Raw genomic sequence first — 60,948 nt, 5'->3', positions numbered from 1 at the left:
CTCCTGAAAACCCCTGGGGCATTATGTATAAAGCGTGTGTACGCACAAAATGGTGCTGAAAAACATGTGTCCGCCAGTTCCCATGCAAAGGTTGTGATTTATAAAAAAAACTAAATTGATGGGAGAATGGGCTTGCAGGGTGGAATATTAGGATGATTCATGTTCGCACACTAGCAGGTGATCTGTGATTTATAAAGGGAACATTGCTTTGTTTTAGAAGTCTTCATAATTTTTGGTGTATGCCATTTGGCTTTTGTGCGTACGTAGACTTTTAGTAAGGATCCAACGCAAAGTTTTATACATGAGGCCCCTTAGACAACAGCTGTCATTTCCAGTATGCGTCCAATACTTGCATACTCCTTCGCTACACACTGAAATAAACATACTTATCCAAAACAAAATCAGTAGGCTACATTATTTTAGGGCTTAAGTAAGCAAGCTAATTGCCACGCAGCATAGATGTGGAATCCAAAGCGCCGCTACTGACCACTAGCGGTCACTCCGGGAAGAGCAGCAGCAGTAGTGTTGGGAGAGAGGGGGCGGAGGACAGAGAGAGAGAGAGAGAAAAGAGGGAGAGAAAGAAAGAAAAGAGACTGTTCGTGTTTCTCAGGCGGAGTTCACCGTTGGAATTCATCGTCTACTTTCTGTAGTTTTTTTTTTTTTTTTAGGATTGCTGGAGGAGAGAAAGGAGCAAGAAAACGACGCTAGCGAGCAGATGTTATAGCCGGACTACCCCTCTGTTTCCAGCCCGAGATCGCGCTTAGATTCCGGTAAAATGTGGCAGCCTGCGTCGGAGAGATTGCAGGTAAGCCTGAATTTCTTCGTGCCATAATTAACAGTAAGAAACGTTTCTGTTATCGGTCGTACATTATACAGCCCGAGTACGCAGGCCAACCAACAAGCATCAAAGCGTCTCATCCTACAAATCCCTTCCTATCTCCATTTATTGCCCACGCGCTACGTTTAGCGCTTTATATCGCTGAAACTTTGTGTCCATGTAGGCTTGAACCTCTGAGCTTATGGTCAGCTGCTGGGAAAATATTGCTCAAGTTTCTCTTTCAAATTCTTGCAACCCGTATTTGCTCCAAACCATAAAACGCTCCGGACGCAAGGCCATTTCAGAGACTGCAGTGGTGGTCTGCAACGATTTCGCTGTGCTAGATTTATCTATCAATTCACAATATTTTTTTTAACGAAACTGTTAGGTTGTGTGTGTATGCGTATGACTGACGTCTTTAACCGTAGCGTTGCGTTAAGACGGCGTGTCCAATTAAAACTTTCCACAACGCGTTTGGAGATCTCGCGTTCGTTCGTTTCATCTGTTTGTGAACATTGTGTTTACAGCAAAACATCTGTTGACAAGCTGTGCGTCTCTAGTGTTTGCGTATCTGTTCATGGGAACAGCACTGACCTACAATTAAAGTTAGTCAAATTAATCCAAACAGTTAGGTTAGCAATAGGTAATTTAGTAGTTGCATAGTTACCTGTGTAAATCAGGTTGAAAAAAAAAGTATTTTTATCTGCAGGGGTGCTGGGCTTAACGTCTCCGCTGTTTGTAATATTATCCAGATGTGGAGAGTTTTGCCAGATGAACTTGCACAATCTTTCCTCAGAGTTTGGCAAGGCGACACATATTAAATAGCCTAGTAAACTTTTTTGAAAGCTGCTTCAAGTCATTTGATCAACATTATTTTCTGTGATGCATTGCAAAAAGCTTTTAAAACTTTTAAACCATGTAACAAGATTTTATTTATCTCTACAATTCTTATGTGCACAGAAGATTTCTGAGATTCTGAGACTCTTTTTTCCTGAAGTCACCCTACTGAAAAAATAGCTAAAACCAGCAGGAGCTGGTGAGCTGGTTTCTGTTGGTCTCCCAGTTTGGTTTTAGCTGGTGTTGCAAGATGGTTTAACTGTGTATTAAGCTGATCAAGCTGTACTTAGCTGGTCTGGCTTAAACCTTAAACCAGCTAGCTTTTCAGTAGGGTAAATAAACGTGAAGAGTTATGAATATTCTATCATTAATTTCACCCTCTTGTCATTCCACACCTGTAAGAACTTAGTTTATTTTCGGACCACAAATTAAAATATTTTTGATGAAATTCGAGAGCTTTCTAACCCCTCATAGACAGCAACACCCAACCTTTAAGGTCCAGAAAGGCATCATTTAGGGATGCACCGATACCACTTTTTTGGAGTACGAGTACTTGCATTTCAGTATTTACCGATACCGAGTACTTAATAAAAAACATGATTTAAATTTACAGGTAACAGCTTTAGTCATGTAATTTAACAAAAAAAACAAGGGACTAGTTTTCCAGTTTGTTGTAAACTCTGCCTCTTTGGACAACACAAGAGGCATTAACCCCTTACACACTCAAACATAGACATTTCTCAGACCGTGGTATCGATCCCTGGTATCGGGGGACTTTTAACGAGTACGAGTACTTTAGAAATGCATCCCTAGCATCATTGAATAGTGTAACTGCAGTGGTTCAAGCCTTATTTCATGAAGCGACGAGAATACTTTTGGTGCTCAAAAAGTTAGTCACCGCATATTCACGAAAACACCACATGTATGACGAATGAGGCATCTGTGTATCTTAATTTGTGATCCGAAGATGAACGAAAGTCTTATGACAAATTTTTATTCTGGAGTGAACTGGTGTTAACAACATAGGATACGATTGACTGTTTATACTGCTTGCTTGTTGTAAAGCCATAAAATGTTATATAACAAATTGACTGGATTTGTATAGAGCCCAGCTCTCTTGGTTCGAGGGTGAATCGTTCTGTAATCTCATTAAACCCTTTATGTTCATATTTTGTAGGATTGCCTTAACTGCATTAGATGGAGGTTTGAGTATAATTGGATTATATTACAAACACTACAATCACATCTCGTATAACAGTAAGATCTCAAATCTTAACACTGAAAGTATTACTACTAATAACTGTGCAAACGACACATTTTACATTTATATCAAGGTTTGCCCAACTTTAGCAGAATCGTTCAGCAGATATACATATGATTATTTCAAGAACCAGCTTTCTGATATATCCTCAGTTTGAAGGTCTGTCACTTCTTTGAGCACAAATGGATAAGAAATGGTGTACTCATCTACAGTTTTAGTTTAATCTGATACGTCATATAGTGATTATTGTTTTAAAACTCAGTCAGGGGAGTAATGCTGGTATCCTGTGGAAGGACATCATGTTGCACAAGAGCACTGACTTTTAATATCTTTGAAGCTTCTTATGTTTATTAAATCGACCTAGACATTTGCACTATGCGTATGTGAAATAGATATATTTTCTGAGGCCTTGAGCTAAACCTTGGCATCACTCCTATCTGAAATAGTACAGAACATTCTGGTCAGTTCAATATCACTGTTACACAAACACACGCATGAATTTATGCTTATCACCATAGGTTTGCCTTTTTCATGGGATCAGAATTGATCCCAAAATTTTCAGATGTTTGTCTAACTGTGACAACATCGACTGGATCTCTTTTCCATTCGCGATTCCAAATCCAGGTTCAGGTGGTTAACTGACCTGCATGGTACAGTGTAGTTAAATGAATGCCTAATGTAGTAACGTTCATGTGTTTACTTAATTGACTTAAACCACCTAATTTCAACTCCTCATATTTCTAGCACACGCTCACATGCATGGATTCTTTCTCGGCACACTTTTCTCAGAATGCAGTGAAGCCTTTCACCGTGTCCGCTGCATGGTAGCCATGACGACCAGCAGTCTCTCTCTCTCTCTTTGTGGCGTTTCCATGGTAACGTGCATCGCTGTGTTGATGGTGATGCTCGGTCTCATTCTCATCTCTCCCCTCTCTGTGCTCTGGATCCGTTCTGGTGTATTTTGTGTTACTTCAGCTGTTTTTGAGGTTCACGTCTCTGTCATTTGTTAGTAGGATGGTGCTAATTTGTTTTGTTGTGAAGGGGTTAGCACACGTAGTCAATCATCTGAAATAAATATGCTTTGAAGAATCCTACATTTGTGGTGTATTAGTGAAACTGTTTGGGTATTTTCGTACAATGAATGTGGTGACTCACCTAAACACTTTACACTGTGTCCTAACCAGATGCGATGTGATACAGCTGCATTACAAGATCGCATGAGTTTTTGGTACCTAGTCAGCCAGCTTCAGTTCAGTTACCAGCCACATTATGAAAATACTGGTCTAAACTGGTCTTAAAACCTTTTTACTTTAGGCACTACGTGGCAAATATTCAAGACGGCAGAAAAATTATTACGTTTCTATTTACTGCTTGTTATTTCCACATTGGTATTGGATGCTGGGCTTTGCCTTGTGATAAATTCCTCATTTGTTGCAATAGATTGTTCTTCCCTATTGTAAATCAGTCATCTATTACTCAGTTATTTTCTGCTTACAATAACATTTCATTTCTCTTTTCTTATTGTGACTCACTTCTTAAAATACTGTCTCTTTGAATAAATATGAAAGATATGTGTTTTATAGACCAGAAACCATCAATATTTTTCTGCAACCACTATCTCTATTCAGAAATGTAGGCAGCTTCCTGACCATCATGGACACAATCACAATTGATTTTAATAGTTTTTGACACCAGTGTGTTGCTTTCAATACTCAATATGTTTCAGATACATCAAAGGAATAGTCAATTTTCTTAAAAGAAAAATCTAGATAATTTACTCACCACCACCATGTCATCCAAAATGTTGATGTCTTTCTTTGTTCAGTCGAGAAGAAATTATGTTTTTTGAGGAAAACATTGCAGGATTTTTCTCATTTTAATGGACTTTAATAGAGCCCAACATTTAATACTTAACTCAACACTTAACAGTTTTTTCAACACAGTTTCAAAGGACTCTAAACCAGTAATTCTCAAAGTGTGGTCCAAAACTAGTGGTCCGCCAACCACTAGTGGTCCGCCAACCCCCCCCCCCCCAGTGGTCCGCCAAAAGATGACCTAAACTAGGCAAGTGTTTATACAATCGTCACTTATTTAAGTAGATTTTTAATGCACTTGCGAAACTGTGATCTCAGTTCTTGCCTTTCTGTTTTAATAACGTAAAAATGGATTGGTTGGCTAAACCAAAGAGTAGTCAAAAGAAAAGATCAAGCGTCAACTGAAAGCAGCTAAAATCCACAGATCTATTAGTTTTTATGTACTAATTTTTGTTCATGTGTAAAATGCCTGTAATTTCAGTGATTTTGGACATTAAGGGGAACATTTGTTTTTCAGTATTTTATTGTTACCATAGTTACAACCATAGACTTCATATACCAACCATCTCAGTTTTAAACTAATGGCTCTTTGGAATGACATTAAGTGGGACCTAGGCTGTTATAGTATGTTTAATTGCAGTTTTTTTCACATGTGCAGTTTGTTGTTCATATTAAGCTGCAAATCATTTCACATTTACTTTTTAAAATTTATATAATAATTTCTGAACATAGCATGGCATTTTTTTTTTTATTAGTTTTTGACTTGAAACAGTTGCATATTAAACTTAAACTTAGCTTATTCTTCATATTTTGTTGTTTTTGGGGGGAGTGTTAGAGTGGGATTCTGTTAGGTGGTCCTCAGAAAAAAATTGGAAGATAAAGTGGTCCTTGGGCTGAAAAGGTTTGAGAAACACTGCTCTAAACGATCCCAAACGAGGCATAAGGGTCTTATCTAGCGAAACGATTGTCATTTTTGACAAGAAAAATAAAAAATATGCACTTTTAAACCACAACTTCTCGTATAGATCCAGTCGTGATGCGCCACCGTGACCCCACGCAATACGTCATGACATCAAGAGGTCACAGAGGACGAACGCGAAACTCCGCCCCAGTGTTTACAAGTATTGAGAAAGAGGACCGTTTCTACGTTGTTGTATGTCAACTGATACTAATTAATGTCTTTGTGTCAGTTTATTGTTTAAAATGGTCCGCACATGTGCGTTTTATATATGTAACACGTGACCTCCCTACGTCACTACGCATTTACGTTAGGTCACGCTGGACCGGACCTAGACGAAAAGTTGTGGTTTAAAAGAGCATATTTTTTATTTTTCTTGTCAAAAATGACAATCCTTTCGCTAGATAAGACCCTTATGCCTTGTTTGGGATCGTTTATAGTCCTTTGAAACTCCGTTGAAAAAAACTGTTAAGCATTGAGTTAAGTATTAAATGTTGGGCTCTATTAAAGTCCATTAAAATGAGAAAAATCCTGCAATGTTTTCCACAAAAAACATAATTTCTTCTGGACTGAACAAAAAAAGACATCAACATTTTGGATGACATGGTGATGAGTAAATTATCTGTATTTTTCTTTTAAGAAAATGGAATATTCCTTTAACATTACATTTAATACATTATCATTAGCAGTAATAATACAAATATTCAGTCATGACAACTTGCGCGATAAATGTTCGCACATTTTTAAAAACTCGATGTACGCTGCCGTCTCCAGGCTCTGACAGACATGTATGTATAATTCATAAAATATCCATGTCTGGTCATCTCAGATTGTGTTATTGAGATAAAAATTTAAAATATTTAGAATCACCTTGTCCACCATCTTGTTTTTTCTTGACCTTGTGGCAGTGCATTATGGGATTGCCTTGTCTTAGATAAATGTGATGATGCCTTGGATATAAAAGCTAAAAGAATATCTTAGGAGACAGACATTTTTTTTAAATGGTCTTTAAGTCAGGAGCATGGGTATATTCAAAATTCTGCATTCCGACACTTGATTGATGGTTGATGACTTGCATGAAACTCAAACACATCAGGTGAAGGCGTTTATAAGAGGTTATAAAGAATAGAGAAAGGAAAGTTAATCTTCCAAATATGAATGTTCGATTTCATTTCATTTGTGATATACCATATAAATTCTCCCCACAAACTTCCTAAACCTTTATTCCGAAATGTCAAAGTTATGAAAAAATCCAAATTGAGCTTGTGTGTTGACACCTATCATGACAAAGTATTTGTACTTTAGCTATATTGCCATTGTTTGCACCATAAGAGTATGAATTAATACAGAATATGTGTTTAGAATTCAAACTTGTATTTGATGTGAATTATTGTTTAATTATTACTGTGTTCTGTTTTTAGCATAGTTTCACAGTATTATCTGCGTTTTCACAGATCTGTTCATTTGGATTTTTACTGTTTTGATATGTTATGTGTATATTTTAGTCTTTCTAATGATGTTTTAGTTTTACTTTTACAACAAGGTTTGTGTTTCCGAGGCTCTTATGACGGCATGCACTGGCTGCAATATCGCTACTATATTGTTATCGTGACAAACACACAAATATATTGTGATAATTTTTAAAGTCCCTATAGTAAAAGTGAAGTGAAAGTGACAAGCTTGTCAAGTATGCAACGCATACTCGAAATGTGACTTCTGCATTTAACCCATCCTGTGAGTAGTGAACACACACACACTGCAAGTCATGAACACACACAGACCTGGAGCAGCTATCAGCGCTCGGGGAGCAATTAGACTCGAACCGGCAACTCTCAGGTTACAAGCATGACTCTCTAACCACTAGGCTACAACTGTCCCATAAAAATTCATATCACCAGGGCTATTATAGTTAAAAAAATTTGTTTTTATTTAGTTTTGTAAAGTGTTTTTTTATTTTATTTTATTTCAGTTTAGTTTTAGTTCTTTTTTTTAGTTGTGCATAAATAGTTTTGATTTCGTTTCTATGTTGTTATCATAATTTTTTTCGTTTTTTAGTATAGTTTTAGTCCATAGCATACTGTAATATCATGGTAGTGGTGGTCAAAAGTGTACATACACCTTACCAAATCTGAAAATAGGAGGAGAAAAAAAGATACAAAAAATAAGGTTTGTTTTTTTATTTAGTCCTACCCTGAACAGGTTAGTCACAAGCATTGAAGCTCTGTGCCCCCCATGGGTGATTAAGAGAAAATTATCAGCATAAAATGCACACCATAAAAGTTAGAAGATTGTTTTTGGCCAGCAGTCTGCGTTTTCAGCCACGTTTAAATGCTTCGATCGATGTACAGTACACTGAAATAATTTAGCTAGCAGGTTGTCTTAATAAGCTAACTTGTTTCCCTTCAGTTAACAAAAATGTTTTTACTAATAGCTTCAGTTTTCGTGATAGTTTTCATTTACGATAATAACCCTGCATATAACCCATCCCTGTGGTGTTTGGCTTCATGTTGCACTGCGCAGAGCGTTTTAATGAAGTCAAAGTACTGTGAACACACACCTATTACAGGTGTGCCTAGAATTCTTGATAATGTTTCCGACAAAATGTTGATTGAAAGATTTGTACTCGCATTTGGCACGTAAATGTTAAAGGGGGGGTTCAATGGTATTTCAAGCATTCTGACTTATTTACACAGTTATAGAGTTGTTTCCTCATGCTAAACGTAGGCAAAGTGTCAAAAAAGCAGTTGGGTGTGTTACAGAGTATTTCTGTGCCGAATGCACTTCGCCAGGGTTCGTACAAGTTTCGGAAAACTTTTTTTCGATTACAGGTCCAGCTGACGTTTCAGGAGTTTTCTATATGTATCACTTCTTTATATGGACACTTTCCCCGGAAAACCCCGCCAACCGTCAATCAGCGGGAGACGCTAGAACTTGCAAACATTACGCGACACAGCTATGTTTAATTTCAAAACTCAACAATGGCACGAAAGAAGTGTGTTTTTGGATGTAAGGAGAAGAAAGCCAGCTTTATGAAAACAATAGATATAGTTTATTATCTGGGGTAGCAGCGGAGTTTTGCGTGTGCTTTTTTGCACTGGATTTTCCCAACCGGGTCATGAGTTTCATGGGGTAAGACTTCTGTCTTATTGAATTGAATTGAATGCCTTTATTGTCATTGTACTTTACAGCTTGTAAATATGCGCGTGCATATTATATAAATGACACGAACATGTAGTGAATCATACGTTATAAGTGTTGTATAGTGTTGCATGACTCGTACTCGCTCCTCCCGCGGTAGTAACTCCTCCTCCTTCATTTTTTCGTACGTTATCGGAAAGATTCGGTAAAGCTAATCTTTCTTTTATAAATCTGATTAAGCTAAAGACTCTTGTCTTTGGAGATATAAAGGATGTAATACTACTTTATAGGTACTCCAGATTAACATCAGAAATGCAGAAACAGCGTGTGTTGCGTGAGCTTTAATTTTAGGCCCTGGCTGCGTCTGCACCAGCTCACTCGATTTTGTAAAAGAGCTTGTATGTGTTGGATACATTTGAAACGAGCAGTTACAAAAATTAAATGAGGACAACGGCGGTTTTGCATGAAATGATATGTCTCCTAAGAATGTATTTCACATTAGGTGCTAATTATTTGTTGGGCAATTACCATTCCACCTTTTTATTTATAGTGTTTTTTTAATTTTGAGTTCATTTCAGTTCACGTTTAAAGTTAAATTGACTCTTTCTGCCGTGTGTTGGGATGGAGAAGTGAGTTGTGGGTTTGCCCTGTGCCAGGATGTAAGAAAGCACTTGTTTAAAGTGTTTATTTGGGTGTTCCCTACAGTATTAATTGAGTGACTGCAGTACAATACAGCCTATTCTATTACAATTCACAGTTTCCAAGAATATCATTTGGTTTCGGTTTGGTTTCCATATGTGTGTATAAATGCATGTTGAGCGAGCTCGACGGTACACCACAGATACGTTTGTCTGTCTTTAGCTTCTCTACTGTCTGGCAAAACTTTCCCACAAGGTTCACAGAGAGATGGTTATGTTAGCATGCAAATGTGTCAGATAAAATGTCCTTTAATGTATGAACACATAGTTAGTCTGTAGTGTGCGTCAGTGCTACTTTACATTGATTGGTGTTTTAGGCAGGTGGGTGGAGCCAACATTCATTTTTCGCTGTCATTGGCATCTTCCCACACCCACATTTTTTTGCCTTTAACAGCATCCACCAGCACAGGACCTCCTACATTTCTGGCCCCATTTGGCCTCAGCCGGTCCTTGCGAAACGCATCACAAACCCTCGTAAAGTTGCACACTGCTAGACACCCAGACAGGAAGTTCCAGGCCGTGTCTCATTCTTAGCATGTACCATCTCCATGTAAAAGTAAGGTTTGAGATGGACCAACAGTGGGCAGAAATATAAAACTTAATCTCTGTACATTAATATTCAAGCCTGACATTGTCAAAATTTGAGTCTGATACCGCTCCATTGGGCTATGATTATGAGGTGTGTCTCAACCAAAAAATGCCTCTGCACTCAATTGGATAGACTTATGACCAATCAGAGCAATGGAGTGTGTGACGTATGTTGAGATGACGTCTTTTGCAGCCTGACCGAACTGCTAGTTATTTCGCTACAATGACACTAACATTGTGATTATACAGCGAACGTACATCAACACCTACTATGTTTACATTATTTCATTTATATCACAACATTAAGTATTTACTAAGTCATACAGTAAGACTATCCCTTACCATTTGTACGTTAGGTGAACGTCATCCACGACGATACCCATTATGTTTGCTTGAAAAATATCGGAGCCTAGCATGTCCCTCCACTTATTCAGCAGCCACGATTCCGGGGTTCCGAAAAGAAGCTGGGAACGACCGCTAATTATATCCCTCTCGTCGTGCACACCGAGTTGCATCGCCTTGATACCCATTTCAGTTGCTTCTTTAACTTGGTCCTCCATAAGTGCGACCAACTTTTGCCGAATCCTGTAGGAAGGACGGCAAAAACATCTTTACGCTGCCTTGATCGCGTTTATCTGTTCCTCTTTTAAAATCAATGCTTTGTTGTTATCTTTTAGAACAGACTCAATGTCAGAATCCACACATCTGAATTCTACAGCGACAGCTATTTCATTGTAAATAGATTCAACACACGCGCTCTTTGGTGACATGGTTGATTACGTCACTGTTGATCATCTGTCCATCATCGTATAAAGCCCGCCCTGACAATTTGATTGGTCGACCAGCTTTGGGTCTCGCATAGTAGCTCCTCAACGGAGAAACCCCAGACCGATCTTCCCGTCCTCAAAATGTTGTGGGCGGGGCTAAGATCGGCTGGCACCCAGGCTATGAATATTCTGCATTAAATACAAAAATTGTATGTCTAGAAGTTAACTTTTGGCATTACAGACCTGCCCCATATACTTAATTTTGTTTGTTTTTACATACTAACGAAATGTTGTTATTATTACAGATGTTGTAGATAAAGCTTAACCTGAACACATACGTTTACACACATTCAACTCAGATTTGGTTCATTTGATATCAAGGGTTAGTTTGGTTAAAAGCATTTTTTATTTACTCTAGGTGCAGTTAATCAGTTGATCCAGATCTAAATATTGGGAAAATCGCATTTAAAGTTCAAAGTCCAAATTAAGTCTATAGCAACATATTACAAGTTAAAAGGTTTGTTTGGTGCTCTTTACTGGCTTACTGCTGTAATGATGTTGTGGACTGAATTGGGAAATTGTAAGCTTGATGTGGAAACAAACTTGAATGGGAAATTCCCGAAGACAGTTAGGAACGAGTGCAAGTTTGTAGGCAAGTTTTGTATATTTAGTTTGTGATTTTGCTGTGTCCACATAAATTTACGGTAGGAAATGTACAACATATCTTAATTTTAACCCCTGCATTGTATTTTTGTCTTTTACAAATATACTTGTGTGACTTATGACTGATTTTGTGGTCCAAAACTCAGTATATGTGGTCCTGTCATCTTGTTTTCAGGAGCGAATGATTGTTCTAAGGAAATGTAGTCTCGCTAGACAGGTGGTTATGGATCTTTAAAGACCCTTTTACAGCCCACGTGATCAAATAGCCTGCGCACGCAGTTTGGCGACAGAAGTGGTGTTATTCCCCAGTGATTCTAACGTGTTAGGAACTCAGAAAGTTTATTAAAACAGTTTCCCAGCATCAAAATGTTTGGTTGCACTAATATAATATACTAATATACGTATATGTATCTGGCCACTTTATGTTTAGCCATCTGTTAACGTCTTCTGTCCACTCCACATAGTACACGGATCTGGTAGATGTGAAAATAACTTTCTCTGTCTGTGTTGGTTCACTGCTGATTCTTCCCGTACTTCCATTGCCAATATGCGCGCACATACATGCCATGTCATCATTGTGTACAAACAGTAAAAGGGTCTATACCAAAACACATTGATGACAGACTTTAGGACGAAAAAAAACAATGAGATGCTGTGCACTGAAACGATCCACTGGTTAGTCCAGTTATGCAGTCTAATGGCGCCTCAGTTACAACAGAAAAGGCACGTGACTATTTTTGAGGCGCATCTAAAATTTAGATTTTTGAATTTTCAGTAAATGTGTTTCCATCACGGTTACTTAAAAAGTGCATACGTTTTTTTTTTAATGCGCATTTTCAGAAATTAGGCGCATCTTGGTGTTTACATCCGGTTTCATGCAATATTCCGAAATGCACATAAAAAAAATTGGTGGATGTACACCTAGATAATGTTGATGTATAATCACAATACATTGTAAAAATTAAAAACTTAACTGTACCGTAAAAAAAAACTGCATTGCAAGACTTTTACCGATACATATTACACAGCCCTAGAAAGTATGTACTTAAAATTATTTAAAAATGTCTTTAAAACATAGAATAAAGCAATAAACCCCAAGAAGCAGTGGGTTATGGCCTATACGGCTTCGCGTCGTGCCTAACAACGCCCCTTAGCTGTTATAAAATGCACTGGTAACCCAACGCTTCGAGGGGTTTATTGTGTTTATAAAACGGTTACTTCATACGCATAACGTTAGCAGGATTTTATAAAATAAAACCCAAATAAGTTGTAATTATATTAGTACAAATATTACTCTTCCGCCAAACAAAGTAGTTCCTCAGAATCAAGTGTGACTGAAACAGAGCGCAGTTTACAACCAACAGAGATGCAGCAAAGACACAATGAAAATATGATTTAAGACTTTATTATGATTTAAGTGTTTATTTTATAAATCACCATTCAACTTATTTATACATTAACATTTATATTGTGCAACTGTTGAAGTGATGATCAAATATGCTTGGAAGCATGCTGAACTCTTTCCCATCAGCATTTTTTTTTTTTTTTAAGTTGGCACCCAGTTTTAGTATAAAAATTATCTTCTTTAAATAAACTTAAAATATCAGATGAAAGAACAGACCATCCGCTTTACAAAAAAAAAAAAAAAAAAAAAAAACGTTTCATCCTACCTTCATTTGTTGTCTTATCACCTCTCAAATTTTTTGGCTAACAGCGGAGATAATTCCATTTATGTGAATAACTTTTGTAAGATATCAGATTCAGTGCCTGATGAAAACACGCTGTTTGTGTCTGTGAGTGAATGTGTCAGTGTTTAAATTGGGTAAGATCACCACCCAGTGGATAATAGCAGACGTATGAACTTGAGTTATAAACTCTTCAGACAACGTTTTCTCTTTATCGACGAGATGACTCAACAATATTTATGGACATTCATCTGGATATCGCCATTAATTGTGCAATTGTAGACAAATTAAAAATATGACTGTGGTGTTTATTTTCATAAATCAGTACGCAACAACAGTGGCGCAGTGATACTTATGTAATGTGATCTGAACCGTGAGGTTACCGGTGTATTTTATCACGGCTTAGAACGCGTTTCAACCAATCAGAATGAAGAACCAGAACTGCCGGTTTTATAAAAAGTAAATTTAACAAGACTCTCTGTGTTTCTGACCTATACATTTGGGAGAGAAAATTGCTGAAACATGCTGCCAAAAGGTAAAAGTTGCCAAAATCTGTGTGTGTTCTGTAGTGTATTAAATATGAAGTTTGTCAAATATAATCAGGCTGATAGCCACCAGAGACCCTTCATGAACCGTTTCCATTGTTTCACTAACTCTCAGCACCTCTTTCAGCGTTTCTCTCAACTTTCTCTCTCTAGGTGAGTGATGTATGAATGACCAGGGTCGATTTGGATCTTGTTAAAGCCATCACTTTAGGACAAACCCACAAACTTCTGTTCAATGTTTTAAACACTGACATTGTTTAGTCCATCTCAGGAAATGTGCACATCTAGTGACCATTTAGTCCAGATCTGACAAGTACTGGCTCTTTGTTTTTCCCGCACATATAAACAATGTGTTCACAAATCTGCTTCTAATTCACTTTTATCACTGAGCGCAGTTAAACCAAGTAATAAAAATAGCTCTGTGCGGTGTCATTCGCATTCTTGGTTTTGGAATGAATGCGTCTCCTTTCAATGAAAATTATTCACAAATCCTGGAACGTACACTCAATCATTTGAAATGTATCAGTTAATGATCATATTGCTACAAAACTAACAGCATTACATGCATACATATTTACCTTCATTTCTACATTTGTGGTGATACATGAACACTCAAATGTACTGCAGTTCAGAGCCAAATAACACAATATGAAAAGAGACCTGCAGTGGAATTAAATTGAATTTGGATTGAGACCAGTTTAAAAAAGTGTGAAAACCGTTCTTGTTTCACGGCCAGAATGGTACAGACTCTTAAAAGACGCATGGAAACAACAAACTCAAGGCATTTGCAGTGCAGGTGTGGAAGTCATTAAGTTCAGGCCATTGGCCGCAGTGTTGGCAAAGAAGTGTGTTGAAGTGAATTGTTGCAGATACTGGCAGGCTGTATAAGAAACGCAGCAGAGAAATAATTTGAGACATTTCCGAGGTTCAAAACAAGTCTAGCAGAAGCGTCTTAATATACTAGGAGATGGAGGGAGATATTAGTCAGAGTAGATGTCATATTTCATTTGAAACTGAGGTATTGTCTACTCTGTTCAGTGTAATGGTCTGGTGAAGCAGGATGTTGATTGTTTATTCGGCCATATGTCTTTTCAAAAAACTTTAATTGGGAGACAAAATCCTGGAAAATATAATTTGTGAAATTTCTACTATAAAAAAGAACAGTAGGTTTGCATCCCAGGTACGATACCGTGAACTTCAAGACAGAAGTTCAAGATGAATTGACGTCCTGGCCGATCTTCTCAAGATTATGCTCGACTTTGTCTTTTGGAAAGGTGATGGTCACGTGTTGTTCTCATGCATCCAGTGTTGAAGTAAACAGGAAAATGTGCATAGACCCCTGCTGAAATTAGGACCTCACTCTGGGAATGTCCTCGGTTTCTCAGAAACTTTGTAAAAATGCTCTGTAGGAGGTGAAGTTTGGAACACAGTATCTTGTTTCCAGGAAGGGAGGTGGATGGTGCTAACAGTGCTCACAGTTTCAATTATCACCGTTTTAAAAACACATTGTATCATGATCTTGTGAAAACTAACCCGGTCTTTATATGTATATGGAATTGTGGTACACACACACGAAGGAGTCAGATGTCAAGAAAGCTAATGTTTGTATGTGTTAGGCCTACTGTTTGAACAAATTTTTCAACTTGGAATATTTTCAATTTTCCTTAAGCTTTACAACCTTAGTAATTTAGGCGTATAGGATGAAGAAGGATAATCAAACAACCCGTACTGAGTTGCATAATGTTTGTTGCCTAAACACCTAGGTTTTTCTCTGGTAAAGTAATTAAATACTTAAATATAGCTGCAAGCAGCAATACCGGGGTCAAGCCGAAATTCTTCGACCGCAGCCAAAGTTATAGGCGTGTAATACATTTGTCTGACGACTAGGTGGCGCTGCAACGAAACTGTGCAAGCACCCTTACCCCGGATTTCCACCGACTGCGGAGCTGCTGCAGATCAGCTCCGCTGCGTTACGTCTCCGCTCTCTGCCGTCCGCCAATACCCACCAGTTCCGTTTTTGTTGCAGAGCGGCTGCGTGCTGAAGTGACGAGGACCCATGAAGTCTCACAAATTCACGTGATGATCGCGCGATACCTAGTTCTGTCTCTGCCCATTATGCCGTTAAATTATGACGTTTTTACAAACCAGCCCAGATCACAACACGAGATCTCGCGTAGACAGAGCAGTACATCAAATCCTCAACCAAAAAATAAGAAGGCTGCTAAAACATTTATATATGCTCTATCTTTAATGTATTTATTTGAAACTCCCTCTGGCTCTGTTCCTGTCTATTATTTGTTGTTTCTGTATTAATGACTTTATTTGTGTGTGTTTGTAATGTTTGTATTGCAAAGATTTAATAAAAAAACACGAGTTCTCGTGAATTCAGGTATGATCACGCGATAAAGTCATGGCTTCGCCCTGCGGAGCTGTCCGGCATCCGTCAAAAATAGAAGCTCTGCGTATTTGTGCCGGAGGGCTGCGGATGGCCGGAGCTGTGACGGATTCGGAGCGCAGTCAGTGGAAATACACACATTGACTTGAATGGAAACCAATTGACTCCGCAGCCGTTCCGCAGTCTGTGGAAATCCGGTTCTTTTTAACAGGAGTTTGCCAAAACGTGCAAAGAGTTGGATCTTGGAAAAATGCTTGAACAATTATTTATTAGATGCTGGTAGATGTTGTTTTGTTCTGTCTTGTCACTCCTATGCCGTTTTGAATCTTATTTCTTTTAATATCTCCATAAACTCCTTTTTATTTAAAAGCCCTTATATTTATGATTGAAGTTATAGATTTTCTATACGCCTAAATTCGTTGACGTGGTACACGGAATTGGATGAGCGAATTGTTATGAATTCCATAACAATTGTCTGTAGATACTACATTCTGATTTTCGTGGCAATCGGGCAAAAGCTCTGGGACGAGTTCGCAAAAGTAGGTTTTACAAATAATTCAAAATGGCGGAAAAATGTTCATGACGGAAAATGATGTCATAGAGTCCAGTCGAATCGTCTTGAACCAAGGAATCAGAAGAAACAAGAATTTCTAGTTTCTAGGATTTACGGATCAGAAGTTATAAGCAAAAACGTAAGTGCAAGTTTGGACTGTTGGTGGTGCTAGCGGGTTTGAGAAAGAGACTCCAAATTTGCTGTGAAGACTTTTTGGACAGTCCTTTATAAGCGTGCCAAATTTCATAACTTTCCTATGTACACTGCTATGGGCTGCCATAGACCGCAATGGCGGAAGAAGAAGGAAGAATAATAAGAAAACTAACGGATACAATAGGGGTCTTCGCCCATTCTGGGCTTGACCGCTAATTAAAAACTTAATAAAATCTGATGGTAACCACACAGTTGACTTTACCTATTGGTTTCCATAGTATGATAAACAAATACTATGGAAGCCATTGGGTACCGTCAACAGTGTGCTTCCCATCACATGGCAGAATTTGTCAGAATTAATGTTTCTTTTTTTAAGTTTCATAATTTTCAACATAAATTCATCGGTCAGTTCAGATGGTGTTTGGGGTGTTTTACAAGCTTAAACTGATCTTATTTTTTTCTCTTTTAGCATTTGCAGTCCATGCTGAAGACCAAACTCAATGTGCTGACACTCCGAAAGGACCCACTGCCTACAGTGATCTTTCATGAGCCAGAAGCCATTGAGCTGTGTTCCACCACACCTCACACCAAGAACCGCGCACACACCGGATACAAGGTATGGAACTGACACAAATAAGTCTTTAGGACACTGGATTCTTTTGCCCTGTCATTCAGGGCATGAATACAGAGTGATCTCTCACGTCTTAAAGCTACAATAACATAATTCATCTCTCAATAAAATCAATCTCTGCTCTTGACTGAAGAACTGTTGTTCTTTATTTGAATGCGTGTATATTTAATTCATACACTGAAGACTGAAGTGTTTTATTTTCATTACTTTTAATGGTACATTCACACGGGGCATAAGCGTTAACGCTTAACGGAAGGCTTGTCAGCCAATCACTGTGGCCGCAACACAAGCTCCGGTCTTCCATAAATGTAATTGGCTGGCTCTGCCTAGGTTATTTGCATAAGGCGATATGATTGGCTGACGCACGTGTTGCCGCTTGAAAAGTTGAGAAATGTTCAACTTCTGCCGCGAGCAACGGCACTGACGCGGCGCCGACAGATCCACAATTCCGTTCGGCAACACTTGACGTCACCCATAAAAAGTGAATGGGAAGCGTCAACGCTTATGCCCCGTGTGAATGCGCCGTAACAGGCATAAGCCTTTTTAACTCTTTCGCCGCCAGCGTTTTTTAAAAAAGTTACCAGCCAGCGCCAGCGTTTTTCATGATTTTCACAAAAGTTTAATTCCTTCCAGAAAATGTTCTTCTTTAAATATATAAACATACAATATATGAAATGAAAGAACAGACCCTCTGCTTTCAAAAAAAAAAGAAAAAAGTTTCATCCTACCTTCAGTGGTTCTTTTGTAATACGCTTTTGAATATGGGTAGGTTTCTGCAAAAACACCACATTTTGAGCAAAAAACAGAGATAATTACATTTTTGTGACAGATTTTTCATAGAGATCCCATTCAGAGCGATCTTTAAAACAGACACGGACATGCAGCCACTTGCCATAGGGCAATACTTCCCGGGTTTAAAAAGTTGCAGAAGGGCGCCACCTGGTGGATAATAGCGGTATTGAGAAAATCCGGAAATACTCGTCATTGGCAGGGAAGCGTTTTCTCTTGATTGACGAGATATCTTGAGATATCTCGTCAATGGCGGCAAAGAGTTAAAGGCATATTAAATTGCTCTTTGTAGAAGAAATATTTATTGTGCTTATTTATTTGATTCCCTATAGAAACAATGTAGGCTACAGGGTTTCCTGCAGAAAATGTGTTAATTAAGGTGGTAGAGCTTAGGTGGTAGGGTTTGGCGGGTGATCGGTTCCGGGAGCGTGACAATCAAAGGGGCGGGGCATACTTGTCCGGATGAAAATTAAAATATTTTATTTAAAACACTCAAATACAAATTAATTTTGAAGAAGCTATGTCAGAAAATGAACGCATACTAGATTATTAATGAATTTAATGTTTTTACCTCTAACAGGAATAGCTGCGTGATGAAGTGAAACCTAAGGGGTTAATTAACACAAACTAAAGCAGATGTTGTAGAACGTCAGGCGAACGATGATAGATGGCTCAAAAATGGTAAAAACTGATTATTTCCCACTAATTATTACATTATCTTAAAGGAGTGTAACTATTGTAGCATGTAAATAATGCACATAAAGTGAGGAAGAGCGCTCAACAATTATATCTAATCAACAGGCACCTGAAACCTAGCTAGCAGGTTGCCCAAACAACAAAATCACCAGCTAACTTACTTTAAATTTGCAAGATTTATAGACGAATACAATAACAGGCTGAAATAACCCCAAAACATAAGTCCACTTACAGTTCTCACAGACACACGTTTTATTAACTGGCTATCCTCCAGACATGACGGACCACGTCTTTGAGGCTGTTTACACTTGGCATTAACATGCATTTTCGTCGATCGGATCACAAGTGGACGACGTTAATGCCAGGTGTAAACGGTGTTCAAAACTTTTTGAGCTCGTCCACTTTCGACCACTTTCAACCACATCCAGAGGTAGTCGAAACCACTTTCGATCGGATCGCTTTGGAGTTGCGGAACGCATGTGGTTGAATGCGTTCGAACAGCCACATGCGACCGCCTTCTCTCCGCCCATTAATCTAATCTGAGGTATTAAACACAAGTTTAACGTCTTTTTTTGACTTCTGGCGTAAACATACGGTGAACAGCGCTATTTTTAGCCTTTCATTGATAAAACTAAAGCGTCTGATCTCCGTAGTTTCGTTTTGAAAGCGTGTGAAAGTTGCGCGATCCTATTTCATCAATTGCGCTGAAAATTCAGAGAATTTTAACTCATAATTACTCCCGCTCGGGTTTGAATGACAGCAGAGAGACTCGCCCACCGTCTCACAGACCACCCCCTCACAGTATTCAGGACAGATGCGGTCGAAAGTGGACAAAAGAGACGGATTTAAATACCAGGTGTAAACGTAATGTGTCTCTCTCGTCCACTTGTGATCCGATCGATGAAAACGCATGTTAATGCCAAGTGTAAACAGCCTCTTTATCTCATTTCGGCCGTGTGGCGCACGTGTTTTTTTTTTTGATGACCTAGTTAAGGCGGTAGGGTTTCCAAGCTTAGGTGGGCTGCCTGAACTGAAATGTGCTGCGGGAAACCCTGGGCTACCTTATTACTGCAAGAAATATAACAAAGACAACATCTGTGGTATTACTTTATGTAGAAAAAAAGTAAACAGTTACAGTCAACAAAGAGCTTGCATATCCGCTTGAAGGATCAGTATCGACCATTGGTATCTGCCGATCATAAAGACAACAAATTGGTAAACGGTATCGGTTGCAAAAATCTTGGAGGATTCCTAGTATCTGGTACGGCTCACTTTGGTTTGGAGGCAGGGAATAGAGTGCAGCCACAGCTCACAATGTGCATGTTAATGTGAAACCAATATGATAATAATAATATTAACTATCATCATAAAAGCCTGCGATAGTATCGTCTATTGACACCACCCTATAAGCACACTCTGGTATGGATCATAAAGTGTAGTGTGAGTGCAGACTAGTGGAGGATTGGGAACGGAGGGCATTTGATACGGTTTGGTGCGGTTAAGTATAATGTCAGTGAATTCAAAATTGTGTGATTAACTGTGTGAGTAACACATTTGCTAAGGATGTGTTTGTGTGCTGAAAGAAAAAAAAACTGTCCAAATACATATGCTAAAAATATAAAAAATCTCTCAAGGATATTAGTCTGCTAAAGAAGCTGTAACGCTGTTGCCATGGAAACCTCAGCATCCATTCATTGCAAAATGCTAGCTAAGACACTCACTTTGTCTCTTCATCGCTTTGTTTGCATTTCTCATATATCTCTCTAATGTTCTTCTTTCTAGCAATCATTTTTCAAAAATAGTAGTTTAACAATAAATATCATACAATGATGAAAATGTCTCAACAAATGTGTGCTCTAGAGTTGTCACATGAATTCATCACATGTATATTATCTAGTAAAAAGTATGGTGAAATTGTCACACTGGAAACAGGATGGAATCAAGTGCATTGCGGGACACGCACTATATCCCATGCATACATCACACGGTTTACAGTAAACCTACTGTACACAGCAGAAATAGCGAGAGTAGTATGATACTATGCTGTCTGTAAGTTTAAGAGCCACTATGATTGCTGCCACATTTTGACATATCTGGCACATGCTCCTGCTCAGTCGACGGCCTCCTCATTGAGCCCAGAATATGTGAAACATTTCACATATTTTCATCTGTGTATTTGAACATGCTCCTCAGAGAGTATAAAGTATCTGGCATAACTCAAACACACACACGACCACAAGCATTTCAACACTTGGGTGTAGATGGGTTTTATTATGATCCACTTTTTCTTTATATAGTGATTATTCCCATTTTATCCCACGTGTTGTTGCCTGAAAGTAGTTGTGTTTGAGAGAACTCGTGAAAGAGATGAAAATAAATGAGACTTAATCATCTATTGAAGTCCTTTCATTATGTAACAACACAACAATGCCAGTCTATATGCTGCTGTTGCCATAGAGATTCTCTCTCTCTCTTTCTCTCTCTCTCTCTGAACCCCCTAATCTCATACTGTATGCAAGCATATCCTATAGTTTTTAAAACTGATCTGACTTTTTAAAAAATTAAACCACGTTTATAAATGTATATAGGAATATAAATCTTTATTTTGGGGGGGGGGTTGCTGCAAGGGTTAATGTGGGTTTATCAAGATTTCCGATGACAATGTTTTTACAGAGATGTGATGGAATGATGCATTTGTGTTAGTAACAGTGGTTTCTATACTAATCTTCTCATAACGTCGAGGGTTTGTGGAATTGGCCATCCATTGATCCGGATCAGACATGGGTTTTAGTCGGCACCACAATCCTGGATAAACACATTCCACGTCAGCCCTGATCTCTTCTTTTTATTCTCTTTTTCTTCCAAGAGATGAATGTGGGTTTTGACGTATTTGAGTAAATGTATAGAGAGATTGATAAGGATTTGAAACATTTACGTACATTATTTTTTCTATTTTTCCACAATAATACGTCGCTTTTCCATCCGTGGGCCGAACTATTTTAAGAACAGCAAGGAATGGTTACAGTTACACAAGCTGTTTATCCAACGACGTGCAAATCCATTTGGAATCAATTGTTCTATTCTGTGCCAATCCGATTGACCCGGTACAAGTTATGTGTACCTTGTTTGTTACAGACTTTCTCAAGAATGCTTTTTAGGCATTCTGGGTTAGCGTATAAGTTTCTGTATGTATGTTATCTATGAGGTATTTACGTAAAGGCATACATTTTCAGCTACCCAAGCCTCATGTTATACACTTTTCTGAAATATATCAAAATGCAATCCATAAGGCCAGAAAATTTACAACGTTGGCAGATGCTTTTATCCACAGCAACAGCTACATTTTACCTAGTATTCAAACCCTTGACCTAAGTTTCACGCTGGATCAGTTACAAGAACTCATCTCTCTCATAACTTAAAACATACTCTACACAAGTACGCAGATACAGATTCTTGGCCGATATATTGCAAACCACAATACCCAAGGATGCAATGGGGTTATCTTTACATTTATTTGCCATGTGTTATTACTTAGGTAAAGGTGCATTGTTGGTGCACCTTTCAATGTGCTTCCCAATCTTGGTCCTCGAGCACCCCCTCCCAAAAACTTTTAGATGTCTCCTCTCCTTATTTAAAACACCTGATTCAACTTATCAGCCTCCTTCCAAAATGGTAAACATGTCTCCCTAACAAACTGATGTGTTAAATCAGGTGTGTTAAATAAGGAGACATCTAAACATTTTGGGAGGGGGTGCTCGAGGACCAGGAGCAGTGCCTAACATGAAAGTCGCCATTTTGTGCTGCCATGTTTTTACTGTAGCCCTTAAAGAATTAGTCAATTTTCTTAAAAAAAAATTACTCACCACCATGTCATCCAAAATGTTGATGTCTTTCTTTGTTCAGTTGAGTAGAAATTATGTTTTTTGAGGAAAACATTAGAGGATTTTTTTCATTTTATTGGACCCCAACACTTAAAAGTTTTTTTCAATGGAGTTTCAAACGAGGCATAAAGGCCTTATCTAGCGAAACGATTAAAAATTGAAAATATGCACTTTTAAACCACAACTTCTCGTCTATCTGCGGTCCTGGGATGCGTCAGCGCGACCTCATGTAATATGTCATCAAGTCAAGAGGTCACGGATGATGTATGCGAAACTACTCCCCAGTGTTTACATGTGTGGAGAAAGAGGACCTGTCCGACGTTGTTGTATGTTGAATGATACTAATAAATGTCTTTGTGTCAGTTTATTGTTTACAATGGTTTGCAAATGTGCGTTTCATATTTGTAACACGTGACCTTTCTACATCACTACGTGAGGTCGTGCTGGCGCGTCACACAGCCGGAGGAAGAAAGAAGTTGTGGTTTAAAAGTGCATTTTTTTTCTTGTCAAAAAAACAATCGTTTCGCTAGATAAGACCTTTATGCCTTGTTTGGGATCGTTTAGAGTCCTTTGAAACTCAGTTGAAAAAACTGTTAAGTGTTGGGGTCCATTAAAGTCCATTAAAATGAGAAAAATCCTGGAATGTTTTCTTCAAAATACATAATTTTTTCCTGACTGAACAAAGAAAGACCTCAACTTTTTGGATGACATGGTGATGAGTAAATTATCTGGATTTTTCTTTTAAGAAAATGGAATATTCCTTTGACTCTATAGAGCGCGTTTTGATCCTACGTTGTCTCAGATGATGACGTGTTTGTCTTGTGGCGGCTACCATAGCTTCTCTATGCATTTCGAAAGGGAGGGATGAGCTGTGGACTGAGTCATTTGGTTGCAATTTACAATCTCACCTCTAGATGCCGCTATAAATCTCTACACTGAACCTTTAACTAACTGTAAATGTTACAGCTAGTTTCTCTTAAAACTGTTGCTCCACCATGGCAGCTGTTGACCTGAAAAATAGGTAATGTTACACAAATGCCTGTTGCTAAGGGGGCCATTATGACAAAAGTTTGTACTTGTGCAAAATTACTCATCATTTAAATACTCTCACATAGACAAATTTGTTCTTGTGTACGTGTGTATGTGTGTGCGGTAAAGGAAAATATTTTTGTGTTTGTCTTAGGTTTTCTCGATTATGGGCAGTTATTTTGGTTAAAATGAGAACCCCGATTACTCAGTGACTTGCATTTATTTAACCTTTTTCTTAAGTGAGTGTTGCAATAGGCTACGCAAGTTAAAGCAATGGTGCCTCTGAAGTGCGTTACAAACACATCTGTCCACCTAATTTATATTTGAATCGCACAATATTCGTCGATTATCTTGTTTTTGCAAGTGTTTGAATCAAAAAATTTTAAAACGACTAATTGCACAGCCCTAGTTTGTCTTGCGTGTGTGTTTTGGTTCTGTGTGTTTGTGAAAGCCTTCATTATGAAGTCAGAAGTGAAAGATTTATTTTGTGAGCTCGGTGGCGTGTACAAAGTCTGTTCTGTGTGTTGTTTACACACACGATGTTAACAAACATAGCCAACCCCCCACACGCAGACCAAATATAGTCATTAACATTTCTTAGCACAAACTTTCAGCGGTTTAAGCACACAAACCCAGTCTTTCACATACACACACAAACTTGATTATATGCAGTATATATGGATACATGCACTTGGCTTTATTGTGCAGCTGTGTAGCAGGACACATACGGCTCTCATTCTGCGAGATGACTGGAACGTTAACATCCCGCTCCGGAATGCAGAGCTGGTGAGGAATTCTCTATTTTTTTCTTCTGAATTATACATGGAGTTTCCTCAACTACAGCGCTGATCATTGGTCACAATGCTGCCACCTGCTGGAGACACCTAACAGCTCTTTGGTCTTTGGCTCTTTGTGTACTAGAAATTTTTGTTTGTTGTAAAGCAATGGTATGCATATTAATTGTGTGATTCAACAATTAGTTTTTATCATCACACAAAAATGATCGCTGTATGTGGCTCTATTCTTGTCAGGTATGCAAATGTTTTTGTAATAATCAACAGTATCTACACTTGATTTTTAAATATAACTACATTTTTGGCCACATAGTGTTGCATAACACTGTAACACAAACAACATTGTTTCCACATCCGTTGTGTATGTGTGTGCATGTGGAAATATGAAGGGGGGAGGCACATTGAGCGTGGAAATTGATTATTTCCCAAAAACTGTGTAAGAGGGAAGGCATGCCCCTCTTATGACTGTTATGGTTCTGATTTGTAAATATGTCTCATATGACGCCATATGTACGGTATTCTTATTCTCGTGTCATACTAATGCATTGCACAGTATTGTTGCTCACTGACTCTCTCTATATATATGAGAGCTGTGCATCAAAGGCCTGGCAGTGCTGCTAAATCATTGGATTTTATTCGGTTGCCTGTGGAGGTATGAGGATGGAAAGATGAATGAATGCTCTGTTGGTGTCTAGACTGTGTGGTGACTGAGGAGCATCAATCCGTTTGATGGTTTTTCACAGTTTTCCCCTGAGGGACATACACACAGACAGACCCACCCAGAAACAGACAGCATAGTGGTGTGATTGAATAAACTCTCAGAGAATAAAGTCAGTCACGTCATCATTAAAGGAAAATACATGAAGGATTACGTGACGTGTGTAAGCAGCGGGTTAGTAATGTTTGGAAAAGTTTTTGTCTTTTTTTTTTATATTTATTTTATATAAAAACATTTTGCACTGACGTATCTTAAAATACAATGGCAAGAAAAAGTATGTGAATCCCTTGGAATGAACTGGTTTTCTACTGTGATTTGCCATAAAATGAGATCTGATCCTCATCTAGGTCACAACAATAGACAGACACACTATGTATTAGCTTACAACACATAAATAATTCTAGTTTCTTGTGTCTTTTTTGAAAACAAGCATTAAACATTCACAGTATTGGAGGAAAATGTAAGTGAACCCTTGGATTTACAACTTGTTTTATTTTAAGCACAGACCTGCAGATCATTCAGAAGGAATTTTAGCACATAAACATTTAAGGTAGAATAATAGGAAAAATAAATGGATCATATTTGGTGTGTTGTGAGCTTATACACATTGTGTCTGTCTATTGTAGTGACCTCGAATCCTAGATGAGGATCAGATCACATTTCATGGCAAATTACTGTAGAAAACCAGTTCAATCCTATAGGGGTTCACACACTTTTCTTGCCACTGTATATCAGTGCCATTGTTTTATCTTGATGCACACACCACACAGTATAGTTTTCCTTTTTTCCAAAACTTATACCACAGTACTCATTGACACTACAACTGATCATTGTGTAATATTTTTTATACTGATGTCTTATTGTGATAGCATACATTTTAGATTTATCACAATGATGGTTTTGCAACTCAATCCAAACCCATTTTTGTTAAAAATGGACAGTCAACCTCTCAAAAAAGAATACCCTGTGTTCTGGATCTATATTATTTATTTGGTAACACTTTACAATAAGGTTGTATTTGTTAACATTAGTAAATGCATTAGCTAACATGAACTAACAATAGTCAATATAGTTTTTTATAGTTCAACATTAATTAATCTGAGTTACAACTTAGTAACAACTTTTGATTTTAAACATAGATTAGATTAACCCTAATAAGACCCTTGGGGTCAATTCTACCCCCAAGCCACTTCTTTAGTTTAAAAACATGGTTCCCTTCATCTCAGTGGAATAAGATTTTGTGACCTTTCCAGATTATCTGTCAAGATTCATATAAAAAAATGCTTGATTCGGTCGTTCTAAAGAGGTGTAAAAAAATCACCAAAAGAGGCCCTTTGGGGGTAAAAATTACCCCAATTGAAATGAAAAAAAAAAAATGTATTTTTATTTGTCAAAAAAATCAATGCATCCAGAATAAATCTGAAAAATGTAACACAAGGTAGGCCTGGTACTAGAGCACAAATGCAATATAGAAAAGACATGCTCAATCACACACACACACACAAACACACACACACACACAAACAGACACACACAAACACACAAAGTTATGACTGCCACAGAGAGCATTTTTTACAGAATTTGGCAAAAAAACAGCCACAGATGCAGACTCACATACACAAAGACGCAGTAAAACTTACACACACAGAAAGACAAAGTCACAAATGCCCGCGTGCACACACACACACACACACACACATGAACGCACACAGACACACACTTACATTCATTAAAATTTCTGTGGCATTTTGTAAAAACAGACATTTTAAAATGCAACAAAAACTAAAATTATTTGAAATAATATTTATTTTTAATGTCCTTTCTAATGTTTATATCAGGGCCGGATTATCCATAGACGGGATTGGGCGAGTGCCCTGGGGCACCAGGCAATTGGGGGCATCAAGGGCTCCAGACTATGCGCAAATATTTTTTTTTACAAGTACTCGCGCATGTGCAAACATGTGGAACACCCTGGGGCACTTCACTGTGTTAGTCCGGGCCTGGTTTATATAAACATAAATTCACAAAATGTATCAATAAAGTAGTGATGTTGAGCAGGTGGCCACATCCAGTAAAATGAATGGGTCTCTATGGGCATCTGCTGGTCGAAATGATTTATTTCCTAAACTGTAATTCTTTTATGTTTTTTTTCTAAACACCAAATGGCCGAATTCAACATAACATCTAGATCAATATCTAAAAACAGTTAAAATCAAATTTAGATCAAACTTTATGTGAATTTTTCATAACAAAATTGATATTTTACAGGAAAGCTAATGGTGTAGTTGAGGAATTTAGTGGTAAACGGGTACAGAAATACTTCATATCTCCCAAAACACAGCATTAATGTATTAATAGGAAGTAAGCAACAAATATATTATTTGTATCATTAAAAATGTATATAATTTTTTTAATCACTCTTTTAATTTCTGATTAAATTAAATCATTTTTACCCCCAATGAACTCGTAACGTATACAGAAAAATAGGGGCTTATTCTATTAATAAATAGTAGAAGTATTGTTTATTGTTAGTTCATGTAAGCTATAGCATTAATAAGTGTTAACAAATATCAAAGTGTTGCTTTATTATTCTTCTTCTTCTTATTATTATTATTATTATTATTATTATTATTATTATTATTATTATTATTATTTATTTGAATTTTTTTACTTAAGTTCACATTATAGGTCTAATGCAGTATTATGTTTTTATATCAGTTAACAAACATATTTGTTTACTAGTTGTTCTTGTTTTCATGGTAGGTTTTATTTGCGACAATAAGGATTAGTGTTATTCATCAAGTACTGGAAAACATGCACACAAATCCTCATTTCTCATCTGTTAGTCATAGTGCAGTAAGGCTTTTGTTTCTTTCAGGTCTAATGTTTTCCAACACTTCTTCCAGTAACACTCATTCTCTCTCTCTCTTTCTTTCTCTCTTTTTCTCTTTGTGATGTAAATCATTTTCAGAAGAGAAAAGATATTACTGGCATTTCCTCTCCAGCTCACAGAAAGGCCTCATGGCTCTGTTTCTGACACGAGAGCAAATCTCTATATTAAAATACTGTGAATAAAGAGGAGTGAGTTTGCATTCTGGTATTTGTCTGGTATGCAGTTCTGTTACCAAATACAGCACAGATGTTTGCGCTCTTGCTGTTGCATTCTTTTTTTTTTTTTTTTTGCAAAGTTTGCACAGTTAAAGTAATAAAAACAATTTATTTTAAATCTCTGTCCTGTAAAATAATGTGAAGGAGAAATCGAGGCCAGAATTAGACCTTGTGGTGCAGACTAAACAGAACGTCTGGAAGAGAAAAACAGACGGCCAGACATTGTTTTTCTCCGGCAGTTTCACATTTTCTTCCCAAATCTTTGCCAGAAGCACTCACATTCAGACTGCATATCAAGAGCGGTCATTCACTACTGATTTTTTTGGATCTTTCGGTGGACTCTTGGAAAACAACATGCATTTTTTCTTGTTTTAGATTATTGACAAATAACATTGTCTACAATAATGAACAATTCTTTAAAAAAAATAATTTGACAAATCTTGTAATATCATACATTTATGTTGGTTCCATTCATGTTTTTAGAAAACATTTATTTAATTTTTAACAAAATGATTTCATTAAAATGTCAAGTGTAACAATCAAGTAAAATAGTGAAGAAAAAGTTATTGTGAATGAAACATAAATTTTTTCATTAGTTTTGAAAATTATAAAGTTTTACAACCTAAACTAACTTTGTCACTTTGCCTGATATATTTTTTTTATAGTTACTGTCTGTGGTGTAATTTCCTGTTTTAACATTATTCTTGACATGGGATACAATGAAAGGTCTTGTTTTTGTTTTATATTAGATGAGACGAAAATATTTTCAGTTTTTTATATCATATCAATGTTCTAATACTGCAGTAGAAAAATTTAATACCAAAAAAACTGGTGAAGCAAAATGTCCTACTAATGGTGCCTTTTCACTGCATTTTGGGAGGTTTGGGGGGGTGCACAGTACCCAGTACCTGGTACTTTTGTTAAGTACCACCTCAGTTGAGGTTCAAAGTGAGCCGATACTAAAATGTGAAGTGCAGACGATGTAGATCACTGATTGGTTACAGAACATTGTAACCACCAGCATCTAAATGCAAGATTTTTCAGCAGTGAAAAGCAGTAGAGGTGGCACACCTATAACAAAAAGTCTATAATCCCACCCCCTCTAAAGCGATACTAAACTGCAGTGGAAAAGCAAACCGAGCAAAAGTAAAGCGTCCCAAGCCATGTCGAAGGCTACTGTGCAGTGGAAGCGTGCGATAATAGTCCCCTTTTATCTTGAGCCTTCCATTGTGCATGTAAGCATTAATGTAAAGATGTTCCTTATTTATTTTATTTTTAAAGTTTTTGTGTTTTTCCCCCTTTTCCAGGTGACTTACCTTGGCAAGGTGACGATCTCTGGCACTCAGTTCTTGTCTGGCTGCACAGAGTCAGCAGTTGTGGGATTGTGGGACACAAAGCGAAAGTCTTTCACCCACGATGACTCCATCACCTCTACAAATGCCATACTGGAGATCCGCCCATTCCAGGTGCGACTGCAGCACCTGGATGGGCGGGGCGAGGCTACGGTTGCCATGGACACCTTCCAGGTGGCTCGCATCGCGTATTGCACGGCGGATCACAACGTAAACCCAAACGTGTTCGCGTGGATCTACCGGCAAATCAACGACGATCTTACATTCCAGATGGACTGCCATGCTGTGGAGTGCGAGAGTAAATTAGAGGCAAAGAAACTCGCTCACTCCATGATGGAAGCCTTTAAGAAAACCTTCCACAGCATGCGCAGTGACGGACGTATCCACAAGAGCGGATCATCTGACGAGTTTCCCGAAGAATCGACCACGCCTGATGATGGCTGAGGGCGGGGCTGGGCTTCTATAAAGTGGGGAAATGGGGGCGTGGCAGTTTGAGATAGGGCAGGTACTGGTTGGTTGGTACCGTCTTATTATCCTTATCCTTAGAGTCACTCGCTCTCTTTATCTTTGTGCCATAAAAGTATATTCAGAAAATGAGTAATGAAATCACAAAAAAGCCGATGGAAATTCGAATGTAGGGACAGTAATAGAGATAGAAATGATCAGAACAGTATTCAAACCAGTAAGCTGACTTTTGCCTTGATTCTGTCTATTTTACTAAAGCATATACACGTGTATTAAAAAGACTTCAGTAAGGTACAACACATTATTATGAAACTTTGAATTTGATGGTTACACTCCCACTGGAAAGCTGCTGTTTTAAATATAAAGTGAAAAGTTGCAAGAATTTATTGCATCTTGTTTAGTCAATCAAAAACTTGGGCAATTCACATTCTGTAGGGGTATTGGAGGGGGGTATTGGAAGTGACTTTTTAAAGTAAAACATGGGTCATTTTTGGATAACTAGAAGCTTCCCTCTGCGAAGTATCGTTTCAGAGAAAGAAATGATAGAATTTTGATATTTATGGCAGACAGCCAGCCTAGGGCATTTGTTTACTGTTATTGGGCCATAGACTCATTACCAATTGGGACCAGACATCAATTTTCTTGTATTTTAAAGAATACCAAAAGTTTAGTGTGTGTGTGTGTGTGTGTGATATAGTGTCTGACTGCCGCTCATGAGCCTTTTAATAATTATGGAACGGGTTCTCTACAACAAGCTAAAGTGTGCAAGAAGTATGAAGTATGCTTGTCTTGTGTAGTTAGTGTGTGCCTGAGGATGTGTGTGCGTGGTAAAGGGTGTGAGAGATGTTCCAGTGATACATCAGTATGACATCATGCAGGGCTATTTCATTTTTAGGTGAAGTATCCCTTAAAATGAAAAGACTTGATTGTCACTGTCAAGCACCTTTTGTGTTTTATGTCGTGAGGGCGAGCGATGACAAAATGTTCCTTTAAGGCTGATATTGTTTTGACTGTGCTGCTTTTTTGTACAATGAATTCCTGTTTCCAGTCCTTTATGAGCATACAGGGTGTTGGGGGATCTTTGAAAGAGCTGTGTGAATGTTTGTGCAGGGTGAGGGAGGTTCCAGGACCCCAAAAACATAGGTATCCCATAGAGTGCCTGTATATTCCCCCTATGCTGAATGTATGTCTTTTGTGCTGCAAGCGCTATATGTGTACTGGTACTGAAAGCCTTGTTTTATTATTTTTTAGATTTTTAAATAATACATTTGTATTCGCGGGTAAATTGAAAGTTGTAGAAAGGTTACGTGTCATTATTTGTACATGGTTTGTACAAGATGAGATGTGTGCGTGTGTGATTTTGTCTCAAAATATCACACACACACACAGACGACACTGCTCCACTCGCCTGTGAAAACCCTTTTATAGGGACGATGGATAGTGGAAAACAAATTGGGGTAATGAGGAGATCCACACATAATTTGTATTTCAATTTTGAATAAAACTGGAGTCAGATTTAGGTTGTATTGGAGTGGAGCTGGTTTCAGGAAGAGCAAGATTAAAAGATTTCTGGGTAAATGGGCATCTATAAATATAAAGAAATATATATAAAAGATATATACAGTGTATTTGAAAATATTTCATTAAGCTTGTGTAAATACAAATGTATCCATTTTTTTCTTTTAATACTGCATTAAATGTAAGATATTTTGAATGAAGTGATAAGCACCATTAAATGAATCAGTATTATGGCCAACTGTGAATCTGGAAGGAAGCAAGCCTGTGAGTGATGAATTATCCGGGCAGATATGATGAAATAAGTGTCTTTTGTTTTTATTCATTGCATTTGATTTTGTAAAATTGTAGACATTCTCACTACATGTCTTAATGGCTCAGACTCGCTTAAATGTTTTGAAATGTTACCGTATGTGTTTTTTAATGCTGTATTTGCAAAGAAATGATCAGTCATATATAAAATATTTACCATGGTAAATGGCTGTGTTGAGCTCTTTTGTGGTAAGAGTTTTGAATTTTTATGAGTATAGTTTTGCTAAGGGTTGATTAGTTGTTATAATGACCTATATATAATGATAGTACAGCTACATGTGGCACTGGACCACAAAACTAGTACTAAGTAGCACAGGTATATTTGTAGCAAAAGCAAAAAATACAGTTTATTGGTCAAAAAATGCTGATTTTTTTAATGCCCAAAATCATTAGGAAATTAAGTAAAGGTCATGTTCCATAAGGTAATATTTTTAAAGCTATTTCTTACCGTTAAATAAAAAGTAAAACTTTATTTTTGTGAGTGCAACTTTAAATGAGATTTAGATTTTTGCACCCTCAGATTTCAGATGTTCAAATAGCCAAATATTGCCTATTCAAACCAACAAACATCAATGTAAAGCTTATTTATTTATTTAAAAAAGATCCTTATGATTGGTTTTGTGGTCCAGGGTCATAATATGCCCATCTTGATAGGCAGTGTTACATGATTATGCACCTTTTTACCCATTTGATGCTGCTAAACCTATAATGTTTCCCATTATTTATTTTCACATTAAGTCAGAGAACCTATGACACATTGTATATAGACCTGTATATTATAGGTTTATATAAATATTGTCTGCTATACAATTTACAGAGGCGGACACTACTTAAGTATTTTTACTTTCTACATAAAAGTAGATTTCGTGTAAAGTATTCAGATTTTATCATTCTTTCTACATACATTCCAAAGCATATTATCATATTTTTTTACTACATTTCATAATTTCAAGTATTTGGTTTATATTTAATATTTAAGTAAACATCTAGTATTTTTTTTTACTTTTACTTAAGTAAAAAGTACTTTGTACTTTTACTTAAAAATTGTGTACTTTTACTTTTCTTATGTAATTAGGTATTAAATAAATTTTAATATGCAATATAAAGGAATACACACATGATTCTATGCTTTTGAATGTATTGAAACAATTTTAGTAAAGTAGGCCTACATTTTTTCCCAAGACAAACACACTGATAAAGCACAGATGCTTGGAAAATTTACTTAAAATACTTACGTAGTGTCCGCCTCTGATAATTTATGTAATAATGGCCGTTTCTCATACGGAAGGCTGCATCCTCCGGAGGTCGCATATGCAGGCTACATACGTCATCAAGCCTGGGTTATTTTATTTAACTGAGCACATTCGCAAGTCATAAGCATATTACATCGATTTACGATTAAACTAAGAATAATTGTCACTTTATAATGCACGCAGTCTACAAATGCGACTTCCGAAGAATGCAGCCTTCCGTTTGAGATTCTCAATACGGCTGCAGCCTGCGGAGGTCGCATATGCAGGATGCACACGTCAATAAGTCTGGTTTATTTAAATTAACTGAGCATTACATTCGGAAGTCATAAGCATATTACAATAATTTACAATTAACTAAGTATAATAGTTAACTTTATAATTGTTAATACTCTGAAATAAGACTGTCTTGATGACGTATGAAGCCTGCAAATGCGGCCTTCGCAGGATGCAGCCTTCAGATTGAGAAACGGCCATAGTCTGAAGATGTGCCTTTACAGTGCACTTCCCTATCAACCAGCAGATGACACTACAGTGCTACAAAAACTTCTTATGCCTCTTTTCTTTCGTTCATATTTTACCTCCAGAGGGCACTGCAACGTTGTGGAGACGCTTTGAAAATGTAAGTATTACACAGTGTTTACGTCAAATTAAATGAAGAAAAATGGATTGTGCTGCACGTGCAGCTCTCCTCACAGCTTTGATGGGATTTTTGTTAAGATATATGTTAGGTTTGTATTAATATAAACTTAGTAACCTTAGTATTGATTAACGTCATCAATACTGGAGAATAATCTAAAAAAGTCTCGAGGCAAAGAAAGCGCTATATTTCACCTTGACCACCAGACGAGAGGAAAATACCCAGCTCGCCCGGACAGGTGATTGACACATTCATTAAACAGTAGCTTGCTAGTGAAAGAGTTTAATTGTAACAACAAGGTAACCTTGAAATCACTTAACCCCAGGCATTTTACTACTTCTGTGGAAATAAATTGTATGCAACTTCACCTAAGAAGACCAACCTTTCGTTTAGTAAGTGACCTGGACAAATGACTAAGCATTAAGCTAGCATGTAACGTTGTGGTTAGAATCATTAGGATTATTAGGTAAACATTAACTCATAAAAATACATGTTGTAATGCCTAATCTACTTTTTAGATAATTCCTTCACACCTGCTCTTGGTGTTTGTCCCTTAATCTGGTGTTGTTTATGGTAATGAGAGTTAGCAGCAGTTGTATTGGTTTAATTTAATAGCTTTACATGCATTCACACCATTACATAAGGAGTTCTCATGAGTCATAACTGTCAAAGTCAACGAGATGAATAAGATTTAATGTCAGATTCAGCCATGTGTGAGGACGTTGAACATATGGGATTGGATCAAAGGTTTACATAAGCCTCTTCTGCACCAGTACACCTATTTGTTGCTTTCTCTCTGAAAATACTTACAACGAAAATATTCACTCTCCTGTGTTTAGCTCTGAATCACACTTCATAATTTAAATACTGAGATTGTTGTGCGCAGATTCACACAAGATATTTGGAGCCAGACTCTTTACCCTGTATTACATCATCACATTCACAACCCCCCTAAATATAACTCCAATAAAATTCTTTGGACTTTTTTTGGCACAAGTGACTTACAGTGCATAACAATGCACACATTTTTATCAATGTGTGTTTTCTGGGTTTGAACCCATGATTTTTTTGTGTTGTTAATGCAATGCTTTACCACTGAGCTGGAACATTTACATATCTTGCCCCACTCCTTTTAATTTTTCATGTATTTATGCGGTGTTCGGTGTTGAAAAATCTCTCTTCAATCTCATTTTCTTTGTGTGCTGTGTCTGCAGGTAGAGAAGCTTTGTGCTATTCAAAACAAATTACGCTATCGGTCATTTACAATTTATGCCATTGTCAGTGCCAGTTTGCTTTATTTGCCTTGAGAAAATGAAACGGTGAAAATGTTCTTCAATCATTTAGATTTGCATTGTCTGTAATAAAGTTCAAGAAAGGAGGGCTGAGCAATGCATGATGGGTAGTAACTTAAACAAGCTCCAAATCAGTGCCAGACATCTGCACCCTCTTCAGCATCCGTCTAGCTGATCCCACCACTGGGTGCTTTAAAAGGACTGCGTCAGATTAAGCGGTACTATGTAAACGTATCTAAGATCTGTAATTTACTTTTACAAAGCATTAAACATCCAGGGAATACTTTTCCTACCAATCTCCTCCATCTGTACCATCAACCTCAGCAGTGGTGTGCTGTGACCTCCTTTACCAAAACCTTAAAGTGAACCAAGACCAGTTTGGGGTTAGCCTTGCACTGATTTTTAGATCTTGAATCCCTATTGAGAAATGCATAGGTGCGATGTGAGTAATGACAAGACATAGCTTTGTCAAAGATAGCATCACGCCGAGGCTTTAATGCTTCCCTTGATTAACCAATCAATGAGGTCTTGAAAGGATGAGTTAGCTTAGGTTGTTTTTTTCAAGGTTTTAAAGATCAAGTGTGATTAATCCACCCGGCTGATTCATTCCAAGCACAGGCAGCGAATCAGAGGTGAGCTGCCACTAGGGATGGGCAATATAAACGATATGCAATATAAATGATAGAAAATTGGCATACGATAGAGATTTTAAATCTATTGCACTATCGCGATAATGCGTGTTGATGACACAATCTACCCGCGAACTTTAGAGCCACGAGCTGCAGCCGAATAAACATGGATGAAAGCGTCAGCGAAACAGAGGAACTTGTGAAAAAGACAGATGCAACATCTATTTTTTGGATTTAAGCCATAAGTTACATAAGTTAACTGCTGCTCCACGCGCGAAATTGGCATTATGGTCTAGTAATTGTGAAACATGCTATATATATATATATATATATATATGTGTGTGTATTTATGTATATATATATATATAATGTATGTATATATATATGTGTGTATGTATATATGTATGTATATATGTGTATATATATATATATATATATTTATGTATATGCAGTATAGTCCCCACAAGCATTTAAAGTGTTTAGTGTTATAAAAATAATTAACTGTTTTTAGCAGATCTTGTCGGCTTTATCATATTAAAAGTAGATCACCACACAAAAAATTCTGGACACCCCTGCTGTAGAGGCAAAAGTTCCAGCTAAGAGAGGTAAAAGACTAATCTGGCCATAACGGTTTACTTTTACTTACTTTTTTAGCAGTTTGGCTTTTGTAAGGGTCTATATAACCTGTTCTGAAACGAGTCTATTGAAATTATTATATCGCAATACATATCGCTATCGCAAGAGGCTGCAATGTATAACGCAATATGGATTTTATGCCATATCGCCCATCCCTAGCTGCCACTAACTGAGTTTTATACATGATTTTTAGGCGGTGTTAAATCTGTAATTGGCCATGGCAGAATATCATACAGATAGCTTGTTCAAACATTGGTGCGGCTGTCTCTTTCAAAGGTTATAGAAAAGAGAGAGAAAATATCTTCAAGAAAATGTAGACTTTTTAAAAAATCAAACAGGACTGACTGTTTGACAAATATAACTACTACTCTTAAAAGTCTTTCATCGAATCTATGCATATTTTTTAAATATTTGATGTCGGTGGCATTAACTGTCTACTAGGCTTATAGGGGCGGTTTCCCGGACATGGTTTAGATTAAACCAGGTCTAGGCCTTAGTTATATAAGAATATTTATAGGGATGCACCGATAGGATTTTTTTGGGCCGATTCCGATTTAAACAGACAACTTCTGGCCGATACCGATGCTGATACGGATATTAAACACTTGTATACAATACTTTACAGTTGGTCTGTTAGCTAGTTTATTTCTGCATCAAATTATTTTTACCGAACATGGATTGCATCTAATTAACATTAAACTGACCAACATAGTAAGAGAGGCACAAATTAAGCTAAAACAAATATAATAAGACAACATGACAACCTTTAAAGGTGGTTTTTGCTATTCAGCATTTCTTTTATTAACAACATTAACTCATTTTTTACATATAATGGATTTCTTTAATAAACATAAATAATGCCAGTGCTATTGCTTTAAACAGAGTATAAATATTGCTACTTCAAAAAAAGTTGGACTTCTTTTCCCCCAGTCTGTTTCTTTTATTGTCCAAGACATTTGAGACAGCTCAACAAAGGTTTTCTGTCGGTGCTTAAGTATAGTGCACACCAGAAAATTAAATGATTTTAATTGAACAACAGACATGCAACTCATTGCCTTTATGCGGTTAATTAATAAACAATTGGTATCGGGCTTTCTCGTGGTATTGCCGATATGCCGATGGTTTCAAATACATCAAAAATCGGCCGATTACTATCGGCGACCGATACATCGGTGCATCACTAGATATTTAAGTAGTTTTAACAAACATACCTTGTAAAAAACAATAAGTAAATCATATGTTTATCAGGGTTTCCCGCAGCATATTTCAGTTAAGGCGGCCCGCCTAAGCTTGGAAACCCTACCGCCTTAACTAGGTCGTCCAAAAAGATAAACAAAAAATTTGCTGAACAAAAGGCTGTCAAGTGCATCTCGGAGAATAGCGTGTACGCGCATCACACCGCGAGCGGGACGTGCGCCACACGGCCGAAATGAGAAAGACGTGGTCCGGACCGTCACTGTCTGGAGCATAACTAGCCAGTTGATAAAACATCTCGGAGAATAGCGCGGACGCGCTTCACACCGCAAGCATGCACGCGCGCCACACGGCCAAAATGAGATAAAGATATGGTCCGTCATGTCTGGAGGATAGCCAGAAAAACACGTGTCCGTGAGAACTGTACAGTTAGTGGACTTATGTTTTGGGTTTATTTAAGCCTGTTATTGTATTTGTCTACAGTTCTTGCAATTTTAAAGTAAGTTAGCTGGTGATTTTGTTGTTTGAGCAACCTGCTAGGGTTTCACGTGCCTGTTGATTAGATATAATTGTTGAGCGCTCTTCCTCACTTTATGTGCATTATTTACATGCTACAGTAGTTACACTCCTTTAAGATAATGTAATTCATAGTTTTTACCATTTTTACCATCTATCATCGTTCGGCAGATGTTCTACAACATCTGCTTCAGTTTTGTGTTTATTAACCCTTTAGTTTGGCTTCATCACGCAGCTATTCCTGTTAGAGGTAAAACATTTAATTCATTAATAATCTAGTATGTGTTCATTTTCTGTTATAGTTTCTTCAAAGTTTTAAGTTTTATTTGAGGGTTCAAAAATAAATATTTTATATATTTATTTTATTAAAATATTTTAATTTTCATCATGATGCATACGCCCCCACACGCCCCACCCCAACAATCTTAACTAACAAATTTTCTGCGGGAAACCGGTTTATTATCTTTTTTGGCCAAACTATCTCTTTAACACTTCCTATAAAATTAAGACTTTTACTTGCTAGGAAATTAGCATGTGCAGCCTTAAGTTGTCTGTATGTTACGTACAAATCAGTCAACCAGACTAGAATTTGCCATCTCTTATTTTTAACACTCTGGGGTCGACTGTGGCGCGGGCGCCGCTGACTCTTTATTTTTCAATCACTCCGCAAAGAGACTTAAATTTCTCTGCTGATTTTTGACATACAGATATGATTTATACATCATTTAAAACTTTAAAGTGTCTAGTTTTTTTCTGTCCACTCCCAATAAAAGAGAATGTTGTGCTTTTCGCAAAATTAAGAAAATAAACATGATGCGCATTTTGTTCTCTCTCCCTCAGTGAAGTCCTTTCAGAAGCGCGTCAGAAAAATAAACTGTAACTTAACGAATACTTGTCGTAGAAACAAAAGATAAATGTCTACATAATGCTTGGAATGTCTCCTTTTAAATGATGTAAGTGAGATTGAAAAAAGATATTGTCATTCGATGTAAACTGTATGAGAAGGAGGAGAAGTACCGTATTTCTCCAGTTACCTCATTATCTGTAATGAGATGAGATCGCCACACCCCCGCGCCATTGAAGTGAACGAGCAGAAACATCCATATGCATGACTCGTGCCTCCTGTAGTCAATGGATACGCAATCCACAATCCAGTCTCTCCATTCCTTGTTGTTCCATCCGATTGCACCAAACATGACATCTAAATCCTTATTTACTTGCGTATGTGTGTCAGTATCTCCAGACACGAGTGTTTTCTTTGTCTTCCGTCAAACAGCTGACGCGATTGGAACGCACATACACAAACACGCGAGTCAGGAAACTCGACGCGCTTTTTGGTATTCTTATAAAATACGTGATTGCAAACAGTACAATCCTTATTTAGTCGCGTCTAAGCATATGTCTCCGCACAGCAAGTTTATTAAACACAGGATCACTCGCGTGTGCACATGTTTACTGCATTCATGATCAACATGTGAGGTAATGGCGGCGGCTGTAAACAAACATCCATAAGTTTATCAGGCTTGTCCCTGGTTGTGTTTCTACTATAATGATTACAAAAACACAAATAAGAGTCCAGACAACGATAGGCAGTTGTTCTTTTGAGCTTTTTACTGCACAAAAGTAAACCTCTCGCTGGCCAACCAAACACAAACCCTGTGTTCACTTTATGATGGCCAAACAGTACCTTTACCATGATTAGGCTACTATGGTTTTTAACTCTTTCACCGCCAGCGTTTTTAAAAAAAAGTTGCCAGCCAGCGCCAGCGTTTTTCATGATTTTCACCAAAGTTTAATGCCTTCCAGAAAATGTTCTTCTTTAAATATATAAACATACAATATACCAAATGAAAGAACAGACCCTCTGCTTTCAAAAAAAAAAAAACGTTTCATCCTACCTTTAGTGGTTCTTTTGCAATCAGCTTTTGAATATGGGTAGGTTTTTGCAAAAACACCATATTTTGAGCAAAAAGCAGAGATAATTCCATTTTTATGACGGACTTTTCATAGAGATCCCATTCAGAGCGATCTTTAAAACAGACACGGACATGCAGCAGCTTGCCATAGAGCAATACTTCCGGTTTTAAAAAGTTGCGGTAATAATAATAATAGCGGTATTGCGGAAAGACGGAAAATCTCGTCATTGGCGGGGAAGCATTTTCTCTTAATTGACGAGATATCTCGTCAATGGCGGGGAAAGAGTTAAAAGGTAACTTATACTTGTGAAATTAATAGAAAATATTTCAATAGAAATTATTCAGGAGCTTTCCCGCCTCCACGCATACAGCCTTTTCCAAGCAAAAGTGTCTTAGAAATTGTAAATCAATATCTTGCTTTATGTGAATGAGTAGGCCATATGATTTTCACATCATTTTGAAGAAAAAACTCTAGACTACTAGATCCTGTTTTGAAAAGTCTTAGGAAAACATGTTTAGAATGAGTTTTGTGGAGTTATATCAGTGACTTAAAAATTTTGCTTTTTCAAAAACCACGCATAAACATTTTTCTCTCAAAAATACAAACATGTACATACATGTTGATTATATGATATTGTAGCCCAGTTTGTGCTGAACACAGTGTTATGAGACTTTTGCCATTGATATGTTTTTAAGCAACTGAAAAAAGCACAAATGTCAGTGCATGTCAAAACTTCCCCAGGGCCCTAAAAACCCCTTAGACCCCAGAGGGTTAATCGCAATATGCATCAGACAGTTTTTGAGAAAGTTAGTGGACAATTCAATGAAATAACTAGAGTCTGGAGAATGAGCTGAGCAGAATAATTGCTGGGAAGGGCTTTATTTTTTCTAATGTCAGTTGTCGAAATGTGGTCTTAAAAGAGTGCTTTACACCTGAAAGCACTAAGTGTCTAACAATCAGCTGAGATGAGGAGAAATTGAATGGGTGAGATCCTGGCTGGCAGGCAGAACACTTCTTGTCTTGTCATGGTTGAGCTTTAAAATACTGGGTGGACGTTTAGTGAGATGTAGAAATCCTCAAAGAAAATGAGGCAACAAGTTCAGTATTCCTAGAAGAAAAAATTATTACTCAGAGGTGCACTGTCATATCTCATAACTTTCAATTGGGTTTTATTTAGGTATAAAATGATTAAAAAGATGTGGATTTCATAGGTCTTCAACATGTATACACCGTATGAGAACAACACTCTGAATGGTACATGCGTTTTTTTTTGTCCATCTGTATAAAATCCCTGCATGTCCTTGAGAACATTCTGAATGTCAAATCCTTATTTCGAATGCATTAAAACATTCCTATGAGGCAAATCAAAGTGTCAGTGTTGCCGAGCAAATTGCGAACAGCACTTGAAATTGGAAGAAAGACGTCTCATAAATAATAATGTGAGAAAATTATTCAGTGGCAAATTAGAATATTTGGATTTTAGGTCCTTCAGCTTATTTTCTCTCTGGTCCATGTATTTTTGTTTTGAGGCCATATGCTGGGTTTTCACACTCATGGTCACATATAGCATAAGTCATTTTTTTGTGCTACACTGTTTTTAACATAAAATCATCCTACATAATGTAAAAAACATTCAGTGGAAACATAAGCTTGACTGAGTAAGCTAATGTGAATGATTGAAATCACTGAGTGAAATCAAACTTTGATGCTTCAAAACTTATAATTAGATCAGGAGACTTTAGCCTGGATTTATAGACAGGGTGAGAGAACAGGATACGCACATCCAAAAGTCTTGACCAGGTGCCAGATCAAAAATGAATCAAAGAACAGAAAAAGATCTGCACACTGTAAAAAGTCCCTTTATTAAAGTAGTTAAAACTGCAACGTTTCGGTCAAAGACCTTCGTTTTGCCTGACGAAGGTCTTTGACCGAAACGTTGCAGTTTTAACTATTTATAGACAGGGTCACATATTTCCAGAGAGAGAGAAATAAAGAGGTTTGTTGGTCAAATAAACTCTAAAATGAGAACGTTCCTTCTCTTATGACCATCTGCATGAAGCAATAAGACTCCATGCATGACCTTAGCATTAGCTGATGCTAAAGATAAGATATAACACAAGGAATAATTAATGTGTGTTTCATTTCTACAGATTGTAATGTTACTGTAAATAAAAATAATGTAAATATGTAACTTGACATAGTTTTGTACATATTTGTTTACATGCGCACTTGTTTGTGTTTTAATAAATGTGTGTACTACTAGCTTATATCTTAAACTAAAGAGCTTAACTTAACAGTGACTATAACAGTTTTATATTCAGTTTAAATAACAGTATAATGTGTGTAATAAAAATAACCGATACAGTATACAAATATATAAATGATTATGGTATGTTAATCATTGCCTTTTTAATGACATTATGTTACGTTAAAAACTAGGGATGGACCAACAAATCGACCAATGAGGCTTGCTTTGTTTCTGAATAAATTACACTATGTTCAAAAGCGAGAGGGCGCTCTCGCGCAGAAACTCAATATGGGCCGCAGAAGTAGTACCATTTACACCGAGGGGCAACCTTTCAATCTTTCTGATGAAGCCAGTACGGAAGTGACTTAAAGGAAAACACCACCGTTTTTCAATATTTTACTATGTTCTTACCTCAACTTAGAGGACTTAATACATACCTATCTTTTTTCAATGTATGCACTTTTAATCTTTGTACAGTGCTTCTTGAATGTGTTAGCTTAGCCCCATTCATTCCTACGGCTCCAATTAAGGATTAAGGGATGTAGAATAAGGAAATGCAGAATAAAACATATGTTTCAACAGCCACTAGTAATATGCATGCTAATACCGTAAAACTTCAAATAATAGCCCGGGCTTTTATTTTCCCAAACCTATCATCACACCAGGCGTCTAAAAGAGACAGGCGTCTATAAGAGACAGGCTTTTAATTTAATTGTTCCAGCATGACAGCAGGAGGTTACCACATATTACGTTTTATTTTTAATTTGAATGTGTTTAACAAATTAGTTCGTGTAATAACAACAGTCTTACATTATTGGCAGTATAAATAAAGCAAACAAGGATATGTTTTTTTATTGGTTGTTGCGTGAAATCTTACCCAGGTACAACAGTGCTATTTTCTGATTGGCTATTGTGTAGCCTCTTTCTTTTTTTTGTATTGGCTCGCTCAACTAGAACTCTAGGGAAGACGGGCTTGATAGAGAGAGAGAGCAGTGCGGCCAGATACATTTTGGGCGCTGCAGCATATTAAATATGATAAATAGTGTTTCCGCGCGAGAAATACAATGTGTGGCGGGAGTGCAATCAGTGCATGCATGACAAAAGACTGAAAGCCCGGCTATTATCAGCGGCCCAAAACACTACCGGCCCACCGGGAAAAGTCCCGTCTCTTCCGACTTCGCTACTGTCATCATCACCTCAATCCTGGCGACGAAGCTTGTTGTGTTGTCATAGTGATGAGTAACGGAAAGACTGCGTCTGTCACGTGACATCTACCGGTAAGCAAAACAAACTTTAGCGTGTTCAATCTGCACCATAGAACTGTCTTAAACAGACTATCTGACGGGTTTTAGAAGATTAAATACAACCCGAAACTTAAAAACAGACCAGGCCTTTATTTGAGACAGGCGTTTATTTACCCAAACCTGTCGTCACACCAGGCGTCTAAAAGAGACAGGCGTCTATTTGGGACTCGGCTATTATTTGAAGTTTTACGGTAAGCGTGCAAGAGTTAATAGTGAGAATTAAACAATAAACAACAGTGTTATATTTTTTAACAGAGTGCCTTATTCTTTCTATTTTAGAGACTGTAATATGCTCAAACTGGATGATGGCCCAAAAATATGTATTTACCTGAATGGACCAGCAAACTGAGGTACATAAACTAAACAAGGTACAACTAAAACCCATACACAAATCCCAAAGAAGTGTGGGTGGTATATGGGGCTGCATGGTATTGAGGAAAATATGTGATGTGCGGTTTTAATGTTGATCGCTGCGATAACAATATTTCTTGCGGTATACCATTTCCCTAGAGAAATGCTATTTTTAGCGATTTCTTAAAAGATCATTTAGATATGTTATTACACTGAAATAAACAGGTAACACTGGTAGGCAGTATACACACGTGAAACCACAGTAGCAGCGCGACCGTCAATGAAGAAGCAGCTTGGCCAATTTAACCCTCAAACGAAAAAGAAACAGCATCTTGTTGTGTATGTTTTGAGAGGACCAGCAGTGATGGAAGTAAATAAACAGCCACTTTTGTTGAAGTTTGAGCTAAATCACTCCTCGACTTGGTCCATCTTTGTTCTCATCGTCGCAAACAGAAATAACTATGATGCAGTTTTTTTACCTGACAGGAGGGGTTCTAGTGGACCATCACAGCGCTTGTGGTCCACACTGACGTGCTATTAAATATTTGGCGAGGTGCACGTCAAGCTACGCGGAACTACGCAGAGGCTACGGATAACCTATGGTGTAGATATGGCATAGACTTTACGCACGACTATAAATTGGACTTAAGACTTACTTGCCTGGTATTTAGTAAGGCCCCCTTCTAACTGGTCTAATTTGGACAATCTAATGCTGCATTTACACCGACCGCGGTAGAGGCGTGAAGTGCGAGTGATTTCAATGTTAAGTCAATGTGAAGACGCGTTGACGCGCGTCAGGAGGTCCCGCGGCGCGGAAGAGGCGTTCGGCGCGGCGCGGAAGACGCGTTTCCGCCTCTTTCGCGCGTGAAGCTCGGACGAAAGGCGCGAATTGAGCGTTGTGCGCGGTACACGCGGTAAGCGCGAATGGTGCTTTTTGTGCATCTTGCGGTTCACGCGAATTTGCGGCTGACGCCCGAGTTGAAAAATTTGAACTTTGGCGGAATTTCGCGGCGCGTTAACCAATCAGGAGCCTGCTTGCTGCTGTGGTGGCAGCCCCGCCCGGAGTCACTCATTCAACCAAGGCTTGATATTGTCCGTAAGCAGTCACCCGGAGCTATACGACACAAGTTCTTATTTCTATAGAGGAGACAGGAATAAAAAGGACCTGGCTTGGAAGAGTGTCGGTGAGGACATTGGGCAACCTGGTAATTGTAATACACACTTCACTTTTGAGTCACATGACGTTTATCGACCCGTGTCGTTTATTTTCCCCATAGTAAGGTTACCAAATACAAACTGGTAACTCTCTCGATAAATGCACAATCAACATCAGTCATTTTGCAAACAGACAACCGCATAGCACTTGCCCCTCCCACAAGAAGCGGAGTTTGCCTCTGACGCTCGTCAAATGCTTGCTTTTTCCGCGCGTCTACTCCGCTCTACACGCGCGAATGCATCCAAATTGTTCAAGCGGCAAACCACGCGCGGTAGACGCGATTTTGACGCCCAAACCGCGTTTGGTGTAAACTCAGCATAAGCATGCAACACTCAAATGATAGACACGTAAAATAAATTTAAGTTTATCGCAACTCTCTGCAATATGGATATGTATATATGAGTTAAATCATATATATAAAACTGTTTATTAATACTGTGCAGTGTATTTACAGGTTGTCAGCTATATTTTGGCCCATCATACAATTTTATAAACATGTTATTTTTTCTTGGGCATTCACAAAGCTTTGCTTAAATCTTACACGCTTTATTCTGTGACCTAAATTTCAACTTTAAATTTTATACTGGAGTTAACCATTCTCACTCGATAATAGGTGTGAAATGTTGAAAATTGTTTAATTATGTGTTGAATTATTTAGTAAATTTCCGTCTAGCCAACCTACGTCCAATTTGCTTCCACTGAGAAATGACTGAATTGTTACAGTTGACCTTTTGGACGTTAATAATTATAAATAATTTAATAATGCACTTAACGGTGTAATGGTGCATCCATCAGCAGCAAAAAAGTAAAGATTTTAACAGTGACAGTCATAAAGTCTTTATTTATGCATTTGGCAGATGCTTTCATCCAATGTTAGTTACAGTGCATTTAAGCTATACATTTAATCAACATGTATGTTTCCTGAAAATCAAAACACATTGATTATAATGCAGTTGAGCTACAGTACAGGAACACAAAATGCAACCTGGATATATTGTATTCATATGCTGTGATTATGATACTGTTTTCTTTTTAATACTGTGTGTCAGGTTATAACATTAAACAAACAAAGTTTCCGTGCTATTAAAAAACAAGAAAGGTCCAAGCTTTCTGTTTTGATAGGGCACTGGGTCACAAGCTCTTACAAAAAAGTAAAAGATAGAGACAGACAACAGTGCATTAAGTGCAATCTGCTTCATACAAAAAAGGTTTAATTAAACCGTGAACCTGATAAAAGTTGTGTGATGTGCTGAAAGTCTCTATTCAAGGCCAAAATGAATTACCTTTTCTCAGGGGCGTCATGCACCATTTTTTTTAAGGGGGCACAGTGTGCACAGTTCACAGAAGTTTGTGCACAGTTCACAGAAGTTTGTGCATACACAGACATTAAACAAAATATTATAGAGGTTTCAGTCTTTTCCATGCCACTTACATTTCTAACAATCTGAACACCCCTGCTTTCATGCAAAAACCTCCAAAATAAAAGTGTTGATTAACTTTCATATCAAATACTATTCAATCGGAATAATGACATATTGGCGTCATATTTACATCTGAAACGGCATGTTTTGTTTATTTATGTTTTGTTTAATGACTTGTTTAATTGTGTCATAATGCATTTTGCACAACAACTGCATTATCCTATGAAATTAATGTAATTTTAAATCCAAAGTATATCAACAACGAAAATGACAAGCGTAGCCACGTGATTGAGTTTAATGTTCAATAATGATTTAAAGAAATGTGTTTAGATAAAAATTTTAGAGGAACGGATTTTGCATAAAATTTTAACGTTACCTCATATGTAAGCATGTGTGATTCCGCGCCCCAGTGAACTCTGTTCACCGCGCCCCAGTGAACCCAGTGAACTTACCAAGAAGATGAATCTAGAAATCTCTACTATAACATCGAGACGGTCACATTTTAAACCATACATTTTCTACACAGAAGAGGTTAGCTGCTCATTACCATACTGGGGTTTGGAAAAGTTGTGAGCATTTCTTGCACATTTTAATGCCTCAGATAGCCAAATGCAGCAGCAACAGCAAAGCTCGTGAGCACGCTCAGACGCTGATGACGTCTGCGGCTGCGCTGACTGCAGCGCCTGCCGCCAGAAAGTAATGTAACATGATCAAAACACAATCTCTGAAAAGTGACAAGGATGCAGCACAGTATTCATAATATTGTGCATATTAAACAGATTAAAAGACAAGTAACCGATTGATGGACGCTTGTTTGATTTTGAGGTTGCAGGCAAAATCCATTTGGCTCAAAAAACCGAGGGGGCACATGCCACCTCAGTTTGAATGGGCATGACGCCTTTGCCTTTTCCCTTGCAGTGGGATTCACATTATTAGTAGATATAATAGGGATGCCTTAAACCCTAAATAGCTTCTGATTGGTAAACACTTGTAAGTGTTATGTCACTGTAGCGTTGTACTCATTGGTATTAGTCTGGGTATGAGGTCGCTCGCTATTTTTCCCCTTTTCTTTTTTGTTGGCGAGATTGCAAACACTCGGTTGACCTTTTTGTGTGATTACAGTTCAGCTCCCCATCAGCACAGTGACATTTCCATCTTGCAGACCCTTAGTTTATTATGAACCACGTGTGACAAACACGCACACATTCATCATTTGGTGCAAGAAAATCATGTTTTAAGAAAAAACTTTGCTGGAGCAAAACATGAATGGCGCTTAAAGGGTTTGCATTGCTCTAAAGTAGCTGTGAGGACATGCATGCAGTTGCTGGGGTTTTGCCCAAGTCAAAAGTACATTGATTTCTGACCTTCACATAAACCTGTTAGTTTTAAAGTAAAACACCTGACTATAGTGAGAACCAACTAAAATGTCCTTACACCACCACTCAATGTAAATGGCCCTAAGGTTGACAGACAACAGGCTGAACTCTGATATTCACGGTCCACTGGGACAGAAAAGCAAGTGCTGAATCATACACACACGGACACACACCTCCAGATGACATCAGTAACCTTTATAGATTGAAAGTGAATGAAAGCATATACTCCAGGTTACTGCACTTCCTCGTCTGAGTGACTTTGTCTGTCCTGATTATTGATTCTCAAAGCCCCACTGAACATCTGAGCTTTTCTCCATCACTGGGGCTTCAGCTGTTTGATTCTGATAAACAGACAACTGCAAACTATGAAGCAAATTCAATTCTTGTAGGAAAACTTGAGCTTAATACTTTTCAGAGGTTTGTCTCTTAAACATTGTATTTTATTTTTATTTTATTTTTTTCAGATCAGAAGACTATAACTGGGTTTCAATCACCCTAATTTTACGCATAAGAAACGAGTTAAGGAAATGCCAAATTTCGCAAGAAAAAAGTATGCTCTCTTGAGGTGGTTTTGCGAAAAAGAGTAAATGCGAATAATGGGAACACATTTGCCGGATAAATTCTGACGTAGCGAACATTAAACCCACAGGACTGATCGTCTAGCTGTTGTCTTTACCGTATATAAGGGCTCGATGTCTTCTCATTGTTCTTGCTGCTAGTGTCTGCATCAAAAATTCAGCATTTCTTCTTTTGTGCACAGCATTCAGTTTGACAATTACAAGCTGCACTGCTAATTATTGCTTACATTGCCCAATTGTAACTAAATGCAGTCCTGTCTCAATTTTCTAAGCGTACGTTGTTTTATTTACTGATAGTTACTAGGTAACCAATACCACCATCATGTATCTATAATGAAAATCCTTACAATTTGTATATTTTTAGTAGGTTGATAAGAGAAAATAAGTTTTACAAATCTATCTTTAGAGATCAAGAGTGTGTTTGGAAGTAGCCTGGGTTTCCCCATGCTGCCTTGCACGCAAATTTAAAGTCTAGCATGGAAACCATGGACCTGTTTTTCCCCTGAAATAGGGAAACAATCACAGAACGGGGAGGGGGCAGCAAGATGAAGACGAAGTCTATGGCTGCGTCCGAAACCGCATACTGTTCAGTAGGTACTGAATAAGATGAAGTACCTACGTACTTGACATTAAAACAGTAGGTACTGTAATCCTGGTAGTATGAATGAGATTCGGACGTACTACATCCGTCATGTTGCTACATCACGTGACATACGTCGTCATCACGTCATGTCATTCCATCGCGAAAACAGCAGCATGCCTCTTCTTCTTCGTTGGCTAACTCCTCTCCCGGGGCATCATGGGATAGTGAAGTGTCCATCGTATGCACACTGCAAAATCTAACCGGAAGTAGTAGGTCATCCGGGTACTTTTCACCTACTGTTTTTTCGAATACTATCTATTCGGACATACTACTCGCCTCGCCTACTGCTTTTTGCGTACTATGAAGTAGGCGGTTTCCGATGCAGCATCTGTGACACACCGAAACAGTTTTGTTTATCCAACATGGCAGCAGAGGCAAAGTTATGACGCAAACAGAGATGGGTACTCGCACACACAGTGACCTTAGACTTGACTTGAGACTCGTCCTCAAAGACTTCAGACTCGACTCGGACTTGAGCCACGGGACTCGTGAACAATTTTTAATTTTAGTAACGTCTGATGAGCTCGCTGTTATTCCCCTCCCTCCGTTACCTACAACCTGCCCACAATGTAACACGTGACGTATCTGCTCCGCGCGCGCAGCCAGTCGGCAACACATAAGCGCACATACATGTGAACTGAACCAGCCGCTGCTGTGCCATTCATCGGAAGCTGTGACGGACCCGCGGTTCACCTCGCATGCGATTCGCGGATTAATATGCAATTTAAATAGGGTAAGTTTATGATTTACGTGTTTCTAAGGCTTGCAAATGTTTCAATGGTTAAACAATTTAACTGGAAAAAGGCGCTAAAGGGAGCATATTTCTGTACACACATGCAGTTAAATGAGTCCTGCCAGCTCCAGTCAGGTCCAGAGTTGCGCTACTTTGTGTCATACTGTAGACCATTAACATACATTTGCTGAATAGAGCAATGAAAATCAATGTAACGTTTTATGTGATGCGACTGTTTATGCTGCATCTTCTTCCTGAAGCGCTGTTTGGAATTCGCCCTCCGCCTGTGTGTGAGCACGCGTTTAAATGCCCTCAGTAGTGCACATATAGAGAATTGTTTCAAAAAGTAAGCCAACATAAAATCTTTCTGTTCTTGACAGGGCACATACACACCAAATTATCTCACAGTATTCTTTTTCTAATAAAAACATTTGTTTATGTCTGAAACCAGTCTGTGCTTATTTGTTCTTAAAGAGACAGTAATCTCAATTAACCTACTTAAGTCTGTGTCATTTATGTTAATCAAACAACTCAAGACAAACCGAAAATTAGTTCTGTTTCCCCAAAAATAAAAATAATAATATTTAATTTGTACAATAAAGACAGTGTTATTATTCATTTAATTCGATTTCTTTACCTAATGCTAATTTTAGACTGTACTTAATGTGCAACTTTGTTCTTTTTTATAAATGTTTGTAATTTCTTTATTTGTTATTAGAGTTTCATTTGTTACAACGAGACTTGAGACTTGACTTGGACTCTAGCCCGGAGACTTGAGACTTGACTTGGACTCGAGCTCAGAGACTTGTGAGCATCTCTGGACGCAAAGTTTATGTCGTTCTACATGGGTCATCTGGTATAATTGAAACGATTGGTTATGAGCTACGTACAGACGCATTTGATAGACATTCGTCGCACCCAATAAACGGCTCTGGGCATTTGTAAACCTACCTCAAATACGAGAAAATGAGCATATGGTTACCAGACCACGTCTCATTCTCTATGAGACTGGTCTGGTGTTAGCCACGCTAGTGTGGAAGTGGACTAAGACCCACCTTTTCATCACCCTTGGTCTGCTTGTTTACTGCGCGACAAGGTTCGGGTGCAAGGGTCACACTTACTTAGATTAATTGCACAAAATGAGCAATTGCACCAGAGTTTGTTTTAATCTAACCAAATCTGCTAAGTGTAAACACACCCTTACTTTACTTTCACTTCTTTTGCTACAGATGTTATTTAAATTCCCATGGGATACAAGGAAGGAGAGAGAAAGAAAGGGAGAGAAACAGAGGATGGGGCGAGTGTTATCTTAAATTGAAAGCTCGATTTTTTTTCTCATGGGATTTAAGCATTTACTTCGCTTTCAATAGATCTTGTATTATACCTATGCATTGTATGGTCAATTCTGAATCAATACTCATAAATTTATTAAAAATCATTTAAAAGCACTCAGCTTTCTGTAAAAAAAACATTGCATATAGGGAGTTTCCATTCTATAATGTAGTCAGAAGCAGTCAGATATAATTGAATTTCTTGCAAAAGTTGATTAGCAGTGCTTGTGTGTGTTTTTATGTCTGGCTTAAAACTACCAGAGGGGCTTGAGGCACTTATTGACCTGATCGTCCATCATTGGATTTGTGTGTGTTTAAGGCAGCATATTGTCATTCATTTATAACCCCTGTTTTGTTACAGACTCGCATTGTCTTCATGGAATACATAAGAAGTTTAGCACCATTTTAAAGTTGCTATTTTAAAAGGATGTCCTATTCGGCTATTTCACTTTCTCAATTTTAGTTAGTATGTTTATGTTATAGCAACAATGTAAACAAAGGGTTATGCTTTGGGCCTGCTAGGCTGTTGGTTAAAGCCTAATTTGTACTGAAAACTCCCCTCCAAACCTGTAAACCCAACAACCAACTTCCAAATGTTGATATTTTCTGGCATTTTACATGCGTGTTCAGCTTAGGCCTACTAAACATGGTTTTGTGATTGATTTGGCCAATGTGGCAAAACCATGATTCATTTTGATAAGAAGCTTCTAGTATTGCCAGCAGATATTTATCTACACTTGTTCTGTAAAGACAAAACTACGATGCAGTACAGTCTGTAGCGATCAACTGATGTTTTGAACTAATCAGTGAGTCTAAGCTGATGCAACTACCAGTAATGGTAGGGGCCGTGATGTTTTCAGACAACGCACACTGGGCGGTTAGCCAGTCGCAATGCACTGCTTCTATTGCGTATTTATAAAGGAGTTACTTCACAGAACTATAAACTCAACTGGATGTTTTTATTGGAATGGAAAAAGCAATGTAAAATAAATGTGAAATACAGTATATGAAAAAAATAGATTTTTAAACAAAACATGAACACCTGTTGTAGTGCACCCCAAACAATCAAGACTTCAAAAAGACACATAAAATGTGAAGTATTCGCCCATTCCACAGAATTCACACAACACTGTCTGGCGAGCTTATTGTCCTCTATTTATAATGCTAATATCACCTTTACCCCCCACCCCACCATCCATTCCAAAACATTTTCACCTTGCCCTCAAGCAGCAAATAGAAATTTTGGCAAACAAAGCCCAGACAAGAAAACAGGACCAGCTTAGTATATTTTATAAATAATAACATACAGATAGTTTCAAACATTGCTACATAAATACTTTCAAATTCTCAAATAAATAATCAATTTCCTAAAAACTTATTTAATAACCTTGAAACTTTGATTAAAACTCAATATAGTATCAAAGACAAAATTATATTTTGTTGCTACCAAAAAAAATATTAATAAAGTAAATTTTTAACAGATTAGAAGGACAGTTAATTTATATAATGTGCAAGGTGCACATGTAAGTTTTGCTAGCCATCAGACCCAAAGTTGTAAAATAACAACATTGACATAACAAGCTTAACATCTAATATAATCAAAACTTTCACCTGTATCTTAAAATCTGCATGATCTAGACAAACAACTAATCGCAGAAAAAAATATTTTAGGCATTTTACTTACATGATTGTTGATTTATTTAGTCCAGTAAAAAAGGTTATGTTCCTCAAGGCAGGTTTGCAGGTTTTGTAAATTCATGGCCAGGTAAACAAACCTATTTACAAAGTCTACCATTCAAAATCATTGCAGGTTTAAACAATAGGACTTTTTAGTTGTGTAATTTTGGAAAACTCGCGGTAAATCCTGTCCAGCCAGAATCAGTTTGATGCAGGCGCGCACATGCAACATTTTTTGCATGCAATATATATATATATTGTATTCGTTCACGATAAACTTATTAAACAGATTTTTTTTTTACCACAGAAATAATTTCAGGGACATGAAATATTAAGTTGTGATTTTCAAAAATAAAACTTGTTCAAATGTTTTCAGTGTGTGTATAAGTTCTTTTTGAACTTTTCCATCTCATTTTAACAAAACCATGATAATATTGATAACCATGATAACTTTGGTCACTATAATCATGATATGAATTTTTCATACCGTCCCATCCCTAAACTGAAGTAACTTTTTAAGTTGATCCAACTTTTACTTTTTACAGTGTCGTTTTAAAAATCGCTGTACATTTAACAAAATAGTGTAGTCTATGGCACAGCTTTATTATAAAGACACATGAACAATATTGTTGGTATAACTTTCAGAGAATAAAATGAATGAGATTTTGGATCTAATCGCAGGAAAAACATTCACTGCATGTGCGTCGTTGGGCCATTTTTAAAGGGACTTTAGCCCCCCCCAAAATTCTTCTCAGCCCTCCCAAAATATTGCTATGTTAGCTCCATAAACTGTACACAGGCAGCAGTACAGTGGAATACTCCAATAAGGTGGTGGGCTAGAAGGATGCCCAAATTTAATGCGCTACTTTCAATCCCTTTAATAATTCATTTCCTATGAATCAACATGTTTATTTTGACGTGCACACTGTTAGAAACAAATATTACGATAATATTAACGTCCGTTGCAAATTTTACATAATGATTTCATCATAGGCTGAATGAGGGTGCTTATTTGTCTTTCTGTGGACTGAATAAAGCCTATGGTTATAGATTGGGCTTTCTTTTCTCTTTATACTGTTTTACAACAAAACTCAATGCAATGTATTCTTGAAGTGATATTTTTAAAACTTGAAAACCCGACATACATTGTGTGCACGGCACTTCCTACCCAGCAATAGCGTGCATGCAAAGAGCTTAATGAGTTTATGTTTGTCTCTTTTTGGTTTATGGAGAAATACACATATAACATATGACTCAAAATAGTGATTATCTTAACCTTATGTAAACATTTTATTGCATTCCGTTTTAAAGTAGTAGTAGTTGAAGTCTCTGTTATTAATGTTAACTAAATAAGAAAAAAAGAGAAAATCACTCCCTGCTATGAGTAATCAGTAATGCGTAATCTTTATCTAATGTGGCGTAATATGAAATAATCAGCAATTATAAGATTCATTCATGTTTTTTTGATACAGGTTTATGTTTCCTTTGGACCCCCTAAAGTAGCCTTGGCCAGAATGGCCACCCCATTTAATTCTAACTTTGCCACTGTTCGTATAGGCTTAACCTTACACTGTTTATTGGGTTGCTTATCCCCCCCTAAAATGAAAATCCTAGAATCGCCCCTTGTTCACTGTTTTCTTTCATATATGTCTGTTTGTATAGCAGATTGGAAAAGTTTTGCTGAGATAAAGAGAAGATAAAAGGAGAAACAAAAGAGATAAATGAATGGCCTCCGTCGGGATTGCTTGCCTTGAGGGGAAATTTCGCTGTGTTGATATTGAAAGACAACTTGACTCACACTAATAGAAAGGTGTGTATGTGTGTGTGTTGTAAAGGTCATGCCATTTATTTCACACCTGAGAACTGCCATTAGCAAGGAGACAGTCCATTTCGTTTGTTCACAGACATAAGATCCTTCCCATCAGTCCCTTGATCTGCCTGATAACAAGCTGGAGAAAGACATCACTGTTGCCGTGTGATGCTGAAGGATGGTCTGGGTTAAATATTGTATTCGGGATATGATTCAACCCCCTTTCAGTTTGTGGTGTTTACGTGTGTTTGTCTGCTTGCAACTGATGAACAGACCTTGACAGGATTCGAGGCAAAATAATGAATGTTTTCAATTACTGTCAAGAGGCGTTTTCTCGTTTTCTTCTCATCATCATGCTTTACTTTTCACTTGTCATTTGCCCTTTCTTCATTTCATCAATCTCCTCTTCTTTCCTCAATGATCTTTATTGATCAGAGCAGAAACACCTCTTCATAAATTATATTAACCTTAAAATCACAAATGACAAGGACATTTGAGTGTTTATGTGGACTGCTCACGAGGATATCGGTTCTCACCATGTGTCCTATTTTACATTTGTAGTCTGACAAGTATCTGAAATATATAATTATGTTTTTTAATGAGAAACAATGTTGGGGGAGATTGTACCTGATGTTTGGAGTATTGAAACAAGGTGTGCAATAGCTGGAGAGAGCTAGTTGTTTGCATTCCCATTCATCTTCATGCCAACACACAGAATAAGTTCATTTGACAGCTCTCAAAAATCAGGCAATTCTGTGATATTTTTATGTTTATTTCTTCCTTGCTGAATTTTTTGTCAGTATGCACATTTACTTTTAAATGGTTTCCAACGTTGAATGCTTCTCACCCACATAACATCTATCAGCATGAGCCAACTGCTGACACTAACCAACTAAACCCTTACCAATCTGGTTAAAACAATGATTCATAAACTCAGCAGAAAAGAATAGTAGTTTAAAATGTTATTATGTAAGGAATAATTGATGACGGTGCGTTGAATTATTAGAAAAATAATCCAGGTGTGCATTATTTTTCAATAAATTAACGGCCCAAAGTCAATTATTCCACTTATACTACAGTTACCACACCTCAAGACATTGATCACATGATATATTAAAAGGTATTCGTCCAGTTTTTGTACTTAAATCGCCATTGTGAGTAGGACTATTTGTTCCGCGTTTCTTCCGCGTCTGTTCCAAAAACGTCATTTTAAAACAGGCAATTGAGGCTTGAGCCGTTGATAGCATTCTAATGCAGTTATTAATGAAGTTAGAAAGAAAGAAAGAGAGAAAGGGGGAGCGAGAGAGATTGTGTGAACGAGGCAACCTCATTGTGTCTCCAAACAGCGCTGTTATTGCCTCGGAAAATCGTCTGTCATGTTGTTTTTGTTAGTATGTTATTACAGTTAACTATGCGAAGTTATATGCGGTCGAAAGCTGCCTGGAACTGCGTTCGCCATGCGTTTCCTAGAAAATAATTGCACACCTCAGAACGTTCATTATCCAATCAGATTCAAGCATTTAACGGACCCGTAGTATAAGTTAGGGATAATGTACATCCAGTTATAGCAGAACAAACCCCATCAGGATGCTTGTACAACTGACTGACTGTACTGTACATCCCGCTTATTACAAGACTACTTGACACATGTGACAGTATTTTTTTAGCGATATGCTGTTTACAAATTAAAATAAAATTTATTTATTAGTGTAAATAGTAATTTGATGCTATCTATAATTTATATTGGCGGATACTATTTGCACCTCAGTATTTTTGTAGATTAACGGGATGCAATTATTAACATAGAATGTAAACGATTTATTTATATTATATTATTACATGGATGCTGCATTTCTGGGAAAATAAAACCCCTCCCTACACCCAAAAAAACTTTCCACCTACATTTACATAATTTTTATAGAAAATTAATGCTTTTTCTATGTGATTTGTAACAGGAAAAAGGAAAAGAGCGAGGTATGCAGATGGCCTATTCAAACCAGTGACCTCCAGTGAAAAACTGCAGTTTCACGAGCCAAATACAGATACAGAGTAGATAAAGACATAAGATCAGAGTAGACAACTTGGTGAACATTTTTGGTTTTATTTTACTAACGCACATAAACAATCTCTTTCTCCAGCATGCTGCACCCCACTATCAACAACCCTGCATGAAAGGTCTGTCTGAAATCTGTGTGGCGCACCTGCTGCCTCACATAAAGGCCAAAAACCGGGTGAAGCAATGTCATAATTAGGCATGGGCCGGTATAAGATTCTGGCGGTATGATAACCTTTAGCAAAAATACCACGGTTTCACGGTGTTGCGGTATTGCCATTGCAACACTAAAATGTGTTATTTTCAAATGCCAGGTACAATAAAGCCTTTAAATTATAATATGCTTTCAAAACATATATAATATTTTCGTAATATATATTAAATGTAAACATCAAATCAATCACATGACTTCATGATTTAATGAATTTTGTATAAACACAGCTCATACCTTGGAGACGGTATCACAGAACATTTTAGTGGTTTTGAAACCTTGACTGTTTTAAACCTCGGTATACCTTGAAACCGGTAATCGGCCCATGCCTAGTCATAATGCATTTCTATTAAGTTGTTGGAAACTTGGGACACAAAAGAAAGGCAACTCATCTTAGCATTAGCAAAGGTGCGCATGCCGCCTGTCACTGGAACTGTTTTCTTCTTTTTAGGGTTTTCACGTGAATGGTCACATACATGCATAATAACACACGAGTAAACACACAGCTTACGAAAAGGTAGTTTTGGACTTGTGGCTATTGTGCAGTATAGGCTGTCATTTTCAAACTTTTTAAAGGAAAAAAAAATATTATGCAACACACGTCTCAGTGTTGGCGATAAGGATTGATTCATGTTCTTATTAATGTAAAAGATTTATCAAACATTTATGCGGCAGAAGCAGTTAATTCTTTTAATAACATTTTCGTTAAACCATTCTGGTGACCACTGTGTGACAGCAGTCTGTGTTAATTAAAAAACAAACTGTGTATCTGTATCTTGAATTTATTATATCACTGACTGTTTACTTAATTTTTGAATTACTTGAGATATTCTTCATATTAAGTAATATAAGCCAAGCATTGGTATGCTAATAATAATTTTTTGCTCAAATTTCTGGAAATTACCACCTTGATCGGTAATTTTGATCACAAAAATAAATTGCCTTACTTTAGGTGTTCCAACCAGACATTGTAAATAGCGTTTGCCAACAATGGACAATATTTGCACTTTGTGTAAATAGACAATTCATAAAAAAGGCAAGGAGCTTTCACAGAGGGATGGAGAGAGCCAAACAAAAAAAGAACAAACATGTGGTTTATTTTTCTCTGATATTTTGATTTTCGTTGAGTTGGGTCTGTCACAAAGTATCTTATGGAGTAGTTCCTCAGGAGTTGATTTTTTACCCATGTGAGACACAAACAGTCACATGACCTTAATCTTTAATCTTTGAATTCATGATGGTCCGCGTTGGCCTCTATTGATTTACATTCATTGAATTACACCCTGTCATAATTACAGTAATGAGGTCTGCGTGCTTCTGCGCACGTTGGCCAAAAAAAGCATCACTTAATGAATTGCTTTGGCTCAGATGTGTGTGTGTGAAAACCATTGTTATTTGGTGTTTTTTCTTGTTTAGCGTATTAATGTGTATGAGGTCACTGTTCTGTCTAGTGCACTGATCTATATAAATGACTGGATTGTGCATAAAAAACCCTTACACTCGTAACAGCGAGAGGTAAAGCCACCGCAGCGTTCAAGCCGCCATTTTGATAATCCTAACCGATAGAGGGCGTCATTGATTTACATTCAAAATCACAATCTAAATTCACCGGTTTACAGCGTATCAGTCACACAAGATTAATTTTTAGGATATGTGTACATAAAAACCTTTTAAACTATAAATAACTATGTACATGTGTAGGATGTTTGCATTGTAATAATGTACAAGGAGACTTCAGATATAAAAGTGGAAAATGGTAAAGTAGTGTTTTATCAATGAAATCTGATAGTGTCCAATTCATTTTAATAGAATGTTTGGGCATACAAATATGGTGGCGCGGTGGTTTGACAATTAGAAGGTCATGCGCAATCCGGTCATTTATATAGATCTTGTGTTCTTGTGCCTTTAATGATTCCTGTGTCAAGGACGATTGTGGTTAAGAGCATCACCCAGTGTCCTAATTTTGCCTATTTAATCCACTTACACAAATACATGTGTGTAACTGCCCCTATTTAAAGTTTGTGTACGATGTGTGTCTTCATGTGAGAAATGTTTACGACTAGAAAAATCTTGAGTTGATGTTTATTGCGTAAGGAGATTGTAATATTCTGAAATAGGTGAGTCAGCATTATTTAAACCATGTGTGTTGAACCGAGACGTTTGTCTTTTATTCCCTATAGATACTCGGCTGCTAAGCACCCGCTTTCATCTACTCAGAGGGATTAAAACTGCATTACACACACACACAGCCAAAGCACAGCACACACCTCAACAAAGGACAAACACATTTAATTAAAAATACATTATTTCTGTTGACATTAGCTTTAAAGGATATAGTAAACTCATTCTATGCATTCTATGTGATATACACAGACATACAGAGTTGCTGGGGTGAGAGCAGAATCGAGGACCGGTTTCAATCGTAAAGAAGGAGATTAAGAGATATGGAGAGAAGACAGAAGCAAATGATCCTGGTGGGTTGAGGGAAGTTGCTTGTTCGTCTCAGCCAGGCGAAGAGAGAGAGAGAGTGAGAGCGAGAGTCCTGTTTGAGGTAAGTGGCAGCAGTACTTCTCATTACCTTCTATAGATGTGTGCATGTGTATTTATGAACTGTATGAACACAAGCATTTTCTGCATTAATCTATGAGTGATTTTAGATATTGTATTGCCTTTGAATACTGGGATTTAATACTTTGATTGGATTTATAACCTGTCTTTGTGCGGTGGTGTTCCTGTTATATATGTGTATTTATTTGTGGTAACAGCTTTTCAAAACAAGCATTTGACGCTCACACACATCTTATAAGCTTTTTTTCAAATATTTGCTTAGTCAGAAGTTTATTGAATTCGTGACTCTGAAATTGTTTGAAAATGGCCAGTTTCTGCCTTTACTTTGGTCCCAGAAAATATTTGTACACTTAAAACTGTCATCATAAATGTTATTGCATTAATTAAATAAATATGAAAAATGTCCTTTAGTTCATGCAAGATGCAAAGGAGTTTGTTTTTAAATGATTAGGGAAAATAATAATAATACTGTAATGACCTACAGATGTAACGACGTATACCTGTGGTTACTCTGCTAAGGCACCTGTGTGAAGATTTGTGATGGATGATCTTGAGTTCTCGCAATGCATTTTGAAACAAATACTGTGGGGAATTTTGGCTTTATATTCCTATCTAAGTAGAATATTTTGTCTTTATTTTATGAGATACGTCAGACCCCAGTAAACAAAAGCTGTTTTGATTCTGATGGTAATGTGACATCACACAAACAAAGCCCCGCCCAAGGCCTCTGACTGACTGGTTAACTTAACCCAAAAGCTTTTCTAAATATATTTGTTAGCACATTGTAGTGCTAATGTGACTAGTAATACTATTTTCTAGTGTAGAGAGTTTCTTTTTATTTGTTTGGCTGTAAATTCAACATAGATTTAAAGGAAAACAACACAGTTTTTCAATATTTTACTACGTTTACCTCAACTTAGATGAATTAAACATTCCTATCTTTTTTCAATGCGTGCACTTAATCTTTGTACAGCGCTTCGTGAATTTGTTAGCATTTAGCCTAGCCCCATTCATTCCTTAGGATGCAAACAGGGATGAATTTAGAAGCCACCAAACACTTCCATGTTTTCCCTATTTAAAGACTGTTACATGAGTAGTTATACGAGTCTTGATGAAATTGTCATTGTGACAACACTACCCACACTGTAGATTATTACAAAATAGTGTAGAATAGTGCATGAGAATGTGATTT

At 37.4% G+C, this 60,948-nt stretch overlaps 1 protein-coding gene across 1 annotated transcript; it reads left to right on the top strand.

Annotated features, from left to right (window-relative positions):
• The first annotated feature begins 555 nt into the window (after window positions 1-555).
• Window positions 556-32,328, top strand: pid1 (phosphotyrosine interaction domain containing 1). Its single transcript, XM_065282888.2, has 3 exons — window positions 556-805; window positions 17,342-17,488; window positions 29,826-32,328. The coding sequence occupies exons 1-3, from the start codon at window positions 776-778 to the stop codon at window positions 30,312-30,314; spliced, it is 666 nt and encodes a 221-aa protein (XP_065138960.1). The 5' UTR covers window positions 556-775; the 3' UTR covers window positions 30,315-32,328.
• Window positions 32,329-60,948: the final 28,620 nt, after the last annotated feature.

This window comes from Paramisgurnus dabryanus, chromosome 9, assembly GCF_030506205.2.
Source record: "Paramisgurnus dabryanus chromosome 9, PD_genome_1.1, whole genome shotgun sequence".
NCBI classification, from domain to species: Eukaryota; Metazoa; Chordata; class Actinopteri; order Cypriniformes; family Cobitidae; genus Paramisgurnus; species Paramisgurnus dabryanus.
This window is presented reverse-complemented; position numbering and strand designations above follow the sequence as displayed.

Bases quoted from the DNA above. Each gene is read 5' to 3' on its own strand.
- pid1 (XM_065282888.2), top strand. From the start codon at position 776: ATGTGGCAGCCTGCGTCGGAGAGATTGCAG. The intron at 806-17,341 runs GTAAGCCTGAAT...TTTCTCTTTTAG, and splicing joins CTGCGTCGGAGAGATTGCAG to CATTTGCAGTCCATGCTGAA. The intron at 17,489-29,825 runs GTATGGAACTGA...CCCCTTTTCCAG, and splicing joins GCGCACACACCGGATACAAG to GTGACTTACCTTGGCAAGGT.